General features: G+C 58.2%; 4 protein-coding genes across 7 annotated transcripts; 1 reads left to right on the forward strand and 3 right to left on the reverse strand.

Moving 5' to 3' along the window:
* Positions 1-1,987: 1,987 nt before the first annotated feature.
* On the forward strand, positions 1,988-41,722 carry GRIN1 (glutamate ionotropic receptor NMDA type subunit 1; the record flags this gene model as incomplete). 4 transcript variants are annotated; one of them, XM_082327299.1, is made up of 21 exons in its annotated part: positions 1,988-2,245; positions 5,479-5,613; positions 13,110-13,286; positions 17,852-17,914; positions 18,664-18,764; positions 19,335-19,456; positions 19,981-20,155; positions 21,712-21,856; positions 21,956-22,039; positions 23,696-23,831; positions 24,750-24,877; positions 25,057-25,221; positions 25,558-25,676; positions 26,311-26,423; positions 27,945-28,093; positions 28,885-29,042; positions 29,513-29,674; positions 31,476-31,585; positions 32,752-32,897; positions 35,526-35,636; positions 41,654-41,722. In XM_082327299.1, the coding sequence occupies 21 exons, from the start codon at positions 1,988-1,990 to the stop codon at positions 41,720-41,722; spliced, it is 2,826 nt and encodes a 941-aa protein (XP_082183425.1). The 4 variants fall into 4 exon arrangements, with proteins under 4 accessions (XP_082183425.1, XP_082183426.1, XP_082183424.1 ...); XM_082327300.1 differs by lacking the exon at positions 35,526-35,636; XM_082327298.1 differs by lacking the exons at positions 17,852-17,914; positions 41,654-41,722 and adding an exon at positions 38,479-38,682.
* A 4,197-nt stretch (positions 41,723-45,919) lies between these two features.
* Positions 45,920-47,717, reverse strand: LRRC26 (leucine rich repeat containing 26; the record flags this gene model as incomplete). Its single annotated transcript, XM_082327878.1, has 2 exons — positions 45,920-46,200; positions 47,174-47,717. 2 exons carry the CDS (start codon positions 47,715-47,717, stop codon positions 45,920-45,922), a joined length of 825 nt encoding a protein of 274 aa, XP_082184004.1.
* Positions 47,718-51,975: 4,258 nt separating this feature from the next.
* RNF224 (ring finger protein 224) lies at positions 51,976-52,482 on the reverse strand (the record flags this gene model as incomplete). Its single annotated transcript, XM_082327136.1, has 1 exon — positions 51,976-52,482. One exon carries the CDS (start codon positions 52,480-52,482, stop codon positions 51,976-51,978), a length of 507 nt encoding a protein of 168 aa, XP_082183262.1.
* Positions 52,483-58,029: 5,547 nt separating this feature from the next.
* LOC309597593 (uncharacterized protein) lies at positions 58,030-62,939 on the reverse strand. Its single transcript, XM_082327168.1, has 2 exons — positions 62,806-62,939; positions 58,030-58,866 (listed from the first exon to the last, which is right to left on the reverse strand). The coding sequence occupies exons 1-2, from the start codon at positions 62,922-62,924 to the stop codon at positions 58,434-58,436; spliced, it is 552 nt and encodes a 183-aa protein (XP_082183294.1). The 5' UTR covers positions 62,925-62,939; the 3' UTR covers positions 58,030-58,433.
* Between the last annotated feature and the right edge of the window lie 1,471 nt (positions 62,940-64,410).

The following is a 64,410-nucleotide window of genomic DNA, read 5'->3' on the forward strand; positions in this document are numbered from 1 at the left end:
CTCCAAAACAGTTTCTTCCCAGCCAACCTGCTGCAAATGTACCTGGTAGGCAGAGGATGGGATGAACTCAAATGCGTGCAGTTAAGGGGTATGGACGCAACTCTCTTTAACTTGCACCCGTTGTCCCTTTGAGACAGCACGCAGGCCCCTCAGGGTGGCCAGAGCCACACCATGTGAGTGCCACGAGGCCCTCAGCTCCATGCGGGGAGGAGTGGGAATGACACGGTGACACCGAGAAGGCTAAAGCGCGCCTGGAAGCCTGTGCTGAGAGCACGGCAGGACCGGCGTGGAGCTCCACGCAAAGCACTGCAAGAGTTAAGACGAGGTGGGGCCGTTTCCCTTCTCTCACGGAGCACATCATAACTGCCGTGGGTTTCATTGCTTTCCCAAGCAATTGTCCGCAGCTCCTCTGGGAGGGTCTCATAGCTGGCAGGGCGCTGGGTAGCACAGCAGCTCCTCGTGTGCTGAGACCCTGCGGCATTACACAACGGCCATTTTGCTTCTGCAGCTTCTTCCGAGTGCATGTGGGCAACGTGGGACACAGACAAAATGGTTTCCATGGCAACTTGCACTTCAGAGATGCCAGTGAGAAAATTTGCGTTGGGGGAAAAAAAATTCTGCTTCAACTCACGTTGCAAGCAAGCACAGAGGTGGGCTGCAGCAATACCCTAGAAATGGCTGATGTAAAAATATCTCTGGTTATTTTTCTTCTGCAGTGCTCAGCCTGCTCCCTTCGTGGCTGGCGTACCATGGGCTGGCTGGTGGCGTTTGCCCCATTACAAAGCAACACCCGGTCGCTCTTTGCAAGCCCTTTGTTTTTTCCAAAAAGCCCAAAGTGGCAGCTCTGGGGAGCAATGTGCCGTTCTGGCCACCTCGCCCCTCTGGCCCTGGAATGGGAGAGGCAGGGTCCAGGAGTGAAACTCAGTCCCTTTCAGCCATGGAGCTGGACTGTCCTCCAGCTGTTGGCCACTAGCTGCTGTGCCTCCTTTTCCCTTGGGGAGGCTAATGGTAGCCTAGGGGCAGGTAGAGAAAGAGAACCCCGAGAAAGCTCCTCAGCAGACAAATCTTAAGGTCACATCCCGGAGTACTGTGGTGAATTTAATGGAGGAAGATGGCCGTTTGCCCTGTGAGCTAATGTCTGGAAGGGTGGTGGCTCTGTCTGGAGGGACAGAGTGAAGCCAAGGGACCAGGCTGAGCATCTGCTCAACGTCTCTGCCCATGGGGTGTGTTGGTCAAGGGGGGGTTCTGCCGCACGGACCCTGACGGTATGAAAACCATCGCAGGCAGCTCTCCCCGGCCAGGGGAGGGGAAGCGTGGTGTTCAGAGATGCTGCATAACTGGGACTATTTGTTCTGGAGAACAACTCCTGAAGACCTCGGGTTACCCCAGTCTGGTGTGATTACGCCTGGGGAAGCCCCTGCTTGACCCAGTATCTGGCGCGATTACGCCTGCCAGGGCAAGGGCGATGCCGAATGGGCAGCCCAGGTGAAACGGACGGAGCGGGGCCCCCGGGAGCCGCTCTCCGCTGCGGCCGGAGGCTCAGCCCCGGGCGAGCTCCGCACCCCCGCACCAGCCGCCCTCCCCAGCGCTGCGGGACCCAGACCCCCGCTCCCGCGGGGTCCAGCACTGCGGGCAGCAGCCCCCCGGGGCGCGGGGGGGGGGTCTGTGCGTCCAACCGACCCCGCACCGGCGCCCGGCGGGGCGGGGCGCTGCCGCAGCGCCCGGGGCGGCCGGGGGTCCCCGCCGCGCTCCGCCGGGGGCCGGGGGCGGGCCGGGGGGAGGGCGCTGCGGCAGCGCGGGGCCGGCGGAGCGGGAGGAGCCGGCGGAGCGGGAGGAGCGGCGCGGAGCGGGCGGTTCAGCACCGGGGAGAGCGCCCCGAGCCGCGCCGGGCCGGGCCGGGCCGGGCCCCGCGGGGGGCCGCGCTGAGCGGGGCGGGCGGCCCCTCTGCGGCGGGGCGGGGGCCCGGCGGGCTCCGGGCCGCCCGTGGATGAGCACCATGCGGCTGCTGCTGCTCGCCCTGCTCTTCTCCTCCTCCTTCGCCCGCGCCGGCTGCGACCCCAAGATCGTCAACATCGGCGCGGTGCTGAGCACCAAGAAGCACGAACAGATCTTCCGCGAAGCGGTGAACCAGGCCAACAAGCGGCACGGCACCTGGAAGCTCCAGCTCAACGCCACCTCGGTCACGCACAAGCCCAACGCCATCCAGATGGCCCTCTCCGTCTGCGAGGACCTCATCTCCAGCCAGGTACCCCGGGCCGGCGACTCCCCCCGCCGCCGCCGCCGCCGCCGCCGGGCCCCCCCACCCCGTCCCCGGAGGGCGCCGAGCCGCGGCCGCTGCGACCCCGGCCCCGCGGTGCCCCCCGGCCGCCCCCGGCGCCGGGGCGGGCAGAGCCGGGGCGAGCGGGGTCCTGCCCCGGGGCCCCGGGCCCCGCTGCCCGCATTGCAGCCTTTATGTAAGCGCGGCCGGGCTGCACGCACCCCCCCCCCCGGGCCCCGCACACCCCCCGGGCACCCGCGGGCCCCCGCACACCCCCCGGGCACCCACGGGCCCCCGCACACCCCTCGGGCACACACGGGCTCACACACGCACCCCGGGCACACACAGACAGAGCGGGCGTGCAGGCATGGCCACCCAACCCCACGCGTGCAGACAGCAACATGCATGTACGCATACACGGCGCACAGACACGCACCGCCGTGGGCGCACGCGGGCACACGCAGAGCTACATGTGGACGTGCTGTGTGCACGCATGGGCATCCACGCGCTGGGGAGATGGGGAGCGCCATGCGTGCACACACGCTGCGCACTCACGTATCGCTGTGGGAATGCCCATGGGCCGCGCTGCATGCACACGCACACGCTATAGGCACACATGCATCGCTGTGCAAACACGGGCACACGCAGAGAACTCTGCATGTCCACACTCGTACCAGTGTTCAGACACACTGGTGCACACACATTATGCCACATGCATACACGCTTCCGTCTGCACACATGAGCACACGCTGCAGTGGGTGCACACACACACAGCCACACAAACACACCCCACTGTGTGCAGTACACACATGCACATACGCTGCTTCACACCCCCAGGTCACACGCTGTGTGTGGCTGTGCACCACCGCCACACCCCCCCCCCCACCGCACACAGCACCAGGGCCCCCCCAGCACCACACAACGCGTGCAGTGGGCACACAAGCACACCCACTGCCATGCACACACAGGAGGCACAGGCACACAGCAACAGAGACTGCAGACACGTAGATGCAGCACGCACACACCCGCACAGACGCAGAGAGCTGTGGGCACACACACAGCGCATGCTGTGCATGCACGCCTGCACACACAAGCACAGCGTGCGCCTCCCTCCTGTCTACATGGGTCGCTCAGCACACACAAGGGAGCAGGCCGACTCTGCAGCGGTGGTGGGTGCAGCCTGGGTGCCCTGGGTGCCCTGGGCAGCCTGTGGCCAGGCCCCCCCATCTCCCCTGCGTGTGCTCTGCGTGCTGAGCCCAGCTAACCAGCCCCGTTCCCCACTCGGGGCCATCAGGCGGGCAGGTACAAACCCACCTCCACCTCAAACGCACCCGTGCATATGCAAAAGGTGCACACGGACCCATGCATAGGTGCAAACGCACACACAAATTGTACGAACGCCCGCACCACAGGGACTCACATGCACCAACACGCACACGTATGCGCACGCAGGCACACACAAAGCCAGGGAGAGGGGAGGGAGCTGGAGGGGCCAGAGGTGCACAGTGGAGCAGAGCTGACACGTTCGCAGCTCAGCTTCCCAATGTGGAGATGGAGGACGGCTGGAGGCATCCCTGGGGATGCTGGCAGAGCCGGGCAGGAAGCGCAGTGCAGGCTGTAAAAGATACCCGCTGCCCGGCAGGGAGCAGGGAGAGGGCTCGGTCGGGTCCCTCGCTGAGCCGAGGTGCCGTTTAAGCAACCTGGCTGATGGATGCCTGTGTCCGTGCCACCTCTAAGCCTTGTCCCCATGGCAGACCCCACGGAGCCCCAGGCCGGTGCAGGGTTGCAGGCACTGGCACGTCCCTGCGTGAGCTGTGGGATGGGGGGGGGCGGCTAAGCCGGGGTGCAGAAGGGGCTGCGGGTGCTGGGGGTTAGGGTGCTGGCGTGGCCATGCTGTCCCAACATGCAGGGGTTCTCCTGGCCCCACAGCCCCAGCGTGGGGCACAGCCACCCTCTGTCCTCGCTCGCTGGCGCTGTGCCCAAGCAGGGGGCTGCGAGGCAGAGGAGGGGCTGGGAGCCCGCGCATGCAAAATGGCTCCTGTCGGTCAGCTGCTGTGCGGCACGGCGCAGCCCTCGCCCCCACGCAGCCCCCTGCCTCTCCCCCAGTGCGTGGTCCTGCCCCAAGGCCCATGCCCCAGCCCGGCTGGGTGCAGGTCCTCGCCCACCCCTCACGTCAGCACGGCACCGGGCACCTCTGCGCAGGGCACTCCCCAGGTGACCTCCCCAGCCCCTGCCCCAATAATTCCTCCCTTCTCCCATACCAGGGTCTCCAACCCCTGCCCCAGCTTGCTCTGCACCCTCAGCTTGCTCCCACCCAACGCCAGGCGGGATCTTCTCTTCTCCCCACCCCACTGGGTCTCCAGGTCCCCTTCCCCAGGCATGCTTCATCCTCCCCTCCCATCCGAGCAAGCTGTCCCTCCAGCCCGGGCGCAGGGCACCTCCCGGGGCTCGGGCAGATGCTTGGAGGAGGAAGAAGTGTTATTTGCTCCCAGACATCAAAGTCCTCGTACTGGAGACCTGTCACCAGCTGGGGACATTCCTTGTGCTGTGAAAGGGCATTAGTGTAACAAAGGATCCCCCAGGGATTACCCAGCTCCTTCCTCTCTATTTGACACAAAATAGCATCCTGCTGGAGACCAAAATCCCAGCCCTGTAATAACAGCAGGATCTTGCCGAGATCCTCCTTCCCCATTTCGGTATAACCCATCGCCCCGGCGTGCTGCAGGCAGATCCCGGCTCCTGCCCCCCCAGCTTTCTCATTTCTCTGCGTGCTGAGGGCCAGATGGCTGATTTGCTCCATGGCTCTGCGCTCCTTCTCCTGCCCGGAGTCCCAGCTGACCACTTTGTTTGTAATAGTCCTCGGAGGGGAATTACAACCGAGTATTAAATGTGTGGTTAAAGAAATCGCATTACACACTGTGACTGTAAGGGAGATGTTTCCCTTTAATCTGTAATCCATGAAAGTTATTAGTTTAGCGAGCGGAGCGGCTAGCCACGGCATTTCCATTAAGATATAACCCTGAGCAGACCCATCACCTCCGCGCCGGCTGCAGCCCGAGCCGCGGCACAGCCCTCGCTTCGCTGTTCCCGATGATTTGAATGCCGTTACCGTGTTAACGTGGGGCTGTTTGATGTTGCAGAAAAGAAAAGGAAAATAATCACACTCGATGGCCGATGTGCTCCCGTGAAATAATGTTTGTGTCATGTATCCTGTCCTACAGGTCTATGCAATATTAGTTAGTCACCCTCCTGCTCCCAACGATCACCTAACACCAACACCCGTATCATACACAGCTGGCTTCTACAGGATCCCTGTCATTGGTCTGACAACACGCATGTCTATATATTCTGATAAGGTAACTGCTGCATGTTTCTAGTCTAGTACCTCATACATGTGGTGTAAATCAAGAGTGCCCGTCAGGAGGGTTAATGATGTCTACACTACCCTGCCTATCTATGTGTCTGTCTGTCCGTCCATCCTCTCCAGTTAAACCTGCAGCTCCCTCGCTCTCGCTCCCGCATTCCCCGGTACATTATTTTTTCGCAGCTGCCAGTGTTGACCTACATAGTGCTGGATGATTTCTGCAGTGTTTCTCTGCCAGGCTGCTGGGCTCGCTGCTCTTCAGCCACGGCAAAATGCACAAACTGCCCTGCTCGCTAGTGACAGCCGGGGGGTCCTGGGTGCTCCCCGGGTGCGGGGGGACCGGTGGAGGGGCAGGAGCATCCTAGTGGAGCCAGTGCATCGGGCAGGAGCTCTCTGGGGCTTGAAGGTTGTTCGGTTGCGTTCACTTCTCTGGGTTTATGTGATATTGGTAGGGGTGATAATAGAATTGACTAACAACTTATCCCGAGGCTTTAAATGATGTTCAGTCTGGCCAGCATTCAAGACAGAGGTTCAGATTCCAGTGTCTCAAACCACTGTCTGCTCTCCCTGTGGAAACACGGAGACTTTCAGGCTGGATGAGGTCCTGCTGGGGGGAAGGGGGGCTGGGGGCAATGCCCTGGCCTGGGCCATGAGATGCTGCCATGGCCGGCTCTCCCACCGGCCGCTCAGCTCACAACCCATCTTGCAAACACGTTTTGTGATTAGCAAAGGCAAAAGGAGGAGCTGAGCAGAGCCAGGCAGACCACACGCCATTGCAGCCCTGGTGGAGGTTTTCATCCAGGTGCACAAGGTTAGTGTGTGAGATCGGGCCTGTTTCGAAGCACGAATGCTTGGAACATGTGAATATTCACAAATGCAAATGTTCAGTGCAAAAATAGTCACTCCTCCTACATGCTAAATGAAGTCAAATTTCAGGAGGGAGGAGCAGAGGCTCCCAGAGATGCAGCCCACAGGACTGCTTGGCTGGAGCAGCAGCAGGTCTGGGCATCTCCCACCCAGCAAAACCATGGTAGGGCAACCAGCAAGCCAAGGCCACGGCAGTGACAGCAGCAGTGGCTGCCAGGGACTGGGGACCTGCACGCCCTGGCAGGGTCTGGTCAGGCACTGTTAGAAGGACAACGATGGTAACAGAGCTGGCAGACGGAGGGAGAGGGCAGGCAGCAGGTAGGAAATGTGCAGGGGGAATTTGGTTCATGCTGCCATGGGGAGGAGATAGGTCTGATCAGCAATGTCACCGAGAGGGACCTTGTCACAGTGCACACGATGGCAGGGAGAGGGGACCGTGTATGGGTCATCAGCCGGTGACTGAGGGTGAAGTCTGATGAGACTTCATCTCAGCAGAGCCGTGCTCACCGAAGCAAATTGGCGGCATTTTCCACGGCATGGCCTTGTGCTGAATTTGCGTGCTAACCCTGAGGGGGGCAGGAGCTTCCCTTGCAGACTCTGCTTCAGCCATGTTTTTTCCTATTTAAAACATGTTTTCTGCTAAAGCGGCTCATAAAAATCACCCGGCTCACTTCAGAGCCGGAGGAGCGACCCACTGCGGCAGTGGCGACCCACTGCAGTGGAGGGAGATGCTCCCCACTGAATATTTGGGGGTGTTGGGCAGGTCAAGGGCTGTGGGGTGCACTCGCCTGGCAGGGACTCGGCAGGGAGGCCACACTGCCTGCACCGGGCACGTCTCACCCCTCCGAGCACTCTTGCCTGGCTGGCCTCTTGCTCGGACTCCTGCTCACCCAGATAGCTGGGAGCTTGAGGACTTTGAGCTCTCTGCAGAGTTGCAGGCAGGAGATGGGGCAAAGGCAGGGACTGGGTGGGTAGAGGAGCAAGGACGTTGAAAAGTGGACTGGCGGGAGCTGGAGGGGACAGCAAAGGTGGGAGTGGAGTGGGGGACAGCAGAGCAAAGGAGTGCGAAGGCATGGGACAGCGCGGTGCAAGGCTCTGCACTCCCCGTGCAGGACAGGCTGGCTGGTGCGACACAGGGACATTCAGCTGTTCCCTTTTTGGCTTCCACTGATCAGCTTGTCTTTTTTTTTTTTAATTCAGGAAATTATATCTTTGAGCTTAGTTTCTATGGAAACAAGCTTGTAAGATCACTTTGTGTGTATGCCCCTGATTGGTTTTGAAGGCATCAGCCAATTTTAGCTAAATTTCACAGGGGGTTGAAGTCTCAGAGTTAATTATGGTCCTCCCAAGGTTAAGCTGCTAGGGAGAGGAAAGGCGTGGGCCTCGGCACGGACAGGTTTGCCCAGTACCTTTTGATGCTCTTGGAGCATCTCCAGTCGAGCATAGTGGTCCATGAGCTGTAGCCAGTCTTTCAACAAAGATACCCGAGGGAAGCAAGCTTTATTGCTCCCAGTATTCAAAGAACTATTTGTTCTAGAAATGCTATTATAGCTATCAAGCTGAGCACTCTGGCTTGGCAGCCTTTGTTTGGCCTCCTTGTGCGTACATCTTAGGAAAGATGTTTTATGAAACCTGTTTCTTCACTGAGATCCTCACGTCATTCAGCACAGTCCTGCCTGGACGGCGAGGGGGTCTCTGAAATCCCGATCACCTCTGGGCGAGGTGAGCAGGGAACGGCAGGAGGAGAGGGGAGGGTCTCACGGTAAAGGCAGCAGAGCGGTACCCATTGCTGTGGTGTCCGTCACTGTGGAGAGCCCTTCGTGGACTCCTCATGGACTGAGCACTGCAAAAATCATTCTCTGACCTTCTCATGCTGGGGCCCCTGAACGGACAGGCTGGACTATGGCTTTAGTGCTTCTGTTCCCCATGTGTCATTGGGGGTATTATATCTCCTTAACACCTCAGCTGAAAAAATGAGATGACATTGACGTCTTGACAATATGAGAAATATGAAATAACACTGAGAGCATGAGAGTGAAGCTTGTGGGGAAATGCACAGCTCAAGAGCCGGGAAGGTCTGGTACCGTTCATCACCACCATGTGGGAGCACACCTACGTGATGGGGATGAAGGGACATGGAAATGGATGAAGGGAGATGGATGAAGGGAGATGGAAAATGAAGTTTAGTCATTCTGCGCTTGGAGGGCCATTTCAATGTCCAGCACCTGGCCCTGGTAGTTGAAACGAGGTCTGTCTCTCTCTTTTTCTCTCTCTCTCCAGCCTGAGCTTGTAGATGGCTTTTCCCTTGGTCCCTTGTCTCAGTATAACCACTCCATGCCCTCCCAGGGGTTACCGCTCACTGAGATGAGTATTTTTCTTTATTACTGGTCTCACTGGCAACCAGCGCTCAGCAGAAATGGTGTTAGTCAGCGTGGGAAGCTGCACTGAAAGCAGGGAGAAAAGCGACTTCCCTCGACTGAGGTCAGGGTCAGGACTCCTTCACTGGCACCTGCAAGAAGCAACTGGAGAGGCTGGTTAATGTCACGCAGAGACATTTGCCCCGGGAACGGGTCTCACAGCCACCGGCGAGCAGCACAGCCGTCACAGGGCCAGCCTGCAGTGTGTCAGAGCAGATGAGGGGCTCTGCGCACTGCAGCCTGCACCGATGGCAGTGCTGGAGCCCACTCATCCCAGCGGAGGAGAGCTCTTCACAGGCTCTCAGGATTCAAGCTGGGAGGAGGACAGAGCAGCACTACCACTCCACAAGGCAGCTTCTGCAGTGCCGGGCCATTCCCCAGAGGATACCAAGTCCTTTCCTCCAGGCACTGCAGGGGAAAGGCAGACGATGCATTTGCGCCTGAGCTTTCCATACGTCTGCCCCCACTAAAATCCCTCCCAGCACACACCTCAGCTATTGCAGAGTTCTCTCAGCTCCCTCCCACGTCCGCAGCTATCACGCGGGGCAGTGGGCAGGCTGCTTTCTGGTGGGGCTCAGAGACGTGTGCTGGCTGGCGGGCAGGCTGAGCAGAGCAGGGGGCAGAGCAGCCCGGGCTCCTTCCATGGAGACACTGGCCAAGGCTTCTTTTCTGTACCCAGCTGATGATTTTTGCTAAGTTATCAGGAACTTATATCGGGATCTCTGTCAATCTCCTCGAAACTGCCCAGACAGCTCAGTCTTGGGGCGCATTGCTAAAAGGGGGACTGACCACATTATTTCCCTAAGTAATGAAAAAAAAGCACAGCATTTCCTCAAGCCTGTAGGAAAAATTAGTCTACCAGCCATGGACTGTGAGCTGTGATGAGCTCTTAGGCAGACAGAGGTAAAGAAGACAGGAACCCTTTCACTCCTGGACCTGTATGTGGTCCTTATATGGACACACTTGCACTGCCTGCTGGCCCCACAGCCATGCCTGCACACTCCCTATACATGTGCACATCCCCTATGCACGCAGACTCCATCGACAGGCACCCACGCGTGCACCCTCCCCCAGACATGGCACGGCCACGTGCAGACTCTTCGTGCGCAGCTATTCAAGCACCCGAGCACGTTCCCTACATGGGTACATGCACACACGTGCTTTCTGCGTGTATATGCCCACATTTATGCATACACAGAGTCCTTGCTTGCACACGTGCATACACACACACGTGATCTACTCAAATTCAGCTCCTCTTCATACATACTCATCTCAACAAAGTCCGTACCACTAATAATTTGTGATTCCTGAGAGACCGGACCCAGCTCATGTCCCCAGCCTCATAACCACACTCATCCCCAGTGCGTTTAGGCTCCAGCCCTGTGGGTTTCTGCTGAGCTGAATCCATGTGGAAGCCTGGATTCAGACCCAACCTGTATTTACTTACCTTTCGCAGACATAGAACAGGGCTGAGCAGTCAGGTTTTGGTGGGAGATAGGAGGGGATATTGCAGAAAGCTGCTCCTCGGCTCGGGTCTGCTGAGCGATTCCCACGCTCACATCCCAGCCCTCCCGGCAGGCAGCAGACACACTCGGAGGACAGCAAATGATGTGAATCCTGCAAAACATCTTACAAGGCAAACTGCTGATTTGTAATTAGGAGCATTTTTGCTGTGTGCCTGATGTGAGGGGAGCGGGCTATGACCTGTGACAGCTCAGAGTTAAAGCACTCGTAGTGGTACTTCAGCGACAGTGTGACGAGTGGTGCAGCCGAAATGGGTGACAGCTGTCTCATGGAGGCTGTGTTAAAATGTCAGGTCTTTATAACAGTTATTTGCCTAAAAAAGGGCTTACTATGATGCCAAAATCATTGCATCCACATACTTTGCAGTACAGCTCCATGTGCCCGTGCCCATGGCCGGGCAAGCTCTGTGCTGGGTTCACAGGGATTTGCCAGAGTCCTGTCACTGCCTATGCTGTGATGTGGGTTATCAAATCACACAAAACCTGATTCCAGACTGCCTCTGCCCATCACGAGTTGGACTCGTTAACCTTTTGAGGGGACTTTACTTTCATTTTTCTGCCAACCTTTGGGCCCTGCAGAGAAGTTCAGGAGTCCCAGGTGCTTCACAAGCTGAGAGCAGAATGTGAGTGCTCATCCTGAAATCTAGACTTGGCAGTTGTAATTAGTTATTCTTCATTATCCTATTTAAAAACTACCATTCTGTAATCCAAGAGCTGAGATACCATCACAGCAAGTCCATGACCCTTTTGACACCACCTCAGAATGCAAATTTGCCTAAACTGTTAAACCAAATTGCTCTCCAACAACTTTGCATTAAAATTTGTTCATCTGAACCTAGTGACATGTATTTACAACACTTAAGAAAGCCACAATCAGTTTAAACAGCATTTTTGCAAGCTAATTGGGAAACTAGAGAATAACTTGATGCAATATATTGAAATTTCAAAGATGTTTTCATTTCAAAAAAGGACTGAAATAATTTTAAGTTAGATTTTTGATCTTTTTTAGCCTGTATTTTTCTGATTTTTTTTTTTTTTTTGCTATTAGCTATTTTGTTCTTTTTTGATTTCTCTTCTGATTTTTTTTCCCATTCCCATTTTTCCATTGCCATGGATTTCCTTAAAGCAATTAAAAATGTAAGGGATTAAAACCTAAAAATGCTCAGCCCCATCTTGTGTGCCCCTGGCCCGAGCTGTGGAACTGGACCTGGCAATACCTGGGCATCTCTGCTGAGTCCAAGGAGAGCCTGAGCACGGTGTTGGTGTGGAGACCATAGTTGTCCTTCCACTGCTTGTCCTTATGGGGTTTCTTCCCGATCCCGTTGATTAGTCCTGGGCTTGTGGGGTGAGCTGCATATCTCCTGCTCTTCGTGTAATTGGGACTGTTTGTATCAGTCACACAAAACTGCAGCTGAGACGCTTATTACAGCTCTCCTGGTTCGTTTCCTTCTTCGATTAAACTTCCGCAGCTCTTCTCTTCAGTAATTAGGAAATGTTTCCAGTACTTTGGTATTTTTGCTGCTGCCTCCCTCATTTCTGTGTTTTGGGCCAGGGCAGCAGAACGGACACGTTGTCCCACTGCAGAGAGACCTGACCATGACAGGGGTTTTGTGGTGTTTCCTATACATTGCACGGTTTGATTTGACTTTATCATCGTGCTGAGTGTGAGGAAAAGGCATTATCTGGTCTGTCTGTCCCTCCTGTGCGGGTCCATGGTGGACATGATGCCCTTTCTCTTCCAGAGTGAATTACTTTGGCCCATTCAAGACATTTCTGACCCATGCTGGGTCAGGTCCCTGGATGAGCAGGTCTGGACAAGCCCTGTTTGGTTCAGAGGGCAATCTCAGCCTTAAAAAAGAAATATTATGGTGCTTTCCATTTTGTCCTCTCCTGTTCAGACTTCTGCCTCCCTCCAGCACGTAGCTGGTTTGTCAAGTAGCATCCATGCTGAGTGCAAGCACTTTCATTTTCTAATATTTGACTCTAGGGCCTTTTGCATTTTTTGAAACCCCTCTGTCAGCTACAGCTTTTGGTCCAGTTGCTCCCCAAAGAGTGCTGTACTTAATTAGGCTGGAATTGCTATTGCTCAATCATCCAACCATAATGAAGTCTTTAACCAAATCAGATAGGTTAGCTGGGGCATGAGTCCAGAGCTGCCTCCTGTGTGCTGCTGCAGAACAAGCTGACCTAGAAACAGCCAAACAGCATATTATAAAACGGCTTTTCTGAACTTCTCCATGACAAAAACCTAATATATACCTGCCGCTGCTCCTTGTCACTCTCTGAAGGGAATTCGTTTTCTTTTTGATGTCCCTTGCTCAGTAATATTTTCAGAAAGTCAAGAGGAAAGGCTATATTTGCACTGAATGTTGCTGACAGTTCGTTGCTGGACAGGCTTTTCTTCACCACAGACCACAAAGCAAAAAACCCTCTCCCATGTGCTGGATTAACCACAGAGAGCTATGAAATTGTAGCCAGGGTTTGCTTCTCAGCCAGAAGAAAGGAGTGCAGGTCCCAGAGGCTAGCTCAAGGCGTGCAACCCAGAGGTCTACCAAAAATTGCTGTTCTGCCTCTTTGGCCTTGTGATCCCAGCCCTGTCCCTGCAAACCTGCCCGGTCCCCGAGACGCACCCTGGCCAATGACCCAACCAGTCTATGTTTAGCTCTTGTTCTTCCTTGCAGAGCATCCACCTGTCCTTTTTGCGCACAGTCCCACCATACTCTCACCAGGCCAACGTCTGGTTTGAGATGATGAGAGTCTTCAACTGGAATCACGTCATTCTGATAGTCAGTGACGACCACGAAGGTCGTGCTGCACAAAAGAAGCTGGAGACCCTCTTGGAGGAGAGAGAGTCCAAGGTCAGTTCCTGAACATTGTCTTGTACTTTGTTTAAGCAACAACAACAAAACTAAAAGTCTCGGGCTGTTGTATGTATGTAGATTTCTGTATGTAAAACACCTTTTCTTTCCATTGTAACATGGCTAACATGCTTAAAGCATCAACAGTGTCTGACTAGTACCTGACAGAACTTTGTACTTTATTCATTTCACTTGCTTTGCCATGGTCAAAATCTCCTACATGTAAATCGACTACAAAATGAAGGGAAGGATAACCTGGAGCTCTGCAAATGCCTCGCCCAAGATTCCCACCTAAGGAGAGGACCAGTCGCTCAGCTTAGGGAAGCACCTGCCCCATTACAGCCACCCAGGGGCCAGGCAGACCCAGCAGTGCCAAACCAACCCCGAAAAGCAGCTTCTGAATTGGCTAACCGGAGCTCACCTTAGTGGCTTAGGAGGGGCAAGGGCAGCCGGCGCATTGATGCACGGAGGTATAATGCACCCTCTCTATAAAGCTGTCAGCTCTGCAGCTGCAGGCTGACGCCCCGTTCCCATCTCCATTGAAGCACATGCCAAACGCTGCTTTCCTGACACCCCATGCTGTTACAAGAAGGCGGTTGCGGCTGGCGGGAGCAGCTTTATCGAGGAGGTGCACTGCACCTGCACTCAGGGCCACGCAGGGGAGCAGGGAGGGAGGCAGGGGAGGTCCCCGAGCCTGCTAGAAATTCAGAAGGACTACCATAGACCTGCTGCCATTGAGTAAAAGGACCAAGCAAGTGATCAAGCCAAGCAGGGAAGGAGAACACAGGGAGCTGTTCAGATGAAGTGGTTCAAAGGCCGGCGCCTGTCTGGAAAGCGAGGAACCACCTCCTGCCACACGAGGTGAAGTCCCAGCACATCTTCTTGCCCACAGGGTGAGGTCCCCTTCGGGTGGGCAGAGTCCAAGCCCATCTCCAAGTCTCCAGCAGCATCAGGGCAGGCACCTGTTCCCGGCTGCTCCCTCCTGGGTCACAGGCAGGAACCACAACCTGCTCTTCTCCAGCCCCACCAGCAGCCGCTGGACATTTGGCAGTTGGCTGTTGAGGAGATGTGGCTGTAGACACTTCTTGTGCTTGGAGTTGGCAGCTGAGCTGAGAGACCAGCGAGAGCAGCCTGCCACTGCTCTTCATCACCTCTTGTCAAGCCACTGGAGGAACAACTGGTGCAGGGGTGCGGGCTGGCACAAGCCACACTGACCAACAGGCTTTTGTTTTTGGCAGTGATTTCCAAGAAGTTTCATCCTTGCTGCATCCTGGGCCATCGTGAGACACTGGTATGCCACCAACCATGGTGGGATCCTCCTGCCTCCAAAGGCAGCTTCCTGCTGGGTGACAGTGGGCCAGTATTTCTCTCCAAAGTCTCTTCCCAGCACAGTGTCCCTCACCCAGGGAGACCTGTGGAAAGGTTGTTCCCACTGTCAGTCTGTCATCCCCTTCCTTGCACTTTTTGATTTCCACCTTCTGTTTTCCTGCAGATCACATGCATCCCCTTTTGCTGCTCCCTCTCATGCCTCCACCCCCTGCTGATTAAATGCTCCCAGGCACAGGGTGTATTTCTTCTTCAACCTGCCCATCCTACAGGATAGCCTTTGAGACATGGGGCTTGAAAGATGGGGGAGAAAGGGTCTGTCCTCAGATCTGCCCCCCATTTGCACTGCATCTCTGACATGTCTTGGTGCCTCCTGGCAGCCATTGGGCTACTGCAAATGCCTTGGCCATCCTCCAGACTGGGGCATATACTCTGTGATGGTAGGCCACCTTGTCTTCCCTTTGGGATGTGCCACAGCATCTTGTTTCTTTTTCCTTGAGGAGCTTGCTCTAGTCAAACTGGCTGGTCTGACTGGTCTGGAAGGTAGATAACCCCCATCAGGGCTTTCCCCTCTTCCTCAATCTCTTCTGCAAATTGTTATTCTAATCACTGGTGTGCTAACTCTCTTCATGCTGCGAAGTGGTACCCTGGACCCCTCCCCAACCTCCTCAAGGCCAGCCTGGGCCATGGGGAGGGAGCAGGCGGGAGACCTGCTCTTGACCTCTTCAAGGCTTGGATCACAGCCCCCGAGGACCTGGGCTGGGTCAGAGGCTCACCTGCCCACCTGAGCTCTTGGATCTGAGCATGGCTTGTCCCCTGGCGTCTGTGCCAGCGCTGGGGGTCACTCAGGCACCACTGCATGGATTTGCACTTCAGGCAGGTATTCAGAGCCCAGCGCTTGGGCCAGGCTGGCCAGCCCCGGCGCACCCCACGTGCTAGCCTTGTCTTAGGTCCGCCTGCAGTAATGCTCAGCCTGGAGCTGCTGCTTCATCCCAGTACAACTCTGCTCATTCATCTGGGCAGGCCCACCGTTGCACCAGCGCTGCTCGGGTTCAGGGGGAAATGCCAGATGCTGTGAAAATCAGAGTTTGTCCAAGTCAGAGGCGGCAGGTCCCCGGTGCGCTGACTCCCTTCCTCTGGGACAGTGGTGTTCATGAAAGTGGTAATTTTTTGAGTGAATGCTGAAGAACATGGTGGAAAGTGACTTTTGAATTTGTGGGTCTCTGCGTGGGCTGAGGAGCAGGGAAGTGCTGCAGGACCACACAGGAAAAGTGGAAAGAGAGGAGACATTACCGGTCTAGTTCTGGCAATAGAGATGGGGACAAGGGGACACAGAGGTTATCAGGTGCCATTGGGTCCAGCTTTGCTGCACCCAGGACTCTGCTTCACTTTGCTGACCAGCTTGGGTCAGGGCACCAGCCCATCCTGGGCACACGGGGTGATTCGTGGCTGGAGGCTGCAAGAGGGATGACCAAGTTTCCAGCTAAATTGATGATGCCTGAGGAAAAGTGGCCAATGTCTCTTCACTGGAGAACATTCATGCTGTCCTGCTGCTGTGGCTCTGCTCTCCCTGGAGGCAGTTGTTACCCCAGGTCTCACTGCGGTCTGAGCAGACTCTAAGAAGCCATTGCAGAAATCCCTGCCGTGGACATCATCAGAAGTGAACTCAGACCTGGGCTCCGAGCACATTTTGCCTCCTCAGATACTTTTCCTTACAAGGACCCAACTTCTTTGATCAATGAAAAACCTGCCAGGCTGTGTTCAAGGAGAAGAAAGGAAAGATCACACAGCTGCACAAAAAGGAAACCTGGCAAAATGTCCTGCCGAAGACTGGTCTGAGTGCTCAGGAAGAAACAAGCTATTCAATTTGGAAAGCAAGATGCAGAGATAAAACCTGGCTGCCTAAGGAACAACCTGGGAACATGAACCCTTGCATTACTGGGGTGCAAAGGGTCGGGTTCCTGGCAGGGATCAGTTGCCATTGCCATAAGGTGCTGTGAAATGGAGATTGGAATAGAGCCGTGTCCCGTACCCCATACGCACAGATAAGGGATGCCCAGCTGGGGTGGGACGGGGCCGAGAGGAAGAGGTCAGACTATGTCCCACCAAAATGCCAAGCACTATCCCACAGGCACTATCAATCAGTTTGATGTTATTGGCATGACCACAGGGGCTGCTCCCAGGAAGATCCACGGGGCTCCGTGCATGCTGCTGCAGGGTCAAGGCTTCTGAGGGCAGAGGCCGTCAGCCCTCAGCTGCCTGGAGGAGAGGAAACCTCCAGAAGTAGGTTTCATGCCCCTGGCTCCTTTGGGGCTGAGCAGAGGAAGTGGCTCAGGCAGGAGACAAGGCAGGGCGTCCGCTCTGCTCCGGTCCGTCATCTGCAGGGTCAGTGCATGCTGAGCCACTTGCCCCTAGTCCAGGTGTGATGCTCCGGCCAGCAGCATGGAGACCACCAAGCAGTGAACCCTACTAGCCACATGTAGGGCCAGGTTATGGGCACCGTGGTCTCCGGCAGCTGCACTTCCCAGGGCCACCCGTGTGCCACAGAGCCACGAGGTGCCCTCGGCCCTTCCCAGGCACCAGGTAAAAGCTGCAATGTCATCCCATGATCACCATTGCTTCATATTGCCACGCTTTGAGCCAACATGGGACGTAGCGAGCTTTTTCTTTCTCTTTTGGACAGCAACAGAGCTCCAAAAAGCTGCTCCCTCCTTGCAGGAGGTGAGAAGTTCAGCTGAGACACCTCATTTGCTGTGAACTCTCTTAGGGTGAACAGGATTGTAATGATAATAGTGACGGTAGTAATGCTAATACTATTAACTGTAACAGTTTGTGTTTATCCAGCACTTTCCGTACACAACATTTTGTCCTTTACTTCCACAGTAATTCCATGGAAATCCCACCACTTAGGCCCTTAGAGATGCATAGATTGTTTCTGAGTTTAAGATAAATATTCTTGCTGAAGAATTCCCCAGTCCCACAAGGGAAATGCAACTGCATCGCAACAGCTGTGACACTCAGGCTTGCTCTAACCGATACGGCTTTGCACCCTGACGCTCCCGTGAGAGCTGAGGCACTCTCTCCTGATAGTGGTTTTTGCGAGCTCCAGCGTTATAGAGACCCTTTAGCAAACAGTGGAGGAGGAGGTGGATGTTGGATTGCTTTACTACACGTCATTTTCAACTGTTTATAATATTCTTCTGTGTCTACATATTTTCTCTGTGCACATTATTCATCAGAGTAAAAAAAGGAACTATGAAAACCTCGACCAACTTTCCTATGACAACAAGCGAGGACCCAAGGTATATATGCATGGAAATGCACGCCGCCCACCAACCTAACTAGCAAATGAAAAATAGCCACAGCCACCAGAAAAATAAAAAAGAAAAAAAAAAAAAAGAGAAAGAGAAAAAAAGAAAAGAAAAGAAAGAAAAAAAAAAAGATCCATGACTATGTTTCTTGGTAGCACGTTTTTATGTTGAGATAGTTTGGTTTGGACTTGAGAATGGAAACGTAGCCAGCTGACCCTGGAAGGATTTCTTTTTGAAACATGCATGTGAACCAGTAATTAACTTGCAAGTTTTTTTTTTTTTTTTTGAAAAGTTGAACCAACCCCCTTTCCTCCCCAAAGGAAACGGTTCCTTGGTGTAAGTTGCTCACTTTTACTCCCAAAGGTTAACCCTGTGCAATATGTTTTTTTCATTTCCCATGTTTTTGAAAAACAACACTCGTTTGAGTTTTCAATTGCATTTCAAAGCCTTTTTCTCTTTCCTGTACAATGCACGCCTCTTTTTGGGTCTTGATTGACTTCAGTTTGCATGCACAGTGCAAAAAAAACCCAAAAAGCCAAAACCTTAAAAGAGAAAGGAAGGAAGGACAGAAAGAAAAGAAAGAAAAGAAAAGAAAAAAGAAAAAAGTAGCTGTAACCAACCTTATTTAGCAGACTTTTGTGCAGTTTAATGAATTCTCTTGACCCTTTTCTAGATAGCATGGCTCTCACAGGCAGTCCTGGGGCTCCCACACTAACCAGCTTTGCTCATACCAATCACAGGCTGAGAAAGTGCTTCAGTTTGACCCCGGAACCAAAAACGTGACATCGCTGCTGCTGGAGGCTAAGGAGCTGGAGGCTCGCGTCATCATCCTTTCTGCCAGGTAAGGCCGAGCCGTCCCTTCCCCTCCCTGCTCTGATTGCCTCACTCCCCCCTTTGCAACGCTGCCCAGCAGCGCAGTCAGTGAAGATCTGGAGCAGGTCGTCCTCTCCAGGAGCGTGGGAGAAACCCCACATAAAGCCCCATGTCCCAGGCAGGTGGTAGATGCTGTGTTGTGCGTGCTGCTGGCCAGGGAGCTTGCAATCATCGGCGTGGTTGAGATGTCTGCCTGTCCTGTGAAGTGTTAGCAGCTGCAGAAGCAGCAATAGTTACTGATGATGTACCCTGATCCACCTGTGAAGCAGAGGAGTCTTATTGCCCCTACAGATGGGGAGCAATAAGAAACGGGCCAGATTTGCAGATGCTCAGCAGTGCTGGGTGCTGTGGGATCAGATGAAGCTGAGAGAAAGGTTCCCATTGCATCAAGGAATTGCCCAGGAGAACCAGCTATCAGAGGAGGGCTGCCGGGGGTTGTGTTTTCCCTGGCTCTGCCACCCCCATGGGGTCTGATACAGGAGAAGAGGGGCCACCCGGCACCTGGAGCCACATTGCCATTCCCTTCTTCTCGTTGCAGTGAGGATGATGCAGCCACGGTGTACAGATCAGCAGCCATGCTCAATATGACGGGCTCCGGCTACGTGTGGCTGGTGGGGGAACGGGAGATATCGGGCAATGCCCTGCGTTACGCCCCTGATGGTAGGCACCCGCCGGAGGTGCCCGTCCCACTGTTGGCCAGGCTTGAAGGAGCCTGCTGGGAGCTGGGACGAGCAGCACCTGCCCTCCCAGGGACCCCTTGGGCTGGGGGAACGCGATGCCGTGGTTGTCCCACATGAGTGGAGGGTCCCACATGTTGCTCTCCACTCTCTTTGCCCGCATGGGGAGGCAGCAGCCTTGGCCATGCTGCTATGCCCCAAATCCAGCTCACCATCACCTGGGGGAAAGGCTTGGGCAAGAGGATGGGGATGGAGCATGGGGTGTCAGCAGTCCGTGTAGCTGTCCCCAGTCCCCATCCAGCAGCCAGGACGGTGCCAGTCCAGCACTGCTGCAGACTCTTGCCCTGCCTGCCCCTGCCTGAAGCTCAGACAACTCCCCCGCTGCATCTGAGGCATCCTCCGCCCCATAACCGTGTGCTTGCTGGCCCCCGAGCCCTGCGGGTGGGAGGAGCGCCGGAGCAACCAGTGTGCCCTGCTGACATGCCTTCTCCTCTCTGGTCGCGGCAGGAGTGATCGGTTTGCAGCTCATCAATGGGAAGAATGAGTCAGCCCACATCAGTGACGCTGTTGCAGTGGTGGCCCAGGCCGTGCACGACTTGTTTGAGAAGGAGAATATCACAGACCCGCCGCGGGGCTGCGTGGGCAACACCAACATCTGGAAGACGGGACCCCTTTTCAAGAGGTATTTGGGGAAGGGCCCTGCTGGAGGGAGCAGAGGACCTGCTGGGGGAGAGCTGGAAAAGGTGGGAGCATGTGGAAAAGGGCAGCGTGGTAGCTTTGTTCAGAGTATCTGTCACTAAAGCTTTGAGGCATGTGGCACAGGACTCCTTGGACTCTCCTGCATGATTCAGATGTGAGGGCTACATTTGTCCTAGAAAACTAGCCAGGACACAGGCTCAGGCACTGGATCCCAGTTTGTCCAGGCTGTTTAGGCATCATCCTGGTGCCTGGCACCAACCGGGTCCATGCAAACCCATGCTCTCCTGGGCAATGCTTCAGCAGCTGGGATCAGTGTGGGGAGAGAACAACTCTAGGAGGAAGAGATCTGGGGACCATGGAGGGATAATCTCCTCTGGTCTGGATCTTAATTCTGTGGGTGGAAGAGGGGAGAAAGGGAGTTTTCTGCCAAATCAGGGTAGGGGGATATTTCTGTCAAATGGGAGCTCAGTGCTGCGGACACGTTTCTTGCTGAACATTTCAGGGCTGCAGCATGGATCAGCATGCTGCAAGCAGGACTTGGCGGCAAGAGATCTCCATGCATGCGAGAGGCTTGCTCTCTGGTGTAGCAGATACTGGTGCTTTGGTTTTGGTTGGTGGGGTCTCAGCAGGTCAGAGCATGTGCGTGTTGGATCTCGCTGCCATGGGCGGTGTGATCAGCAGATGCTGCATGTGCTTCCCAGAACCCAATCTTTGTGCTGCGTGGGGTTTTGTGCTGTGTCACTGCAGGTGCTGGAGCCACAAGGGTCTCTTCTGCAGGCTGGATCTTGGTAAAGCAGCAGTTCCCTTTGCAGCATGGCTCCCCGTGTGGGAGGGCTGCTCTCTGCAGTGTGCAGCCTGGCAGTGGGATCTTGTGCCAGGGGTTTTTCTCTGTAGACATGGTCATGGTGTCTGTTGGATGCCCTTTCGGTAGATCTAGGCTCTGTTGAGCATGGGACCTGCAAAGCCTGGAGACTATTTTAGAAAAATTTCTGGCATCCTCTGCAGCGACACGGTCTTTGGCATGAGCTACAGAAGTAGTTCTCTACGGTGCACTGCAAGTGGCTCAGGCAGTTCTTCTGTGTCTTCACTATCGTCTTTCCAGGGTTTGGGGGGCTCGTTCTCCCCTTGGTGGTGTATGTGTGTGCCTGGGGCACTACCCAGGCTGTGATGGGCTGGTGCCAGACAGAAGCACCAGGAGCGGTGGCATGGACACAGGTCCCAAGACACCCCCAGAGGAAGGTGTCCTTGGGTGCTGTGGGACAGATCGTTCCTTAAGGGAATGGGACCGATCTGGTAGAAAACAAGGGGCAATGACAACAGATATGGTAGTGCAACATTTGGGAAACTGACTCCACCCACCAGGAGGGGATGACCACAGGGCTATGAACAGACCATAGGTAGCCTTGACTGGACTTCTATAGGGTAGTGGGCGTACGGCAGGCAACTGAGAGAAAGCATTTTCCTTTTGGATGCCTTCTTTGGTGTCCCAATGGCCACAGCAGGTTTTCTAGGTTGGCCCTGCTGTGTTTCTCTCCATAGAGTGTTGATGTCCTCCAAGTACTCGGAGGGTGTCACTGGACGGGTGGAATTCAATGAGGACGGGGACAGGAAGTTTGCCAACTACAGCATCATGAACCTGCAGAATCGGAAACTGGTCCAAGTTGGGATTTACAACGGCAGCCACGTACGTACAGGCCTGGACAGGTTGGGTAGGAGGGATGTGTGCACTGGGGTGTCTACCTATGGCCTCGTGTCTATCTCCTTCCTCTGGGATTGATTGCAGGTTTTGACCAACGACCGGAAGATTATCTGGCCAGGGGGAGAAACTGAGAAACCTCAAGGCTATCAGATGTCGACCAAGTTGAAGGTAACAGCAAATGGCATTAGGAGGTGGCAGGTCTCCTCAGCTTTCTGCATGCAGGGCTGTGACTTTATCTGCTTCCCACTTCCACTGCTGCCCCTGCAGCTGTCAGCAGCATTTGCAAACCCGTGGCACCTTCCATCTCAGAGAGGACACAGCAGAACAGCTTAGAGAAGGTACTGGAGGGTGTTCAGAGCTAGAGCACAACTTCCAGCTGAAGACAAACTAGACAGGGTGGCAGGCATCCTTTGGTTTGGAAAGAGACTGGAAAGGGGATATGAGAGGGAACAACAGAGAAGGGATGGAGGGATAAGGCGTTCACCATTACTCAGGGCTTGGGAGCCAGAGGGCACCTGGCACAGGTTTCCAGGAAATACAAGAACAGGCTCCTCTGGCCAAGGCATAGTTCAGTTCTGGAGCCTGTTGCTGCTAGACAGTGCAGAGGCCAGAAGGAAAGAGGTTCAAAAGGAGATTAAACAAGCTAGTGGAGGGTGGGTGGGCTGGTGGCTGCAATGTTGGGCTCAGGAAATCCCTGAAGAGCTGGTGACCATAAGCTGGAGGTGACACTGGGAAAAGGTCCCTCCACTCTTGCTTTGCTTCTCATGCCCTTCCCTGAATCATAGCCCAGCAGCCACTTCAGTGACTGGATCCTGGGCAGGCTAGTCTTACCGGTCTGAATCTGAATCTGAATCTGAATTCTCTCAGTGCCAGGAGGCACACAAGGCGCGAACATCGTTCTTCCACTTCGATCGGTCTGTGGCTGCGTGCTCTGGAGTCCCAAGGGCCACAGCGCAGTCTTCTGTTGGTTTTTTCCTCAGGACACGACCGATCCAGTTCCATCTCCTCCTCCTCACTTCATTACTGATTTTCTCCATCTCCGCCATTTCGGTTTTTTTGAAAGTTGATGCTCATCGTTTCTGCAACTTCTTTTTTTTTTTTTTTCCGGGAGGAGGTAGTTGGCCTCCTGCCCAACGCCCATGACTTGGAGGGCCAGTGGTTTTTCTGTCAGGGTGGCCTTCCCTTAGGCTGCGTTGGTTCATGGCACCTTCTTCAATTTTATCCGGTGCACCCTCCAGAGAGGGATCCCCTATCCACCACCCAGGGGACGCGCCTTCTAGCCGTGCAGCCCCAGCCGAAGGTGGTCTTACCGGTATGACCGTTCATTTGTCCTGCTGCCCAGGCAAGGGAAATCAAACATTCTAACCAGCAGTGAGCCCTTTCCTGCAGAGGTGGTGCAGATGCGTTGTGGTGCTGCTTTACTGAAAAGGTCCAGGGCAGGACTGAAATATCTGCATTAGCCTGGGGCAGTGTGACAGTGTCTAGAGCACCATTCAGGGCACTAATCCTGGCTATGCAGTGGCTCTCATCAGCCTACTGTTAGGGAGAGGGGTCTGAAAGGCTTTGAGGCTGAGGTGAAAGTGCCACACGAAGGAGGATGCTGATATGGCTGTTCCTTGGATGCAGGGAAAGCAAATGTTCCCCATGTCAAAGCCAGGTCCCGCTGCTGGGCTGAGCGGTCTCACGTGCTGAGATGGCAGCTGAGGAGGGCACTGCGGCATTTTGGCCGTGCTCGCATGGAGAGGGCAGCCCAGCTCCCCACCCAGCAGGACATAGCTCTGGAGGGGAACGGAGACCAGCGGGTGTTTGCGCTTCGCCCTGCAGATTGTGACAATCCACCAAGAGCCCTTTGTGTATGTGAAGCCCACGCAAGCAGACGGGACGTGCAGGGAGGAATTCACCATCAATGGAGACCCTGTGAAAAAGGTCTTTTGCACTGGACCCAACGAGACCATCCCAGGTAACTCGGTCTGGTGGTGAGCACAGCAGCTCCCCCAGCCCACCCAGCTGATGAAGACTCCTGTCTCAAGAAGGGGTCCCCAGGGAGGGTGCTCAGTCATACAGGAGGCCCAGAGGATGAGGAACAGAAAGGTGACAGCACATTCAGCCCCCAAATGCCCCCCTCGTCAGTTCAGCCCCACAGTAGTGCTGTGCTGTAACGGGGCACTGGGATTCAGGTTTTTTACCCCAACAGATGACTTTCCCGCTGTCTCTCTTCTGGGTGGGCTCCACGGCTGTTTCAGAGGATTGCATCCCATGTTTCTGTCTCCTGACATGCTCCAGTTCTCTTTGCCTTGATCTCAAGCAGAAGCGAGAACCCCAAGGCACATTAGCACCCACTGCACTGGTACTAACACCACCAGTTTCAAACCATTTTATTATGGAAAGTCTGTTTCAGGATTAGGAGTGCGCACTGGAGGTGTGAGCTGCTTAGCAATGCCAGGCTTGCCCAAATCCACCTGAAGTGCATCCCCTTGGCCCATCACACTTTCCTCCATGCACAACTCCCCCCTGCAGCCCTGAGTTGTGTCCTGGGCTGTGTTCAACCTGATGGGTTCCTGTCAGCACTCCTCCAGCACAGCCTGCGTGCACCAAGACCCTCTGTCCCCTGCAGTGCATCGGTAGCACCAACGCTCAGCCCACCTCAACTGGGACATAGCAAATGAAAGAGACCCCTTTTCCCCAGCACCCATAGATGATGGAGGCAGTGGCAGAGGGTCATCAAGGTGGATGGCCCTCCCTGAATAACGTGATTATATCTTGTATGAAACCAGAGCTGTGCAGGTGGCTGCTCTCACTGGGGACAGCCATGGATCCTGCATGGGGTCCCTGGCAAAGGGCTGCCTCCACTCGTCCCCCCATTTTCTCCCGCCCGCAGGCCGCCCCACCGTGGCACTGTGCTGCTATGGCTTCTGCATTGACCTGCTCATCCGGCTGGCCGGTGTGATGAACTTCACCTACGAAGTTCACCTGGTGGCTGATGGTAAATTTGGTACCCAAGAGCGGGTGAGTTTGGGCAGCCTGTGATATCTCTTTGCCTGTATCATGTGTTCAAACACCCCCAGGCCCTTCTCCAGGGCAGGGGTGGGGTGGGAGGGCAGTCCAGGGCCACGTGTGTCGGGGTCCTGGCTGGTGGGGGACACGTGTCAGGGCAGTGGGCTGATCCCGCGCTGGGTCTCCGGCAGGTTAACAACAGCAACAAGAAGGAGTGGAACGGGATGATGGGGGAGCTACTGAGCGGCCAAGCAGACATGATTGTGGCTCCTCTCACCATCAACAATGAGCGGGCACAGTACATTGAGTTCTCCAAGCCCTTCAAGTACCAGGGCCTCACCATCCTTGTGAAGAAGGTATGGGCTGGGCTGGGATGCTTTGTAGAACAGGGGAGGTGCCCCTTGCTCCCCAGCTTGCAGACACGTGCCATGCCTGCACCATGCCCAGCTCCCCCAGCTGCTGCCCCTTGCCCACCCTGGGGCAGCTGCCGCAAATCCCAGCCTTTGCTGTGGGGTGCCAGCCTCTGGGTTGCTGGTTTTAATGCTGGGTCTTGTCTCAGCCACCCTGAGCCCTCCTGTGTAGCAGAGCAGGAGGAGCTTGGAGCAGGGCTGGGGCCCTTGTGAGTCCAGCCAGGCGGGCAAGGTGCAGGCATGATGGGTGCCAGCGCTGTTCACCTCTCTCCTCTGTGCTAGGAAATCCCCCGCAGCACCTTGGACTCATTCATGCAGCCTTTCCAGAGCACGCTTTGGCTGCTGGTGGGGCTGTCTGTGCATGTGGTGGCAGTGATGCTGTACCTCTTAGACCGATTCAGGTGAGTGCGCTTTGGGTCACCCAAGGGCTGGAGGGGACAGGAAGGTGCTCCTGGGAACCGTCCCCTGGGTCCCCGCAGTATCTAGCTCAGGCACAGCCCTGCAGCCCTTCAGGAGGCTCTTGCAGGAGCTAAACCCGCTTTCCTTGCCCCACCAGCCCTATGCTGAGGCTCCTGGCCTCTCTGGCTTCTGCTAAGCTGAGAGATATGGATATGTGGGATACTCGGCACCTGGATATGTGGGAACACATCTGTCAGACCAGGTGCCGTGCCGATGCCTGACCAAGGGGATTGTCACCTCCTGGGCTCTGAGTTAGTCCCCTTCCTTCACCCAAGTCAGCTTGGTTAATCTGCAGTGAGCCCTCTGTGTTGCAGTGGGAGAGGCTGGAGATGGCCAGCATCAGATGATCTTTCTGGCCCAGAGAGAAGCGTAATGGAACTAGTACCAGTGTGAGCTGGACAAGGTTGCAGATCAGCAGAGGGGACATGCAAGGCAGTGGGACATCAGGGGTGAAGAGCTGTTTGGGGGACAGGCACAGTCTGTAGGGATGAGTGATGTAGGGCTACATCAGGACACAGCAGAGAGGCCTGGGAACCAGGCTAAGGGATATAAGAAGAGCTCTCTCTTATTTTCCAGCCCATTTGGCCGGTTCAAAGTGAACAGCGAGGAGGAAGAGGAAGATGCCCTGACCCTCTCCTCGGCCATGTGGTTCTCCTGGGGAGTACTGCTGAACTCCGGCATCGGAGAAGGTGTGTTGCAGGACGCAGCAGGACTGCTCTGCCCTGCGGCCCTGGCCCTGAGCTGGGGGGCACACCGGGGTGGGGGAGAAGCTCATGCCCTCTTCCACTGCCTCCTTTCTGTGGCAGAACGGGAATGGGTACAGCCCTTGTTCCCTGAGCCTTCCCTGGAATGGGCTGGTGGGGAATTCGGTGGTGCTGGGGGTGTGGCACTACCTTTGCGGACCATCCTGCCACCCCTCACCGTCAGTGATGGGAAACGGGTCCTTCTTGGGCTGCTTCTCCTACCCATCTGCTCAGGGTGAGACACATCATGCCCTGGAAGGAGGCATGGGTTTTTCTTGGTGTGGGCAGTGCAGGAGCTCCTGGCACGGCTGTCGGCAGAGCAGATAGATGGGGCGCATCTGCAGCTGCCATTGGTCTCATGTGGGACGGCTGAGCCCAGAGAGTGGTGGTGAATGGAGTCAAATCCAGTTGGCAGCCGGTCACGAGTGGTGTTCCCCAGGGCTCAGTACTGGGGCCAGTCCTGTTCAATATCTTCATTGATGATCTGGATGAGGGGATCGAGTGCACCCTCAGTAAGTTTGCAGATGACACCAAGTTGGGTGGAAATGTCGATCTGCGGGAGGGTAGGGAGGCCCTACAGAGGGACCTGGATAGACTGGACCAATGGGCCGGGGCCAACTGCATGAGATCCAACAAGGCTCAGTGCCAGGTCCTGCACTTGGGTCACAACAACCCCAGGCAATGCTACAGGCTGGGGGAGGAGTGGCTGGAGAGCTGTCTGGCAGGAAAGGACTTGGGGCTGTTGGTTGACAGCCGGCTGAACATGAGCCAGCAGTGTGCTCAGGTGGCCAAGAGGGCCAATGGCATCCTGGCCTGTATCAAGAATAGTGTGGCCAGCAGGACCAGGGAGGTGATGGTGCCCCTGTACTCAGCACTGGTGAGGCCGCCCCTCGAGTACTGTGTTCAGTTTTGGGCCCCTCACTACAAGAAGGACATCAAGGTGCTGGAGCGTGGCCAGAGGAGGGCAACGAAGTTGGTGAAGGGTCTAGAGCACATGTCTTCTGAAGAGCGGCTGGGATTGTTTAGTCTGGAGAAGAGGAGGCTGAGGGGTGACCTTCTTGCTCTCTACAACAGCCTGATAAGAGATTGTAGCGAGGTAGGGGTCAGTCTCTTCTCCCCAGGAACAAGCGATGGGACGAGAGGGAACAGCCTCAAGCTGCGCCAGGGCAGGTTTACGTTGGATATTAGGAAAAAATTCTTCACCGAAAGGGTGGTCAAGCATTGGAACAGGCTGCCCAGGGAAGTGGTTGAGTCTCCATCCCTGGAGGTATTTAAGGAACGGATAGATGTGGTGCTTGAAGACATGGTATAGATGGACTTGGCAGTGATAGGTTAATGGTTGGACTCGATGATCTTAAGGGTCTTTTCCAACCTTGATGATTCTATGGTTCTATGACTCTATGACGTGGCTTGGTGACCAAGTCAAGCCCTTGTCATGCCAGTCTGATCTTGCCTCTCTCCCTCCAGGGGCTCCCCGGAGTTTCTCTGCCCGTATTCTTGGCATGGTGTGGGCTGGCTTCGCTATGATCATTGTGGCTTCATACACTGCCAACCTGGCAGCCTTCCTGGTGTTAGACCGGCCTGAGGAGAGAATTACGGGCATCAACGACCCCCGGGTAATGACCCCTTGCTTGCTTTCCCCTTCCCTGTCCACGTCTGGGCAGAGAAGCAGGAGATGCCTCCAGTGGGTGTCTCCTGGCTCATATAATATGGCTTGTAGTACCTGGAGCCCTGCTTTAACATGGTTGTGGGTCTGTGCCAGGGGGCCGAGCCCCAGGTAGCTCTGCCTGGGGTTGTCGCTGGTGGGTCTGAGCCCCTGTGCTGGGTGGGAATGGACAGGCACAGGGATCAGCAAGGAAAACCTTGTCCAGAAATAGCACATACCCAGCCAAACTGCCTGCCAGTTCCTGGAGAGCCTGCACTAACCAACGAGGAAACGATTCATTATGTATGAGTTATAACTAATGAAATTGTCCCTGCGGTGCAGTCAATACTCTCAGCAGATACCAGCGTGCCTCAAACCCATTTCCTACTCTGGCAAGGACACAGCCACAGCTTATCAGCCCAGGCACGCAGGAATGTACCCCACAGCAGCACCGACCCACAGCATCCTGCACCCTCTGCCCATGGTACTGCCAGCCCCATGGTATCCACAGGCCTCCTGCATCCTCAGTGCCACGGTGTCCCTGTCCCATAACATCCCCTGCCCCACCACCATGGTCCCAGAGCATCCGCTGCCGATGGCATCCACTGCTCCATGGCACCTTCAGCTCCGCTGAGGAGATCAAGGTCTTCTCTGCGAAACAGGTCCCTGAAGGGGATGGGAAATTAGGAAACAGAGCTTTGGGGTGAGCCAGTTTGGTTGATGAAGGACAGAAGAAATAGGAACCCTGCCCTTGCCTTTCAGCTGCGCAACCCCTCTGATAAGTTCATCTATGCCACGGTGAAGCAGAGCTCGGTGGACATCTACTTCCGACGGCAGGTGGAGCTGAGCACCATGTACCGGCACATGGAGAAGCACAACTATGAGAGCGCTGCCGAAGCCATCCAGGCAGTGAGGGACAAGTGAGTGGGACCAGCACCTTGTCTGGCCATGCTGGGAAGAGTTTTGGGGGGCTGCAGTTTGATGGAGCAAGCAGGGCTGATGCAAACCTGGAGGGAGCTGCAGTCAAAACATGGCTTGATGGGGCTTGCCTAGTCCTAGTGCGTGCCAGCTCTCCGGATGGACAGCACAAGGTCTCCGTGGGGAGAGGCACACTCGGAGCCCTGGCCCTGGCCATGGCCTCCTTTTCTGGCCTCTGTGGTTGCTTCTGTGCAAGGCTGGGTGGCTTCAGATCCCATATAAACCCCTTGCACTCCTCAAAAAATTTGCCAAGTCTTTTGCCTCCCAGCAGCACATAGACAGACCCTGCTGGGAGGAGGGCGATGCTAATCAGTGTTTAAATTAGGACTGGGAGCACCCTCGCTGCTCCCATGGTGGCTGCAGACAAGCTGGGCTGCCCAGCCTTACCTCTCTGTCCTCTCCCGGTGTCCAGCAAGCTCCACGCCTTCATCTGGGACTCAGCGGTGCTGGAGTTTGAGGCCTCCCAGAAGTGTGACCTGGTGACGACGGGGGAGCTTTTCTTCCGCTCCGGCTTTGGGATTGGGATGCGCAAGGACAGCCCGTGGAAGCAGAACGTCTCCTTGGCCATCCTCAAGTCCGTACACGGCTCTCAGCATGTGGCTTGCCCCGAATGCTGCATGTCTTAGCACGCAAGTAGCCCCATGCCAGGCACTGCCACCCCAGCCCTCCAAACCCTCTGCAGGGACAGGGGCTCTGGGGGCTGCTGTGCCACCCCTGACCAAGGGGATGTGCCTGAGCGACTGGGGTGGGCACCCGCAGTCCCAGCTCCGGCTCGCAGGGCTGGGGGAGCAGCACAGAGCTGGTGGGAGGGCAGAGCAGAGCAGGGCAGGAGCAGGAACCATGGTTGGCTGCAGGAGCATAGGTGAAGCTGGCAGAGAGCAGCCCTGGGGCCATCCAGCACCCGGTCCCTGTGAGCAGGGCACGGGCTGCAGCAGCAGGCAGGGGTGCTGCCATTTCCCCACTTCTCCCCGCGAGCTCAGCCTGGCCGATAGCATTGCGCTGCCCTGGCTTGATCTTCCAGGGGTTTTTCTTTCAACTCTGGCTATTCCTGTTAGGCAGAGATATGTCAGGACCCCTGTTGAGTCCAACTAAGGCTTTTATACCAGCATGAGCCTGCAGCGTGGGGTGCCGCAAGTCAATCTGATATTATAGGTAAAAAGGGATTCCCTTGTATTAGTTTGGAAATGCCACACTCATTGCAGAGAGAGGAATGTGGTGATGGAGTAACAGGTAGCTGGGAAGCAGCGAGTGGAGGGAGGGGGACATGCAAGATTAATTTTACAAAGAGACAGGGTCAGAAGTCACCAGGGTGGCCCAAGATGTGGAGATGAAAGCCCTGAGAGAGAGGATGGGCAGGATGTGGAAGACACAGGCAGGACCCAGGGTAACATAGGGAGCCATGGGACCCCGTCTGTGGGATGGTTTTACTATGGGGATGGGTGGCAGTGGGACAGATGGGATTTGGGACAACAATGTGAGAAGCCCAGAGACACAGCAGGAGCCCTTGGTGTCCTCCTGGGAGAGGATGGGGAAGCCCAGGGCTACAGGTGGCCCAGGAAGGCGATGGGGATGTGCCAGAAACAAGAGGAAGGAAAGTGCAGGGGGATCCATGGTGGGACGTGTGCTCTGTGCCCACCTCCATCCCCACTAGCTGTTCAGGCAGAGACGGGCACTGCAGGGACATGGTTTTTTCCCTCCCAAACTGTCACACCAGGTCGTTGGGGAGTCCCAGCCCTCGCCGCGCATAGCAGGGGAGCCAGGCAGCAGTTATTCCCCTGCCCTGGTCTGGAGGGTGCTGGTGATCACCAGACAGGATTGGGGTCTGGCATTGCCTGAGCTCCCAAGTGGCCCTGGCAGGTGGGGGGATTGCGCAGGAGGGCACCGGGGACGTGGCTCCTGTCAGCTGCCTGCAGCCTCCCTCCGAGCACACTGTTCAAACCCTGCCTACGCCCGTCAGCTCCATCTCTCCCCGTGGGATCCAAGCTTACACATGGCTCTTTTTGGCAGCAGCCGGCCAGCTCTCTGGCTCTCAGCTACGGGGCAGTGGCACCAGGCGGCGGTGGACGCCTCCTCGCACCCGCTGCGCTGTGCACATGGCTCGTGGCAGCACTGGCTGTGCGCCGGGCAGTGTGCGAACACATGTGGTGTGGACACCCACTGCAGACACTCTAAACAAAACCGTACAAGCACATGCGTGTGCATACATACGCAGTCAGCCAGGCGTGCACACACACACACCCACCCCCCATCGGTTTGTGTGTTTGTAGGCTGCAGACAAGTGCAGAGTCCTAGGACGCAGGGCATGAAGGCACAGAGCATGTGCCCCAGCTGCTGGTCCCCAGTGACTACTCTGTCCTGTCTCCTTGTGTTTTCAGGTCCCACGAGAACGGCTTCATGGAGGATTTGGACAAGACTTGGGTGAGGTATCAGGAGTGTGATTCCCGTAGCAATGCCCCAGCAACACTCACCTTTGAAAATATGGCAGGTTTGTTCTGCAAACCTCTTTCTTCCTCTTCGCTGGGTAGCCTGCTTTCGCTCAAGACATTCTCCTCTCCGGGGCTCTCCTCTCGGGCCAAAGCTCTGCTTCTTCTGGGTTTGTGCTTTCCTAGCGCTGGGAGGCTGCTGTGTTGGGCTCCAATCCCACCTTGTCCGAAACAGCTCCGCGAAGCTTTCCCCACCTTCCCTGGGGTGGCTTTCTCATCGGTGGGGCTGTCCTGCTTTGAACATTGCTCCCCTCCCTCTGCTCTGGCCAAACTGCGGCTGTCACAGTGAAATCAGAGCTGTCGCCAAGGCAGAGAGAGGGGAGCAGCACCTCGGGGGAGGCGAGAGCGGCCGCGGAGGCGAGCGAGGACCCTGCTGCAGGAGGGAGCTGGCGGCGAGGGGCAGCCCCCCAGCCCTGAGGAGCGTGTCCCGGCTGGCCCTGGGCAGCGGGCAGGGGGCAGGAGGAGGATAATCAGTACAGAGGGAGTTTTTCTTGGTCCCTCTTTGCAAAGACTGAGAGTTCCCCCAGATGGGCTCTCCCTTTGCAGCGATGCCGTGCTGCTGGTCCTGCACCCAACCAATGTGGCGATGCGGGATGAGGGGTGTCCGATGGGACCCCGTCCTCACTGGCACCGCGGGCCAGGGCAGAAGCACCCAGAGAGGGGGCACTTTGCTCCTTCTTCTCAAGACACCACTGCCAAAATGTCAGCCCTGAGGGTTGCAGCTGGCCGAGGACAGCACCGAGAGCTCTGTGCATGGCTGTCCCTCCCGATGAGCCAAACAGGACTGCCAGAGCGGAGTTTCTGGTGCAAACGACCCTACAGCCCCAGGGGATGGGGTCTGCCCTGGTGCTCAGTGCAGCACCCAGCACGCCGTGCCTGCCCCAGCATCGCTACAGCACAGCCGGTGCCCTGTGCCCGACCGACAGGAGCTTGCACAAACATCCAGCACCCCGTCACCTTTCAGCCCGTCACCGTGGGTGCCCAACCTGCAGCGCCTGCCCTACTCTGCGGGGTTCCCCTCCCCAGCCCCTCCAGGACTGCGGGGAGATGGCGGGGGGCCGGGGGTCCCTGGGTTGGCAGATGCTCCTGTTGCTGAGCGTGATACAGAGGAAATGAAGTGTCATGGTGCAATTTCCATTGCCCCCTGTAACTTTCCTGCTTATTTCAGGTGTGTTTATGCTGGTGGCTGGAGGTATTGTTGCCGGGATATTTTTAATATTCATAGAAATAGCTTACAAAAGGCATAAGGACGCGCGGAGGAAGCAGATGCAGCTGGCGTTTGCGGCCGTTAATGTGTGGAGGAAAAACCTGCAGGTAGGACAAATCGTTTTTAGAGCAAATCTCCAACAGGTGCGTTTTCCATTCCTTCACCAAATCAGTGAATGCAGAACTGTGGATTAGCATGGGGCCCTCTGTCTCCCACCCCACACCCCAGTAACTCCAGCCGGGCATTACTGGGCGCCTAGCGAGCTATAGGGCCCCTGCCGTGTCCCCGGGAGCTGCCCTTGGCCATTGCTGTCTCTCCCGGGAGGCGTTGTGCACAGCTCGAACCGGGACAGAGACCTGGCCCAAATGCCCCCAGTGGTGCTCGGGACGGGGACTTTGCTCTGCTGGGGACCATGTGCCGGAGCCACATCTTGCCCTGGCCAAGCAAGTGGTGCCGGCGTTGCTCCCTTTGCAGGTGCCCTGCCCTGCTGCCCGGCTCCGGCCGTGCTCACCAGCAGACAGGAGGGTTAAACCGCTGCCGCTGAGCATCCCTGCCCGGTGGTGAGGTGGGGAAATGCTCCAGGGACGGTTTCCATCACCTCCCTGCCCACTCCCCAGGGGTGTGGTAGCCCTTGTTACCCAGGACCGACTCCAAAAAGAGGTGGTGCGTGCTCTTGTCATTTGGAGACAAGGACATCTCCCCACATGGGAGCCAGCAGTGCTGGTGTTACCTGTCCATGCCAAGGGTCCCCCTGGTCCCTTCCGTGGGGCCATTGCTCTCCCTGGCTTCTCCCACCCCTGAAACACCTCTGTGCTGCTCAGGCAGGGGAGTCCGGGAGGGTCAGTGGTGCCTGGCAGTGACACTGAGCCGTGGGCACGTCCGTGGGCCACCAGCCTCACGCTTCCCTTACCCCATTGCTTTTGGGGATGAGACCCACGGTGCCCCTGAACCCCAGTTTAGGGCAGCTGGAGGCTCTCTCTGAATTACCCAGGCTGCTTTTCTTCCTTGGGGAAGCAAACCGGCGTTCAAAGAGCAAGAGATCCTTTAGGCAACTAAAGGAGACTGCCGGTTGCAGCAGAGCCAGTGAATGAAAGAGAGAGAAGGAGGCTCGGGGACCCCAAAATGAGCCCGGAGCGGTGGCCCTGCGGGAGCAGCGCTGGCTGGGGTGTGCGGGTGGGCTGCCCGGGTGGAGGCGACCTGCCCGAGAGCAGCGAGGGGAAGGACGAGGCCGGGCTGCTGTATCCTGAGAGCTCGCTGGGTTCAGTTCACTGATTAAGAGTCTCGGAAAAGCCATTTCTCTATTTTTTTCTTTTTTTCTTTTTTTTTTTTTCCTTTGCTTCCAAAAAGCAGCAGCACCGAGGGGGTTAAGGCTGCTGGGACAGAGCACACTAGTCGCACTGCCATTTTTCACTTGCCAACCTTCTAGAAAATACTGCACTGGGTCCTTGGGCAGAGTCTGTGGGACTGTGAGCAAAGCATGCTGCCCTGTGGGGGTAAACAGCCTCATGGTAAAGAGCCGTTTGACATTGTAAGACTTTTCCACAGGAGGAAACGTCAGAGCACTAGTATCTGGTACATTGCTAGAAGGTAGGCAAGTGGAAAGATTTATTTGTTAAAACAAACAAACAAAAATAATGGTTTTTGGGATCACAGTTTTGCCATGGCTATTTCCTGAGATGCCATGGAAGAAAAAGACATTTCATTCCATTCATCTTGCTTTCCTTTCCGTTTGTGCATGTCCGCAAAAGAGAGAACTGAGAAGGAGGAGCAAATGTATCCCCGAGCATGCTCTACGCACCAGCGGGATACATTTTGGTTACCCCCGTGCGGTAGCAGAGCCAGACCTGGTCACTCCGTCCCCCGTCGGAAAGGTCACACTCATTGGCACGAAAGCAATTGGGGAGGAATCGTTCTCAGCGCCCGCCGCAGAGCGCGGCCGGTCCCCACGGCTCGCTGCCCCCGCACCATGGCGGCTGGTGCTCCCAGCCTGCGCTAACCAGGTCCGACTCGCTAACACCAATGGCTACATTTTTCAGTTCTGTTTCTCTTTGAGTTCATCCCGACCCGATGACATCATAGCGCTAACGCTTTGCCTCCTCCCTTTCTTTTCCTTTATTTTTTTTCCTTTTCTTTTTCTTACAGTTTCCTTCTTTTTTTTAACCTGTTTTACTTTGGAAAAAAAAACAAACACCACCACCACCAACAACCACGTTCGGCTTTGCACAACTGCGTCATTTAAATTTTTGAATACATTTTTTTACAGAATATTCATACAATGACTTCTCTTTCAATGCAGTCCTCTCTCTCTCTTGTGGCACTAGGATTCAGCCTCAGAAAAGACCCTGAGCAATTTTTTTTTTTTTAGTGCTAGGTGCAGCATCTCACCTCTCGGTCTGGCCAGGCTAGCGGTGGAAGCGAGGGGCAGGGCGCCAGGCAGAGCATCCCCAGGAAGCGAGGTCAGCTGTGCCGGCCTGGACGCAGACACCCAGGAGAGCAGGGCTACTCCCCAGAGGGTTTCCAGCGCTCCAGATGCGAGGCCGGCCCCGTAGCTGTAGCAGTGTGGCGGCCGTGCTGGAGCCGTGGGTCACGGAGGCCCTTGGAGGACTGGGAGTGACAGGACACCTCCAGTAGCTTTCTCACCTAAATGAAGGACATGACACGGGGCAGTATTCAAATAGATTTAGCGTTTCCAACAGCACACTAGAGATCTAATCACTTATACATATTCATTTTAGGATAGAAAAAGTGGTAGAGCAGAACCTGACCCTAAAAAGAAAGCCACTTTTAGGTCCATCACCTCCACCCTGGCCTCCAGCTTCAAGAGACGTAGGTCCTCCAAGGATACGGTAAGAGGAAGAAGAACAATTCTGCCCTCTCTCTTTCTCTCTCTTTCTCTCTTCTGCCATCCCATCGACTGCCACACACCCATCCCGAAGCTGCCAGTGTACATGCATAGCTCATGTTCGTCACCAGTCAGTCAGTCAGTCAGTGAGTCAGTCATCCCGTGTACCTGAAAGGATGCTGGGATCCTGGAGGGCAGGCAGGAGGTGGCTTGGAGTCCTGTGATGAGTTGGGAGATGCAACCGAGTTTTTGTTTTGTTTTTTGTTTTCTTTTTGCCTGGATGATTTCTGATGTTCCTCTCTGTGCTTCGCTCACCTTACTGGTGCTGACCTCTTGAAACAGATGACTTTTTTTTTTTTTTTTTCTGTTCCTGAGTGTTCCTGTACCTGTTTGTCATTGTATGCCTAAAAACAATCACCCCGATTTAATTTGGGCACCGTGTCACCTCACCGAGAGCCATGCGTGTCACATTCTCTACATGTGATTTTTGTTTGTGACGATTAGCATTCGGGACGTAGTCCTCAGCACAGGAGTGACAGCTGTCTCTGGTTATCGTCATCAGTAACGCAGCTCTAGAAAAGAGACGCAAAGGCTTGAAAGAGGAGGTTGTTAAAGACCCAACCTTGGTTCAAACTTGTGCTTTCCGCCTCGGAGTAAAACTGCTCTCACGTAACCAGAGAAAATTTCCAAATTGCTTCCTCTAAAGCCAGCTGTTTCCAAATGTGCAAACGTGTCTGCTCGTGCTGGAGCTTCAGACACTCTTCAGCGTCAGGTTGGGCTGTTGGTCTGTCGGACTGAGCCGGTGTCCCTCTGCATGTTGCCGTCTGTTGTATGACACTCTGCACTGTGGCTACTCTGTTGTCTCGTGTGGCAGCGGCTGCTGCGTTTTGCTGCCCGACCTCCCAGCGCGACGGGCTTGCCGAAATCGCCTCCCCGGGGCGACCGGCGGGTTTCTGCCCAGGGTTGCTCAGAACAGGCTCCCCACCAGGCTGCCCAAGGCGCGAGGCACGACGGGGACGGGGGGACGGCGGCAGCGTGGGGAGATGCGGCCCCCCGCGGTGGGGTGGCCCAACCCCGGCCGCAGGCTCGGGGCGCCTCGGGGAGCAGCATGCGATACCACAGGGGGTCTCGGGGCCACGGCTCTGTATGCGAAATGGAGGCGGCTGCCTTTGACACCAATGCAGGCTCCATCCCAAGAAGCTCCTGGAGCACCCCTGGGACACGGCCCCAGGGACAGTTGAGCCCTCGGCCGGGCTCGGCTGCCACTGTCTCACACAAAGTGCTCCTCTCGCTGTCACCTTGAAGCCTGGCAGGCATGGAGAGGGGGACCTACGCTCTCCCCACTCATCCCCCATGAGCCATGGGGAAGACGGGCATCCCTGTCATCTCCTGTGCTTCCTCCATGATCCCTGGGTGGCACTTGTCCCAGTGATGCCCCCATGTCTGAGGTCCCCCCTCCCCACTGCTGCCCCCCCGAGCAGCTCTGCAGGAAGGTTGCAGTTGTGTCTTGGTGGCCTGAGCCCCGACCGGGGGACAGAAGACAGAGATGGGGTGGGTGGTGCAGGGGGGAGAAGGTGGGAAGAGCGAGGAGGAGGAGGGACAGGTGGGACGCACAGAAAAAAGGGGAGAAAAAATTGCAGAAAGATCTGCTGGGGGGGACCCTCAGCATGTCCTGAGTAGACCCCCGTGTTTTGTTGTGTTTGAACCACTCCACGGTTAGGAAACCAAGGGGTCCTGTCCTGGGAGAGCAGGAGCATCACGGTGCAGTGGGCACCTGGGGGGACCGGTGCCCACGGTAGGCAGAGGAGAGGGGGAGAACCCAGGAACAATGGGGCAGCTGGTGCGTGGCACCCCCGGTACCTCCCACATCGCTCCCTCTTCAGGGAAGCATCCTGGGCCTGATCCTGCTCCATGGTGTGGCACCCACCCTATGCCACACCACTCCACAGCGCTCTCTGTCCCGGGGTAGGAGCACCCCAATGCCCTGAGCTGACCAGGTCCAGGGGCCACCTGCACCATGGAGCCGTGCTCTCCCCTTCCCTCGCCCGATGGGGACCAGCGCGGCATGGGGCTCCTCGTGCATTGGGTCCCAGCCATGCTCTTCTTGGCATGTTGCTCACAGGCGAGTTGTGGAGGGAGATGGCCCCACTCATCCCAGAAGTGTCCCCTGCTTTGGGGGCAACCGCATCTGCGAGGCAGCTATGGGCAATGATGCCCCGCTGCCTGGGAGCCTGTCTCAGTCTTCTGCCTGCCATGAGGCGACGTGGCCAGGGTCCCAGGACACATTCCCCAGGGAACAAGTCTAGCTGGGTCAAGAACAGGCTAGTGGGGCCAACATCCAAGCCAACACAACCAAGACGGAGGCTAGCAGGTCCAAGGTCTGGCTATTGCAGGAGGCCCGTGGTGGAGCGAGCTTTGTCGTGATGTTGGGCAGACCTGCTGGTTGCTCTGTGGGGTGAGCGGCCAGCAGGAGGGTGCTGCCACCAGCTCATGTCACAGCCTGCCATTTGGTGCCCTCCACTTCCATGCAGCAGCCCTGTCTCAGAGACCCCAATGCCCTCCTGCTGTGGAAGGCCCCATGAGTACGTAGCATGCTGGGACACGTTGCCTGGGGTCCTTGTAAAGACAAGAAAGCAGCGAGGCGCTCTGTTTCATGATGCTCGGCAGAGCCGCGGGCCCACACCAGGTCTTAGATGGGCAAGGCTTGAGAGCCCATGGGGCTGGAAGGCCAAGCTGACCCCAGCCCCATGGGCTCTCCTGGCTAGCGAGTGAAAGACGCAAACCTGGTGGCCTTGCTTCTTTCCTTTTCGTTGTCGGGAGTTTTAAAAATGGATTCTGCTCTGCAGCCCTGCAGAATGGTCCCTCAGGAGTGCCAGAGAGACAGGCTGGCACCATGGAGCCAAGACAGCCCTGGGAAGCTACCACCCCACTCTGAACGTCCTAGCGCCCACCATCACCCGAGCTGCACAGCCTCTCCGCGGCACATCATCCCCACCGCCCCAGGAGGAGATGCATGTGTTCCCCATAGGCAGCTCCTGCAACTCGAATAGCACTCGCAGAGCTGACGTACTGCCATCCATCGCAGCCACCCACGATACTGCAACCCCACAGAAGCCATGTGAGACGCATAAACCACACAGACACCTTCCGAGCCGGCACATTTCGTACAGACACGTAACGAGATGCACAGGTCCCTTAGCCCCCCCACCGCAGCCGTCATCAGCCCCCGCAGAGTCACACTGCCAGCCCGCGGGCGTCCCCCCCAGACACAGCATGACACACGTCCCACGTCACCACCAAGCGAGGGCCCGGCGCTGCGAGGCGATGCTCGCCCTGCAGCCATGGGGATGGTGCCAGAGCTGGTCGAGAACTGAGGGGGTTCATGGAAAAGGTCACCTTTTCAGTGAAGGATCAGCCGTTCCAAAGCCAAACGCTTCTTGGCTGAAAAAGAATGTAGTTTTTGGCCCAAAAGAACCACAAGTAGGTCAAAGACAACTATTTTTTTTTTTTAAAGGAAAGTTGACATTTTCTACAGCAAGATCACATTTAGCTGGAATCCTAATTTTTAATTGAAAAAAAAAAACCAACAAAAATTCTTCCAGAAAACCTTCCACCAGCCAGGGACTACCATATGAGCCCAGATTAGGTTGAAGTCATTTTTAAAGACATATTAAGTTCTTGTCTATATTTTCTTCCTGGTTGTCATTTAAAGTTTTTGGTGCCTTCACTTCACTTCCATACCTTAACATGTTTGAGTCTCTTCTACGGTTAATATTGATTAATTTCTTGGCTTTATAATGTTTGGTTTGGGGATAATTGCACCATCCCTGTAACATAATTTACCCTAAATTACTGATATGTGCTTCTAGCATTAGTTCTACTTTAACATAGTTTTGATATGACAGTTTTCTTGCTTTTTTTTCTTTTCCTTTTTTTTTTTTTATTTTTATTATTAAAAATTGCATGCATGAACTCTACACAAAACAAGTAAATGAGAATGTTACCCTGTGATAACTCTGTGATTGGAGGAGATATGCTTTCAAATCAAAAGCCATGCTCTTGTATTTTAATTTTTCTGGCCAGATTCCCCACTTTGCTTGGTTATTTTAGCGTTTCCCACCCCCAGAGCTGTGCAGAGAGGCCAGAACGCCCCAGCCTGCCCTGCTAGACCTCCAGCTTTCCACCACAGCAGCCACACGTACACGTGCACCGAGGCACACGCACACACACACGCACACACCGCTTTTTCCCTCCCCGCTTGCTTCAGGCAGGGTATTTAACAAAGGACCTTTCTTCTGCCCGTTCCTTTTTGTATCTCAAGTTCCTCCTTCTTCTCCACCAGTGAGTCACCCAGCCTCTCCCCGTTCCCAGTCGTCTCTCCTCCCTGCGGGAATCAAGCCCCATCCCACAAGCGCATGACTCCCAGCCATTTTGCTACGGAAAGGAAAGATTGCATTTAGCCGGAATCCTAATTTTTCACAAGGAGGAAGCGGCTGCACCCATTTTTGGGAGAGAGGGGCGTTTTTTGGTGGACTGATGAATAGCCACAAAAAGTTCCCCCCAGGGCAACTTGAGGATCGCCTCGGCTGTTCTCTGTGCAAACGGGTGACGGCCGAGGTGTTGCCACTTAGCAAAGCAAGGCCGCAGCAAGGAATTTCTCGGAGGCTCTGTTTTAATATTAGCTAGTCCCCTAAATGAAAGAATGATCCCATGAGATGCTCCCTGGGTGTCAACATGTCCCCAGCACGTGTGCCCGAGAGACGGGAGCATGCTGGCTCCCGCCCCTGCCCCAGCAGCTCCCCACAGAGGGCTCCTGGTGAAGCACAAAACTGGACAGAGCAGGGCAGCCCCGAGGACCCCACGCAACGCTTGGGGGGACCCCAGACCCCGTGGCAGGAGGCAGGGTGTAGAGCCATGCAGGGTAGCCACAGTGCCAGAGCTGCCAGCAGCACCGCGGGGGCCACAGTCACCACTGACCAACGCAAGACGGGTAAAATCCCATCACAGAGGAGCCCCCCGGGAGCCCAGCAAGATGGCAGCGCTCCTGGGTAGCGTGGTGCAAGGGCTGGGCAAACGTCACTGGAGAGGGTCCGCGCTGCAGCACGAGACCCACCGAGACCCTTTCCTGCCCCAGCACCAATTTAGGTCCCCAGACAGCAGCGCAAGATGCTCCGTGCCACCCTCTCTCACAGCAGGGCTGGACAGGGCTTCCAGTTCAGGGTTTGGAGTTAGGAGAGTGGAACTGGGAGAGGAAGGGTGTGTGGAAGGAGGAAGGGAGAAAATAACTGCCCAGATGTAAATCCCTGCCTGGGGAGGAAGGACTTTTTTTTTTTTCTTGCCTGTTGAAGGGTATTTCTGCTCTCCCCATTTGCTTGCCGGTGGGACTGTGGCTAGGGAGGTCTCTCCCAGGGAGCGTTTGCCAAGCTCCCCCATCTGCAAGGAGCACAGAACCCCAAATCCAGGCCGCATCCCCAACACAGGCTGTATTTTCACACTAGCAATTCATGCTACAGTTTATTGCAAGTCAACCACACCACACATCTTCTCACCTGCATGAAAGGATAGTCAAAGCAGAGTCATTCAAGCAAGGAGGTGAAACGCCCTGGCCTCAAAGCACAGCTTGATCTGGCACCAGAGATGCCGAAACCCAGCCAGACCCTCCAAACACAGGTTCAGCAGTGGGCTGGGCTGATGAGTCACAGGCTTTGTCTTGTAGCTCTCCCAGAGCAGAGAGGGGCTCGCTCAGCAGGCGACGCGGCTGCCGCGCTCTGCAGAAGCTGCGCCGCGCTCCTGGGCGTCCTCCCTGCCCAGCTGTAGGGTGCTTGGAGAGTGTCTGCACCGACCTCTGCACAAGCTTGGATTGCACTGGGAAGGGGACCTCAGCCAGCAGCAGGTTTTGGGCCGTTGCATCACCCCCAAGAGATAACCTGTAGGGACACATGGGATGTAAGTAGAGGGGGGGGCAAGTACCAGAACTGCCTAACACTTCTTTCTCCTTGTCTGTGTATTTGTGTGTTGCAGCAATATCATCCCACCGACATCACCGGCCAGCTCAACCTCTCCGACCCCTCAGTCAGCACTGTGGTGTGACCTTCTCCCCGAGGGCCATCAGTCCTTGCCCAACACAGTAGGAAGGCACAGCCAGGACTGCCTTTCAAGGGACACTGATGGGTTCTTCTGGGTGAGATGGGAGGAAAGCATCCTTCATCCATACACAGTGACTTCATTGTATATCTCCCTCCCTTCCTAGGCCTGCTGCCATGCTCGTGCCCCAGAATGCACGGCAGAACCAGGACACGGTTTGGACTTCAGTGTACAGAGATTATTGCTTCCAACCAGTGCTGTTGATAATCAGTATTGCCACTGACCGGCTATGTGCAAGGGCAAAGGACTTCGAAAGGCACATGGTGCCTGCTCTCCCACGGGAGTGTGGAAGAGCTGGTGCCAGACTACAAAAATGTGCTTCACTTTGCAGGCTTCTCAGCACACGCACGGCCCATCAGACCTGTGCTCCACGTCTCCCACCATCCCGGAGGGCTCCAGTGCGACGTGCTCGTGGTCCCGAGAGGCTGGAGCAGCAGGCGTGGTTTGGCAGGCTGGGCACATGTTCCTGCTGTACTTCTGCAGCAAGGGCTGGAAGATGTGTGCTCTGCTCCTCACAGGGGTGAACCCCCTGCTCCTCCCTCCCATCAGCCCGTGGCTATGACTTGGCTCCTGTGCACGGTCTGTTTGTAGCAGGAGTGCTCCCAGCCCTGCAGCCCACGCTCCTGGGCTAAACGTGGAACTCTGGAGCTCATAACATGCTGTCAGCCAAGATCCTGGCTCCCTACCTCTCCTGCACAGAAGACATCCCGAGGACCTGGCCATGGCCAGCATGTAGCTCTCACACCATGGCTCTCCTGGCCAGGAACATCTCTATGGGGAATGGCTCTGGATGGTTGCATCGACCTTTAGCCAAGCTTCACACTGCCTCAGCACCAGCAATGCAAGGAGAGATGCTGCTGGCCGGTCGTGGCTTGCTGTGTGCTGCGGCGTCTGCAGCGGCCACCCAGCCTGCCTGCAGTGTCAGGGCACCTCAGCAGGCACCGGCAGCTTCCCTGCCGCACTCACCTGCAGTTCAAGCTTGCCAGCAGCTCCCATGGCAGCCCTGACGCCCCAGCTGACGTGGCTGCATCTGCTTGAACCTGGAGACATGGAAACCACATCCCAGTTCAGGAGAAGGGAACCAAATAACCCAGGCTGACGCCGGTCCTCCTCACACCTTCCTCCCCTCAAGCATACGTGCCCATGTGTCAGCACCCCTGAGCACCCTCCCTGTGGGCGCTGTGGGCGGGTACAGAGACACCAGCGTCGGGGAAGCATCTGGCACCAGCCAGGCTGGTGATGAGCAGCTACAGCACGGGCACAGGCAACATCGCATCCCACCTCCTGCAAAGGCAGAAAACCCACCTGCAACGTGGTACCAAGCCCCAGCGACATGAACGGCCTTCTCCTTGCCCCAGCCGAGCAGATGGGGCTTCCCCTGAGGGTCGGCAGCCTTTGCAGGCAGGATTTGCAGACGGCAGCTGAGGTCTTTAAGCATCGTCCCACTGACTGCAGTGGCTCCATCAAGTTCATCTCGCTCCAGCTGAGAAATTGGACCCATTCTACTTTATACGTCAATGTAACATTAATACCAAGTTTTTGCAAGAGCTCAGTAAAGTCTAGACTGGAACATGAAGTGGTTTATTCCAGTGCCGTGTGCCTCTTTCTGTCTCTGCCTTCTGGCAGAGCTGGCAGGGAGCCCTGTGCTGAATCAGAGCCTCACCCAGCACTGCTGCAGGGTTTCCAAGCAGTAAAAGTTGGAGGGATGGGGAGGGACGGAGAAGCCAGCAGGGAGAAAGGCCAGGAGCTTCAGGGAAGAGTGGGAAGGAAGGGGCATCACCATTCCGGGCTGCCAGGCTGATGAACAGCCTGAACAGCCAGTTTGGGGGGACAGGCCTGGCAGCAGGGGGATGGGAACAGTCTGAAACTGTCCAAATGCCAGCACCGTGCCAGCTGGCTCTCACCCACCTCCATCCAGGGGAAAAGAGTCCCCTGCCACTGCTGTGTTCCCCGGCTCCTGGGAGCCAGCGTGGAGCATTGCCTGTGGGGCTGGCCTTTGGGAACAGAGGACCAGGGGATGAAGGGATGAAGGCATCTGGGGAAATCCCCACACATCAGCCCATCTGTAGGGAGGTGTCCCAAGGGATTTCCAAAACAGGGAGACAGCTTCCCTGGGCTGAACTGAAGCAACGTCACTCATCCACAGCATGCTCCCCATGTGCTGAGACTACCAGCCTGACCTCCGTTGGGGTCTCAGCCTCAGGACCATCTGGAAAGAGGAGCGTGGCTCAGGTGGCCATGCAGGATGACAAGCGAGGTCTTAGCTCCAAATAGGAAGCCCAGGGCTTCTCAGGAAGGACTGAGTGCTGTCACTAGAGAGGGTCTGGGAGAGCTGGGATTGCTCCTGGGAAAGGCGCCATGCAAGGGGCTGGTCCTGGCAGAGGTCCTGCAGCCGTCCTGGGTGCAGGGCTGGTAGCACTGGAGGAGCTGCTGCTTTCACCAGCTCCCCACAGCCCCCACAGCCCTTGCTGGGGAGAGGCACCGCAGGAGGAGCCGAGTGGGAATCGAGCAGTGTGGCAGCATGCTGGGTTGGTTTCTCTCTTGAAAATAAAAATGGGAGCAAGCCACAGCTGAGGTGACATTTGGTTTATTCTCTGCATGATTTATTTAACCCTTACCAAGAGCTTGCCAAAGGATGCATTGACCCCTGCCACATCCCTGGCTTGTCCCACAGCTCCTGCATGGGCAAGAGATTGAGCAAACAGGGGGAGGCTGGTGGCCACAGTCATGTCATTGTGGCTCTTACTGCCTTGCAATGGGTAAGAACTCATGCCAGAAAGGGCTGTTGCTCCTCATTGCGAGATGCTTTTGTCACCCCAGCTTGTGCTTTCCTCTGGAGCAGAGCTCCAGTTCCTTCCAGGCCACCTCCCAGTGCACTCACCAAGCATTTCCATGCAATGCCGGAGAGAAGCATTTCTGCAGGGAAGAGCAGGAGGTGGCAGGGCAGGGAGATGCAGGGGCAGCCCTAGCCCCTATTTGTGGGCAATGGGAGGTGAGGCAGCAACAAGGGCTTTTTTGCAAACCTACATGGGCTTTTTTGTCCCCACTCCCATCACTGAGCTAATCCTAGACCTTGGCTTTGGATGAGCTTTAGCCTAGGGGAAAAGCTGTTGGGGGAGGAACCACTGTGCAGCCTCACCCAGCCTTTGGCAGCCCCTTTGCTGAGCCCCATCGGTGGGAGCTCAAGGCTTTATCTCTTTCCAGCCCTCACCCTAAACCTCAGCCTCACCCTAGGTCTTGGTTGTTGGCTGAGCCTTCTCAGCACCAGCAGCCCTGTCTCAAGGAAAAAAACTGTCAAAAGAAACATTTTGCAACCTGCCCTGTCCTTGGGCAGCCCATGGAGGGGTCTGGGACTTTCTGAAAGTCTCAGGGAGGCTCTGGAGTGCCCCAAAAGCACCCAGAGATCTTCAGGTGCACCAAAATGCACACGGAGAGCTCTGCGGCACACCAAAAGGCAAACCAATGCCTGTCAGGACACAAAAAGCTAAACAGATGGTATCTGGATGCATGAAAAGCCAAGCCAAGGGTTCTTGAGGGCAGGGAAAGGCACGCTGAGGCTGCTGGGGTCACTGAATGGCAAATGGGGAGTGTTGGGGGCACCAAAAGGCCCAAGGAGGGCTTTGGGGCAAACTGAAAGGCACGCAGAGGCTCTGGGGCTGCACCGAAAGGCAAATGGAGATTCCTGGGGTGCACTGAAAGGCACCCAGAGGAATATGGTGTGTCCTGAGATGCACACAGGGGCTCCCAGGATGCACCAAAAGGCACACGGAGGCATACGGTGCAGCCCCAAATGCACACTGGGGCCCCTGGGCAGCAGAAGGAGCAGGACAGGGTGAGCTGGAGGAGAAGGATCACGTGGCCCCCCTGGGAAGGGGATGTGCAGGTCTGAGGGTGGCCTGGGGGAGCCTCCCAAAACACTGAGAGCATCTGTGGTCAGACTGTGCCCTGCAGCGGGGCTGAGCTGGAGGCTGCTCCCCCCGGCAATGGGGCAGAGGGAGCTTGGCATCGTCTCGGGGGACTCTGGGAGGAGGAAGAAAAGTGATTTCCAGGAACAGAGGATCCTCTTACTGGTCCACAGGGAAATGTTTGCAACAGCGGAGTGCAGACACCTGGAGAAGGGCATGGAGCACAGCCCGCCTGGAGCTAAAGCCTGGTCACCCTGCCCCGGCGTCCCTTGCAGATGCGAGGTCTCCTCTGGAAGCGAGATGCCCTGCGCAGGTTGTGGTAAACGACTATGATGGAGCCCATGAAGGTGCAGTAGAAGATGCTGACCATGAAGGAGAAGGGTCCAATGATCAAGAAGACAATGTATTGCTGGGCAGACAGTGAGATCTCCTGGCATTGCCTGAAGGACTCATTCCCGAAGGCCATGATTGGATACTTGTTCAGCTGCTCTGGGACTCTGCACAGGAGCAAACTCTTCTCTGGAAGAGAAAAGCAGTGCTGATGGGCACACTGGGCAGCTGGGACAAGGCAGGTTTCAAGGACAGAGGGGATAGCAGGTCTGCATATGACAGGCAGGACCAGGGCAGGAGGACAGAGGCCAGGTTGACCAAGATAGCCAGGGCAGGGTACAAAGAAGGGGAGCAGTGGGGGTTCAAGGCTCATCTACGTCCTGTGCCCTGGGGAGTGGGACAGGATGGGGAGGTGGGCGCAGTGCTGGAGAGGGCACTGGAAAATGGGTTTGGGGCAGGATAGGACGGAGCAGGATGGTAGATGGGGCAGGCAAGGTGGTGGGCCTGGTTCCCAGGGGACAGGGATGGGGAGCAGCGTGCAGCCAGCCTGGAGATGCCACAGAAGGTCCCAGCCAGCAGGAATGACAGGCGCGCACCTGAGCTGGAAGCAAGCAGGAGTGGGTGGCAGCAGAGGGAGAGACCTTGCTGGCAGAGCTCTCTCTTGCCGAGATTCATGGGGGAAGAAATGCAGGATCAGACCCATGTTCATGAAGGCACTGGGGAAGGGGCTGAAGGCACTGAGCCCTGGTCAAGTCAGCGGTGATGCCCACCCTGACACACAGGCTCACCTTGCCCCCTCAGGTGCCCATTGCCCAGCTCGCCTCGCCCTCACTGTGGCGGGATTGGTGCCACTGCTGAGGACAGCACTGGGTGCCCATCGCTGGACCATTGCCCAGCCCTCCTCTGCAGGCAATCCCTGCTGGTGACCAAGCGTGGGCACCAGGGATCAGACTCAGGGATGCATCCACCCAAGCAAACACAGGAGCTGCCATGGCCTGGGCACGGGTCCTGGGGAACCTCGCCGTACCCCCACAGGCACCGACCACATGAGCCCACGACCAGCTGGCAGCCAGGGTACTGGGTCCTGCCTCAGCCCCAACGGGGTGACCAGCCATCGTGGAGTGGGTGGGGGGCTTGGGGACACGGTCCTCCGGGCACTCACCTTGCACTTTTTCGCTGTTGTGGCTGAGCCAGTGCCAGAGGGGCCAGATGCTGCAGCTGCACACCCAGGGGTTGTCCTGCAGGAAGAGGGCTTGGAGCTGGGGCAGGGCGTGCAGCACCCCAGGCTCCAGCTCCCCCAGCCTGTTGTTGCCCAGGTTGAGCATGGCCAGGCTGGTGAGGGGCAGGAAGGTTTCGGGCGTCAGCACAGTTAGGTAGTTGTTGCTGAGGTCCAGCTCCTGCAGCGCCCCGAGCCCCACCAGCGCCCGGCTGTGGATCAGCTCCAGGCGGTTGTGGGGCAGGCTGAGCAGCAGCAGCCCCGGCAGGGCAGGGAAGGAGTGCGGCCCCAGCACAGTGATGAAGTTGTAGCCGAGCCACAGGGTGCTGGTGTTGGCCGGCAGGCTCTGCGGCACCTCGCGGAGGGCATGCTGGCTGCAGTCCACCTCCCCCGAGGAGCAGCGGCAGGCGGCGGGGCAGGCTGGCGAGGGCAGCGGGCACAGGAGAAGCAGGCAGGCCAGCACGGTGCTGGGGCCCCTCCAGCAGCCCATGGCTGCCCACCGAGGCGGTGAGGGCTCCTTGACCTCCGGTGCCAGGATTTTCCCACAGATAGGATCCCTAGTGCCTGTCGGCTTGCCCAGCCACCCGTCCCTGCCTGGCACCCTTGAGTGAGCCCAGCAGTGCCAAGCAGAGGTGCCAGGCAGTGCCTGGCTGCAAGGGGAGCGGGTGGACGTGCTCGGCTCCCTGCAGCTGTACGCATTCCCCCTCTCACCACCCACCGCCTGCAAACCCGGAACGGGCTGCGCTCCCGGCCTCAGTTTTCCTTGGGGTGGAGCGGCACTTCTTTCAGCAAATATTTTTGCAGTGATGCCTACGCTGGCAAGGTGTGGAGCCGTGCCCTCGTCCCTCCCTCTGCCAGGCACTGCTCCAGCCAGGTAAGCAGCCAGCTCTGTGCGGTCTGGGATTAACTTCTTGTGTGTGCTGCAGGCTGGAGAGCTGGAAAAAAGCAAAGCCAGACCCATCTCTTGGCCTCCATCCTCCCCATGGGGCATCCCCCATGGGTGTGCTGCCTCACCAGCCCTGTAGAGAGGGGTGTATGGACCCAGGACCCCCGTATCTGGCTGCAGTGGGACAAAGCTTAAGTCATATCATCAGCAGGTCTAACCCCATCTTCTGTGCTGGCTCACCATGCCCAGAGGTCCTCACTGGGGAGCTTTGCTGGGAGCCATGGGCCACCCCGCTGAGCCCAGCCCTTGGCCAGGCTCTCTTTGCCCCTGGCAGGAGACCACAAGCCATGCCAAAATGAGGAGGGTTGGGATGTGAGTCCCATGGGTCACCCTCCTCCTCCCCAGCAGGATCACTCGTCTGTGTGCATACTGGGGGACACCCAGCAGCACCCGGGAAAGGTGAGCTCACTGGTCTGCTGCTGCCCAAAACTTGTTTACCCTCACCCCAGCATGGCAGTGCCGGTTGAAGAGGGCTCAAAGTCTGCCTCCACCCTGTTTACACGTGCTCCGGTTTCAAAGCTGCCTGAAGCCCCGCAGCAGAAGGCTGGAGAGGAGAGATGTCACCTCCCAGCGCTCACCACCCCTGGCAGGGCTCAGTGGACACCGGGGTCCAAGGGACATGACCGGTAGCACCTCAACCCACCCGCAGCCCAGCACGGGGGCCTGGGACAGAGACATTGTCCTCCACTCACACCCTTGCAGCTCCTGTCCCATTTGGGACCCCAGTGGTCACGGTCATGGAGGAATCCCTGGCACCTCTGCCCCACAGCCAAAGGGCTGGAAGGGCAGCAAGGCAGCGCGTGCCTGCACCCCAGGCCAGGACCAGAGTGTTCCCAAATCTGGGGCAGAAGCAGCAGGCAGGCGGTTTATTAATAGCATCCAGAGGAGCTTTGGTTTGTTTATCTATCCTGCAGCAAACTCGGTTTGCTGCATTAATCCCCATCTGGAAATAATTCAGAGGAATCCTCCAGCCCAGCCCAGCCCTGAAGCAGGGCACAAACCCGCAGCCACGTGGAGCTGCAGCACCAGCTCGTCCCGCCTGCAGCTGCAGGCTATATGGGGACCCGAATTTTTAGGGAGCCCTGTCCCAAAATGCTCTTCCTTGCCAGGGGTTACATTGCCTGCTGCCTGCAGCCACCTGGGATCAGGTGAGAAGTGCAAAATTCATTGGAAAAAAAAAAAAAAACAACTATTAAAAGCAAGGCCATTTCCAGCTTTTGTCCTCAGAGAGCCCAGGAGGCTGCGAACCCACCTCAGCTCCTCCGCCAGCCCCTCACTGCCAGCCTGCTGCTACCCCCATGGCACGTGGCAAGAGAGATGTCCCCAGTGTCCTGCCTGCCGGGGACACTGGCCAAGCACAGGGCTGGTGCTGGTTGTGCCTGGCCCCGCTCCTGTTTTGCATGCATTGGCTGCACCCCACTGCAGTCGCAGGCTGGTGACCCTTCGGGGCCCTGAACCCCAGCAGAGCCACCACTGTCCCATCACGCACACTGCCAGTGCGCGGCAGAGCGTGGGTCCCTGTCACTGCCCCCCTCTCTGGAAGCGGGGACCCAGCACTCTGCAGGAAGAGCCCAGGTCCCCGTCCCCAGCCAGGGCTGCACCCAGCAGTGCCCTGCTCCCCGCTGCAATGCCTCCTCCTGCGGTTTCGGGCTCCATGTGGAACAGCACAGCCTGTCCCCAGGGCCAGCGCCAGGACAGGCTGCTCCGAGCATCCGCTCTGCCAGGACAACTCAGGGGGCCAGTGCTGACCGATGGAGGAGTTCCCCGAGGCATGGGGCTCAACACCAGCCCTGCTCTGGCCAAGGGGTGTAAATCAGGGTGCCCAGCCAGCGCACCAAGACCCGTCCCACAATGAAGTAATGGAGGGGCAGATATAACCTCCTTCGGAGACCAGCCACTGGCTGGGAGCAGTGGGGACACGAGGAGAGGAGCACTGCAAGGGCCAAGCTTCACAGCTTGGTTCTGGTGCTGGGGGGATGCAGTGGAGCAGGGGTGGGAGCACAGAGGCAAGGACCTGGGGCTGGGGGCGGGGAGCCATGGGTCTTTGTCACCATCCACTGTTGGAAAGCTGGGACCAAGGTGCCAGGCGGAGCAGAGAGCCCTGCCGGCACCATTGTATGGAGCCGTGCCCGGGGTGGGATGGGCCAGACTCTTCCCACCACCCACCGTGGAGTAATTGGGGAGAAATTAAGATAGAGGGGAAGGTGCTTTAGGATTCTGTGTTAGTTTTTATCCCATCCTTGAAGGCTTTAATTTGTTGCATGTTTCCATGTAATTAAAGATCCGAGGCAGGCAGATGCCCACCCCATGGAGGCCCTGAACAACACCACGCTTCTGCTGTGCCCCCTGGGCACCTCTGCCCTGGGACATCCCTGGTGGCACTGCTCGCCCGGCTGGAGCTCCCCAGGTTGGGGGCTGCTGGGAACAACTCAGCTCTAACTTTTTATGGCAAGTGACACCAAGTGGCAGAATTGTGCATGGGCACTGTGTGTGGTGTGAGTGCTGTGCATGGGGTGGGTGCTGTGCACAGGGTGGGTGCTGTGCATGGGGTGGGTGCTGTGCACGGGGTGGGTGCTGTGCACAGTGTGGTGGACAGGGTGGGTGCTGTGCATGGGGTGGGCACTGGACTCCTCCACCTGCAGCCCTGGCACCCAGAACAGGGGAGAGCCAAGCATCAGGAGTGCCCAGGGGCCACAAGATCACTGCTGGCCCCAGGGAGGGGTCCCCTGCTGAGCCGCGAGGGGCGGCCAGTGGTGCCTGATGCTGGGATATTGCAAGAGCTCACAAACCACATGGAAAACAGATGCAGAAAATGGGCTCTGAGGAAGAGCCACAAGAGCTGCCCAGGCAACCCCAAGCCCTGCCCAAGAACTGTATTAATATCACCCTGCTGCACCCCAGTCCTCCCCATTTGGCCTCTGTTAAACCCACACCCGTCTGTTTGGGCTCTCGTCCTTGCACCCCCAGTTTGGAGTCAGGCAGGGAAAGCCGTGCAAAGACATGATCTGGAAAAACAGCGGAGGGGCTTCTGTACAGGCTGCACGCAGGTGTGCAGGCAGGGAGGCTGGGAGAGGGTCAGGCAGGAAAACCAAACCTGGCACAAGCCATGGAGCACAAGGCCAAGCAGGAGCTCCCGTGGGCTCGGTCATCCTCGATTTCAACTGTTCAGCTACCCCAATGCCCAAATATCTCATGCAAATGGCCAACAGAGCAAACACTTAAAGGACAGCAATCCGGCAGGGCGGGTAATTTCTCCCCGTCATGCCCCCACCGCAGGCAGGGCTACCCCAAGGCTTACCAACAAATACAACCAAGACATGCAGCCCAGCAGGGCCAACAGAGGCAGAGGTTTAATAGGCACGAAGCTTTCAGGGTACTGGACACGCTCCCCGGAGCATCGCTGTGTCACTGAGCTGTGCCAGATTCCTGTGTCCCCTGTCTGGGAGATGCTCGGTGGATGTGTCCCTGCTGCAAAGCCACGTGCATGGAAAAGCCAGGCATCAGCAAGCCCTGCACCAGGGACCAGGGGACATCTGTGATGGCTGGACAAGGTTTCTGAGTTGTCAGAGGGGTGGGTGGGCAGGATGAAGGGGTGGGGGCATCCTCATGCCCCCCTGTTGCACCCCAAATGCCGGCAGGATGGACAGCAAGCCCTGAGCAAGCTGAAGCCCTTCCCAGGCTGCCAGCACAACTACAGTCCATACATGGGTCTGGGGCATGGCGTGGGGTCCCCAAAAATGGTCTCAGGCTGTGCCCCAGGAGCTCAGCTGCCCATGCACCGCCAGCAGCCCCCTCCTCCCACTCAGCTCTCGAAGGCCGCTGTCACCCCACAGCACAGGCACAGCCGGCAGCAGCCGCGTCGGGGGAACGGCGCCGGGGGCACCGCGTCTTGGCACAGCCCCGCCGGCTGCTGGGTGACCACCTTCTCTTTGCACAAACCCTTGGTGGCCGAGTCGGGCTGGGACCTGCCGGCCACCCGGGGATGCTCCTTGTCAGCCTTGACGGCGAGAAAGGTGGCCAAGTCGAGGTCGAGCATGGCGACGCCGCCACGCGGCGTGGGTGTATTTTGGCGGCACTGCGGGCAGGGGATCCAGCGCTGCTCGTTGGCAACAGAGTCGAGGCGTTTCAGGCAGGCTTGGCAGAAGGTATGGCCACAGTAGAGCCGACGTGGCAGCCGGCTGCACAGGTCATAGGAGGAGTAGCAGATGATGCACTCAACCCGCTGGCTGCCCCGGCTTGGGGTGCGCGAGTGCGCCCCGACACCCGGTGCTGCGTCCTCTGCCTGGGGGCTGCTGCTGGCCTGGGACATGCTGGGGAGGGGAGGGTGAGAGGAGCTGTCAGACCCATGGCCAGGGGGTGGGATGCCACCTCTGAGTGCATCTGATGCATGGGAGATTGGGGGATGAGTCCCACATGGTGGGTTCCCAGGGGCATCTGGCTCCCTGCCCAACATCCCTGCCTGCTGCCTGCCCGCCCTGTCGACAGCCCTGCCAAGAAAAGCAGGATCATGCCACTACGGATGGTTCTGCCTGCATCCAAGGGGATATGTTTTCCCTGGTGCCACCCCTGCCGGGACCTCTGCCATGTCCTGTGGGGGATCGGGGCTGGCTGGACATCAGCAGCCTGCCCGGGCTCTGGGGTGGTGGGGAAGGTGGGGTGGGCAGGAGCGTGTGGTGGGGTTGGCAGGGGAGCAGCGCCCAGAGGACCAGGCTGTGCCACCGCCCCGCTCCTCGCCAGCCCCGGGCTGTGCCAGGCCGCCGTGGCACAGCTGTCAGCAGCAGGGGACAGGCACGCAGGCTGACAGGGAGGAGCTGAGGGGTCCAGCCTCATCTTAAGGAGGGTCTGATACCCACCAGCATATTTGCAAACCTCTCCTGGAGGCCACCGAGACCCCACTCTATGGGTGACCTCAAGCATTTTGATACACACGGGCATCCCTCCCCTCCTCCCCTGTCCCCCATCCCTACCTGTCCTGAGAAGCTCCCCCCAGGCCCTCAGGGGAGGTGGCAGAAGGGCTGTGCCGTCCCAGGGGGCCGCAGCCGTCTCATGGGGAGCATGGGGGGCCCGAGCGGCCAGCAGCTCCCCAGCCAGGTCCCAGCAGCTGCTGGTGGCTGTGGCAGTGGGAAGGGGCTCACCTTTCAGGGACAGGCATGCTATCGGATCTGCTGCTGGGAAGCCAAGCCTGGGAGATTGAGTTACAAGCACCAGGATAACAAAGACCTCTGAAATCTAAGCCCCAGGAGCAGTCATTAACTGTCCATCTCTGCTTCATTAGCTGAAGAAACTGTCCCTGTGAGGCCAAGGAGCTCTGGGCTTCACCGTGGGCGGAGAGGGCTTGGACATCGGCTGTACCTGGGCAGCAGTGGCAGTCTTCCACATCCTCAGCCACTCCCCATGGCCAGGAACATCTGGGCAGATGTTGGCCAGCAGAGACACCCCATCGCACTCCAGCCCACCCATCCCCAGGTGGTCCGGGCTGCGGGGACAGCTGCCACCGGAGCGGGAGGGCACAGCGAGGCTCCAGGTTTGTGGGGGTGGAGGGGCTGGGGCTGGCGCAGGGACACGGAGGCTCCAGCCTGGTCCGAGCTGGCAGTGCCCACGCGTGAGGTGGTGTTCCTGGGGGTGACCGCTGCCACAGACACATCCGTGACCTGCCCCTGCTCTCCCAGCTGGGGCTGCAGGCTCCGGCGCTGGGGGCTGAGTCACCCTTGGCTCTGTCAGGGACGATGTTCATCACCAGGCTGGGGAGAGCCCAGCACCCCTCGGTGACGCTGGCAATTTCATGCTGATGCAGGACCCTGAGGAGGTGACAGCACCAGGGTGGTGGCAGGCTCGGTCCCCCCAGCTGCCAGCCCCTGCAGAGCCCCTGGTCCAGCAGCAATGCTGCAGCCTCTGCACGAAGGGTGCTCCGAGCGGGGGAAGGTTTAAAACGGGGAGTGTGGTAGGGGGCCAGATCCTGGACCCGAGGTCCTGGAGGAGAAAAGCAGATCCTGGAGCCAGAGCAGGGCTGCCAGGACACCCAGCACTTCTGCGTGGGAGCAGGAGAGGGCAGCAGCTCCTGCTCCAGGCAGGAGCAGGCAGCAACGCAGGCAGGGAGCCAGGCAGTGCTCCCCTCTGCTGCCCGCTTACCAAACATTTCAGCAGCCCTCGGGCCATGTTTCCAGCACAACTCAGCAGCAAGAATTGAGGGTTTGGAGACCGAGGCCCTCAGAGGGTCCCGGGGCTCTGCAGAAAGACTCGACCCCTTGACGCCGGTGCTTGGGAGCAAGGCAGAGCCAGCAGCGCAGCACCTTCGGGGTGCAGTGACCGTGTCCTGACACAGGATCCTGATCCGTCCTCTGACACAGGTTTCCCCAGGCAGCGCACGTGGGGTGTGTGTGCCCATGGGTCCCCAGGCGCAGGGATGGCACCCCATGGCAGGGCTTTGCCCTCCCTTGCCAGGCTGGCAGCAGGCAAGGAATGGCAGGGCGGCTGGCTTGGGATGGGGCTGTGCCGGGGACCTCGGTTTTGGCCAAACCCACTGGCCAAGGCAGGGGCAAGGGCCATGTGCCCTGGGCGGATCAGGAACCAGCTGCATGGGATTCCCGCTGTGCCCTGGCATCTCAGGGTACCACCCTGCATGCCTGCGGGGTGGGTGGCAGCACCCTCGATGCTGGCAGCCAGGGCAGAGCTGACGCCCCGATGGGCACAGCGTGCTCCCACCAATGTGCTCAGGGATGTGCAGGCAGCTGGATGCCTGGCGATGTCCGGGCATGTCCCAAAGCTGGCAAGGAGTCACCCTCCCACCCAAAGCACAGTGGTGGCCTGGCTCACCTGCCACGGGGTGAGGTACAGAGCAGGCAGGCATCAGGCCCTTTGGGCCACAGGAAGCCCTGCCCAAAGAGACTACAGGAGTGAGAGGGATGGGCTTGGCTCCGTGCACTACTGGGGGTACCCCTGGCACTGCCCAGGGGCAGTCACCCCCCCTTGGCTGCCTCTCCTTGCAGAAATGTGCACACACGCACACCCTGCCTGCCCTCCTACCCGACTCCAGCCCCTGCCCAGCCCCTGCCCATCAGCTCCGTGCCCCCCTCCCAGGTGCCAGCAGAGCTGCGTCCCGTCAAGGGGTTGTGCCCAGCTGCCCTCAGCCACTTCTGCCCATTGCATGCAAGCCCCTGGTGCAGGGCCGTGCACCCTGGCTCACCCACCCTGCACCCCGCAGGCAGGGCTTGGGGCGGGGGAGCCCTTGGTGACACAGGCTGTGCATCTGCCAAGCCGCGCAGGGTGACACCGAGGGGCACGCTGCCTGAAACCGGCCTTCAGCCCTGGCTGGGCTCCGTCAGCCCTGCCAAAACACCTGAATCCAGGCGCAGGGAAGGCGTATCAGCAACCAGCAGCGACACACGTGGGTGGGAAATGTCTTTTCCTGTTCCCAGGACTCATCCCCGAGAGCTGCAGGGACCTTTGGCACAGCGGGGCAGGGAGCGGCACCCTCAGGGGAGTGCAAAGGTCTGATCCAGATGAGCCAGAGCAGGAGACAGCAATCACCCAGCACAACCCTCCGCATCCCTGAGCACCCTTCGAAGACGAAATGCACCCAGGGAGCACCCATGGGACCCTGCACGCAGCTGCCTGTGTCACCCAGAGCCCTGTCAAGGTCTGGGGCAGCAGCCTGGGCCCTCCCCTGCTGCTTCCAGCTTAATCATTGCCCGGGTATCTGGCAGGCAGCACTCTGCCCGGCCTCTCCCAGCTTGTTTGCTGTTGCCCCAAGGTTAGGCAGAGCGAAGGGCAGCAGTGACACACGGCACTGCTGGCAGATGCTGCACCCTGCCAGCGCCCTGCCTGGGCCAGGCCAGCACATCCCTCACCCTTGGCCCCCCTGCTGATGCCAGCCCCACTAGCCCCGGGGCTCATGGAAGGTGCCACACAACCCTGCGGGACAGTTTTCCCTCCCTGAACCGTGTTTGTCCCCACAGAGTGTGCCAGACCCCCGGTGCACCGAGCAGCCTCTGCGGGATGCAGGTTTCAGCCAAGCCAACGCGGTGACACCATGTCCCTGCCCGGCCACGCGGCGGGTGGGCCCTGCGGCAGGGCAGGGCTGGCGGCAGGGCCACGAAAGCAAACACGGGGTGGATCTGCCTGTCCCCATGCCAGCGCTGCCCGCGGTCCAGGCAAGGCGAACAAGAGCGCTCCTTGTGCAGGGCAGGCGGCATGGGGCTGTGTCCCTGCCAACCTCCTCCTGCAAGCTCCACACCCCTGGCCACCCACCAGCGTGGGACGTGGGCCAGGCGGAGGGGTTGGGGAGGGGGGGGCAAACTGGCAGGGCTCTGCCCTGCACCTCTGCCAAGCCACTGCCACCCCAGCCCAGAAGCTCCCAGGGGTGGTGGGATTTCAAGCATGGTGGGCTTCCAGGCAATAGTGGGCTCCTGGTGGTGGTGGGCTCCCAGTTCTGGTGGGATCTCAGTGGTGGTGGGATCCTGGTACTGGTGGGCTTCCAGGCAGTGGTGGGCTCCTGGTGGTGGTGGGCTCCCAGGGGTGGTGGGATCTCAGTGGTGAAGGGCTCCAAGCAGTGGTGGGCTCCCAGGGGGTTGCAGCCAGCCAGGGCAGTGCCACAAAGCCCACCCAGCTGGCCCAGCCAGGAACCTCCCCCTTCCCCAGCCCCCCCAAAGCCGGGCTCTCTCTTTCCAAAAGACAGGACAGCCATCCAGCTTGGCAGAGCCGGGCTGAGCACCAGCCAGCATCCCCAGGCAGGCAGGAGCAGGCTGTACTGGAAAAGCCTGGGTGAGGGGAGCACTGGGCCCAGGCTGGCAGCGGGGTGGCAGGCAGCAGCAAGCTGAAGAGCTCAGCGTGCCACTGCTGCTGCCCCAAGTCAGCAGTGCAACAGTTAAGCCTGGTTTTGAGGGGAGAGGAGAGGGCTGTGTGGCTCCCGCACTGCCCTTACACAACCTGCCAGGATAAGCAAGAAGTAACACGGGAATCCCGGAAAACCCAGGGCAGAGGGAAGAGGCGTACCTTGGCAGGGGAGGAGATGGCTGTAATTTTATTTGCAGCACCCTGAAGTCATCTGCTAACACACGTGCTCTTTCCAAGCCCCTGCCCCTGCAGACCAGGCAGTTCCTGCAGCGGCCACGGTGCTTACGCAGCTGCCGCCTGGCAGCACGGCCGCCCGTGGGACGCCAACACAACGGCGGGCTTGTTCCAGGCCGGTGGCGCCAGCTCCAGCCGAAAACCCAGCCCGGAGCTGCCCCAGCATGCTGCAAAGAGCCCAGCAGGCTTCTCGCTCGCCTTCCTCGATGCCCAGGGTGTCGCAGAAGGCGAACGATGGGGATCTACATTCCAAACGGTGCCCCAGTGCTACCCTGCTGCCGGAGTTGGGCCAGCCCTCCACACTGGACCCGGCCCCAGCACGGTGCGGAGCCCCGAGCCAGGATGCGGATGGGACGAGGGGTTGTGCCCAGCGCCTCGCAAGCCTGGCAGGAGGAACCGAATGGGGCTGGGGGTTCCTGGCACTTGGACGTTAACACCCATAACCCATGCTGTGCCGTCAGGTGCTGCCCTGGAGCACTGCCTGGCGCTCTGCCCCTCTTTGTCTGTCTGTCCTTCCTGCCTCCTTCCCTCTGTCCCACAGGCAGTGTGGCAAGGAGGAGTGGTACCCAGCGGAGCTTGGCGCAGGGTCCTGCAGCATCTCCATGATGCTACAGGTGGGGGGACTGCTCAGTTCTGGGGAGGTGGGCCCCCATCCCAGCTGGGGGCATGTCCCTGGCTCCTCTCCACCTCTCCAAGACAGCGACGATAATGCCCTCTGCCATGTGCCCAGGGCTGCCATCATCCAAACCTACCCTCCGGCAGGCGGGCAACGCCTGCAGCTTCCCCAGAGTTGAAGGTTTCCCAGCAAGGGCAGAAGGGCAGGGTCAGGGTACAGGATTGCAGGCTCAAAGTGCTGCCCCATCCCCAGCGTAGGCACTTCTCGGTGGCATCTGCGTTGGCACACATCATCCTCAAGGCTCCAGGGCCTCAGCAGGGCGGGGGGGACCTGTCCTTCCCCCCCACGCCCCACACTGGGCTCTCAGGACCTGGCAGGTGCCCATCACCGGCGCATCTGGCTGCAGGGCTCACGGGTGAAAAGCAACAGCAAAGTCCAGCCAGTGCCACCTCCCAGCTGCCAGCTCTGCCGGGTGCTGGGGCAGCTCCCCGGGGTGCCCAGGCCAGGCAGCCACGTCCCCGCGGGGCCACCTGGCCCTGTCCCATGGTCAGCACGTCCCGTGGGTGCAGCGAGGGCCCTTACGAGATGACACAGCAGCACTTTCTGCAGCAGGGGCAGCGCTTGCAGCAGCCGCATCCCCCACCAGCCTCCTGCTGCTGGCCCTTGGGTGACTTGTCCAGGGTGACGGTGTAGAAGGAGTTGGTTGAGTCCCCGTTGGGCATCCTCAGGCTGGCATAGGGGTTGTAGGGACGGGACCCGGACTTCTCTGTGGAAATGGTGGGGCTGTTCCAGCTGCTGGCGGAGTCCGCCTCCTCCTCCATGCCGTAGGTGGACACGGCCACAGGGTTGGCGATGACGGTGGGCTCATCCTTCAGGTAGCGAGTGATGAAGCTTTGCTGGAACTGGTCCCGTGGGATGTTGACACTGGCGTAGGGGTTCTCCAGGCTGACACCACGATCCATCTTCCCAGTCTTCGTCAGCACGCGTGGCCCGGTTGGCACTGCCCACCTCCTGCGAGACAGGGAGCCCGTTAACCCGGGGTGCGGGGGGTGTCAGTGCTGGGGTTGTTCTCACGGCACGGGGAAGGGACCCCTGGCAGACCCCACTGCTTGGGGAGCAGGGTGCAGAGCTGGGCTCCCCCTCCCAGCCAGCCCCAGGGGACCCTGACGTGCAACCCGCACACTTTGGCCGTGTGGCCCTGATGGCAGAGCTAGGAGGGGAGGCAGGAGAGGGTGACACCTGGGCAGGGAGACACGGGGGTGGGCAGGGTGCTGGGTGGGAGGCGGGGTGCAGGCAGGGCAGTGGGGTGGGGTAGGAGCTTCTGGGGAGAGACAGGTCTCAGAGGTGGGGGGCAGGCAGTGGGGAGAGGAGCGGGGGAAAGGGGGTGCGGGGGGGAAGGAGAGGCAGAGTGAGGGGAAGGAGGGACCAGGACAGGGGCAGGGGACGGTGGGGGGGAGAAGGGGAACCGGGGCAGGGGAGCAGGCAGGGGCAGGGGCACGGGCAGGGGCACAGGCAGGGGCAGAGGCGCAGGCAGGGGCAGGAGGGCAGGCAGGGGCAGAGGCGCAGGCAGGGGCAGAAGGGCAGGAGGGCAGGCAGGGGCAGGGGCAGGCAGGCAGAGGGTGGGAAGGGCAGGGGCAGGGGGAGCGGGCAGGGCGCGGGCAGCGGGGTCGCTGCCGCCACTCACCCGCCGCGGGGCTCCGGCCGGTGCGGGGCCGCTCTGCCGCCGCCGGCGCTTCCTCCTCACGGCCCGCCCCGCCCGGCGCCGCCCCGGCCCCGCACCGCCCCGGCCCCGCACCGCCCCGACCGCCCCGGCCCCGACCACACCGACCGCCCACTGGCACCAGGCACCAGGCAGGGGACACAAGGAGCTGGGCACCCGTACCAGGCACCAGGCGCTGGGCAGGGGGCACTGGGCACTGGCACCAGTACTGGAAAGGGGCACTGGGCAAGGGGCACTGGGCACTGGGCACTGGACAGGGGCACTGGGCAGGGAGGCACTGGTCACTGTCACCAGTACTGCACAGGGGCACTGGGCACTGGACAGGGGTATGGGGCAGGGGGCACTGGGCAGTGGGAACTGGCCACTGGACAGAGGCACCGGGCACCGGGCAAGATCACATCATGCATCAGGCACCAGCACTAGGCACTGGGACCAGCCACCAGGTGATGGATACCAGCACCAGCATGGGCACTGGTATCGTGCGCTGGCACCAGCACCACGAAGTGCGCACCGGGCACCACACAGCAGGCAGTGGTACCATGCACTGTCACCACCACCAGGAACAGGCACTGACACCAGTACAGGCACCAGTACCATCCACTGGCACCAGCACCAGCACTGCAAACCATGCGCCGGGCACTGAGCTCCAGCACCGTGCACTGGCACCAGCATTGGCACCACACACTGGTACTGGGCAGCAGCAGGGGCAGTGGGGTGGGGGCACCGCACACCATGGGCCTGTAGGAAGCAGCAAACACCGAGCACCAGGCACTGGGCAGGGGGCACCGAGTACCACACACAGGTCCTGAGCACTGGGCAGGGGACACCAGGGACCTGCACCCACTGCAGCCCCCAGCAGCCCCCAGACCCACGGGCCAGCCTCTGCCTGCCCCCATGGACACCCAGGTCCCCGCAGCCCAGGGGTCCCTCGCACCCCCCCTGGCCGTGCCCCACCTCTCCAGCCCTGGCACCCCAGTGCCAGGTCTCATCCCTCCAGCCGATCCCTGGGCTCAGAGGGGCATGAACCAAACGTGCTGGACCCAAGCGATCTGGTGTGTGCCTGGGCGTCAGGAGGATCCGTGGTGGGATGTTGGCTGGGATGTGAACCTGTGCGCACCACCGGAGCCTTTTCCAGGGTAGGTTTCGGGGGGGGGGGGGGGTTACCCTGTGCCTGCCCTGTGAGGGTGAAATGCAAGAGGCTGGATGGAGTGAGGGACACGGCTGGCACAAGGGCAAGGAGAGGGATGCTGGCACATGTGCCAGTGCCCGGGACCAGAAGTGCTGCAAGCAAAAAGATGCAATTTTCAGCACCATCCACCTGCAAGCAGGCAGGAGAGACCCTGTGCAAGCCCCGGCCCTCAGTCCTGCTCTCGTGTCAGGCTTTTTGGAATATCCCAACTGAAAACCCCGCGCAGAGGCCAGGCCCCGTTGCCTTGGGGCCCCGATCCTGCCACACTCCCACCACCACGAAGCCAGTGGCCCTGTCCCCACCATCACCAGCTGCCAGGGCTCCTTTGGGTCCCTGGTGTTGCCTTGTCCCACTCACCGGTACCTGCTGGGCCTGTGGAGGGGCTCTGGGGCAGCGTCAGCCCTGCCAGGACAGCAGGAAGGGCTGCAGGCAGGGCAGTGCTGCCCGCAAGCTCCCCAGCCTCGTGGCTTCCCACCAGCAAGGAAAACACCAGCACAGATGGAGCTGGGCCCAATGGACACAATGTCCCCAACCACCAGAAGCCACGGCTGTTCCTAGCCTTGCCCGCAGCCCTGTGGGCCACTGCCACCCCTACCCAGGGTCGGACACGGCCCTGGCACGCCTGCCCCATGGCTCCGGCTGTGGCTACCAGGAGATGGCCATCCCCAGACGGATGCAGCTCAGAGCAAGAGCAGAGCCTTGCACATGGGGCCAGGCCAGCCTGGGGACCGGCGCAGGGCAGAGGGTGCCCCAAACTGCAGCTGAATCCTCCTGGGATTGAATCACGTTTCCTGCAGCACTTTGCAAAGGGAAAAGCCGCTTCCTTCTGGCCATTGCAACACAAAACTACATTTCTTACCTGCACTGAGGAGGTGGGGCTGCACAGGCCGGCCGGATCCTGCTCGCAGCGGTGCCCAGCACTGCCCTGCCCAGCCTGGTGCCAGGTGAGGGGGGACGCTGGGCTGGGGGCTGTGCCCTTGGCACCCATGGAGCAAGCAGGAGAGCTCTGGCGGGTGATGGGACCCTGCCTGGCCCTGGCAGCACTGTCCCTGTGATGGATGGATGGATGGATGGATGGATGGATGGATGGATGGACGGACGGACGGACGGACAAACGGATGGATGGACGGACGGATGGATGGAGGACGGATGCTGGTGGGTGCTGTGCTGACTGGGCACCCAGTGGTCAGAGTGCCCTACTGCCAGCACCCTGCCTGCAAGCCACAGTCTCCCCTGCCTGTCCTCTGTGGCTCGTCCCTCCATCCTGGAGCCTGCTGGGCTTGCAGCTCCCCCAGTGTGGTTTGCACTGTAAAGAGACTCAGTGACCTCCCAGGGGGTGGAGGGAAGGGACGAGGGAGGCCCGGGATTTTTTTTGGAGAAGCTGGGAGGTCAAACCCTCCTCTGACCAGCTCCAGCACGGGGAGAGGGGCCCCGGGCAGCTCTGTGTCTCAGTTTCCCCACGGAGGTCTGAGAGTAGGGGTGCAGAAAAGCAGGTGCCCTGCATAACCAGCAGCGCAGCACCCAGCTCTTGGGTTTGGGGAGCTGCAGAACACCTGCACGGACACCCCCGAGGCCACTGTGCTCCCGCAGTGTCGCCCGGAGGAGAGCCACTGGCAGCCCCTGTCCCTTCACTGAGCCTCACTGCTGCCAGGTTTTCCCATCTTGAGCTGTCTCCCTGGAGAAAAACGCATATATTTTGCTAAACAGGCATAAAAAAAAAAGAGGCAGCATCCTCCCAGGTGTCCTGCCGTAACCCCAGCCCTGCCTGCCCGTGCACGGCGTGTCCCTGCTCACGCGGGGGATGTCGCTGTGGCACTCTGCAGCAGCGAGTTTCCCTTCCTCCCAGCACCTCAGGACTTGCTCGGTCTGGCTTTTTGCCCCAGATTTCCATGCGCAGCCTTGGTCATGAGCGGCTCTGCTCGCAGGAGCTGTGAGGCTGCTTGCCAGGCACAGCTCAGGTCTGGGGGACCCTGAGACCCTGCAATGGCACCGTGTCCTCAGTGCCTTCCCTCTCCCAAAGGGGCCCCGAAGCGAAGCTCACCTCATCAGCACCTCTGAGCTTTTTGGGGTAGGGGCATCCCACACGCCGCTGCCTGGGGCTTGCGGACCCTGCACAACCTCTCCGAGCAGGGGGTTAGCTTTAATCTGCAGTGCCTCCATCCCGGCTGATATCCCTCCCCGGCATCTCGCCGCGGCAGCTCCCATCTCACAGACACCTTCTGGATAATCTCATTCCTCACAGGCTCCAGCGCCGGCTCTGCAGCAGTTGGGCTGGTGCTGTCTCATCTCGGGAAAGCCCTTCCAGCCTCCGCTGCTGCTCTCCTGGTCCAAATCTGGCTGCCTTCTCCTTTCCAACCTCAATTTCCTGATGGCCAATTTGTTCTTGGGCCAACAGTATCTTTAATAGCTCCTTTCCTCCCGGCCGTGGGCGCAGTGGAGATGTACCTGGAACCAGTCCTGCGGCGAGGGCCGCAGCAGCACTCTTACAGCACCGCTGGTGGGGATTGGGTTAACCCAGGTCCTCTGGCAAGGAAAAGGAACAGGAGCAACTACATCGTCTGTGGACCCTTTAAGGTCCCTCCCTGGCCAAGGCGGCCACCACAGCACCTGCCATTTGGCCTGATGCCTAAAGGCAAGGTGTCCCCAAAGGCTGATGAATTCAGGGTGACAGCAGCATCCCCCTTTCCTCCTCACAGCTCACCAGCCCTGTGTCAGCCTCAGGGAGCTTCGACCCTCTTCTCCCACGTCGCAGATAAACTCCTGAGCACCAAGGCTGGGGAGGGCAGTGCCACCAGGGCTGAGGTTCCAGGCTTGTTCTTCTCCTCGGGGGTACTTTGTCCCAGCTGCGGGTGACTCCTGTGGTCACAGGGTCTCTGGCAGGTGCTGGTGGTCCACAGAAGTTAGAGCTGAGTTTTCTTTCTTCTGATAGATGCTGAGACTGTGGAGGAGGAGGAGGCTCTGGCACATCAGGGGACCATGGGGACACCCCCTCCCAGGCCCCTGGGGACCTCAGGGATGATGCAGGGAGCCCTTGTCCCAAAAGGCCCCTGTGGCAGAGACCCTATAAATGCCCCAAGCGCAGGAAGGGCTTTGCGCAGAGCTCCCCCCTGCAAACCCACATGGGACAGTGACCCTGCAAGTGTCCCACCCATGAGGACAGCTTCAGTGTCACCTCCATCCTCATCAAGCACCAGCACACTCTCACAAGTGCCCACACCAGTGCTCCCAGTGCTCCCTTCAGCCTCAGCGCCGACCTGCTGCAGCACCAGTGGGCACACGTGGGTGCTGCTGTCGGACAGGAGACACATCCAGCCCCAGCCTCTACGATGAGTGGGGCGGCTGGCGTCACTGGGGTCCGTCCTTCAGAAACGCAGCACCTTGGAAATGTGGGTTTGTCTGTAACGGGAGCTGGGAAGGGGGACACCCACGCGAGAGGGAGGTTGTCATCACACGCGGCCAGCAAATGCACTTGGGGAGGTTAAGACGCTGGGACCAGTCGCCCTGGCTGCTCTGGCGATGCCCCGGGAGCTGTGTCCATCACCGTCCCTTGCTGGCTGCAAAGCATCGCAGCATTGGGCAGACGTGTATCCAGGCAGCTCTAGGCCCCGGGCACTGAGGATCATCCTGCTGTTCCCCCGGACGGACA

This window comes from Platalea leucorodia (genome assembly GCF_965183815.1).
Source record: "Platalea leucorodia genome assembly, chromosome: 15".
Taxonomy (NCBI): domain Eukaryota; kingdom Metazoa; phylum Chordata; class Aves; order Pelecaniformes; family Threskiornithidae; genus Platalea; species Platalea leucorodia.

What these genes read in the sequence shown, in the direction of transcription:
- LOC309597593 (XM_082327168.1), bottom strand. Translation starts at nt 62,924, where the DNA reads ATGGAGGCACTGCAGATTAAAGCTAACCCCCTGCTCGGAGAGGTTGTG. An exon ending in AGCTCAGAGGTGCTGATGAG is followed by an intron (nt 58,867 to 62,805) that starts GTGAGCTTCGCT and finishes CCTGTCTCGCAG; the next exon opens with GAGGTGGGCAGTGCCAACCG.